At 34.9% G+C, this 72,089-nt stretch overlaps 2 protein-coding genes across 18 annotated transcripts; one reads left to right on the forward strand and one right to left on the reverse strand.

Annotated features, from left to right (window-relative positions):
* Nucleotides 1-24,872: 24,872 nt before the first annotated feature.
* On the forward strand, nucleotides 24,873-35,275 carry LOC131066076 (uncharacterized). 6 transcript variants are annotated; one of them, XR_009111553.2, is made up of 6 exons: nucleotides 24,873-25,114; nucleotides 25,399-25,486; nucleotides 26,497-26,591; nucleotides 26,988-27,023; nucleotides 27,126-27,219; nucleotides 34,814-35,275. XR_009111553.2 is itself a non-coding variant. In XM_058000759.2 (6 exons), exons 2-6 carry the CDS (start codon nucleotides 25,454-25,456, stop codon nucleotides 34,899-34,901), a joined length of 369 nt encoding a protein of 122 aa, XP_057856742.2. In that variant the 5' UTR covers nucleotides 24,873-25,114; nucleotides 25,399-25,453; the 3' UTR covers nucleotides 34,902-35,275. The 6 variants fall into 6 exon arrangements, 5 of the variants coding, with proteins under 5 accessions (XP_057856742.2, XP_057856746.2, XP_057856744.2 ...); XM_058000759.2 differs by having other exon boundaries at nucleotides 26,965-27,023; XM_058000763.2 differs by having other exon boundaries at nucleotides 27,145-27,219.
* Nucleotides 35,276-39,283: 4,008 nt separating this feature from the next.
* Nucleotides 39,284-51,053, reverse strand: LOC131066074 (uncharacterized). Of its 12 annotated transcripts, none has more exons than XM_058000753.2 (6): nucleotides 50,739-51,053; nucleotides 50,376-50,454; nucleotides 49,332-49,426; nucleotides 48,890-48,948; nucleotides 48,700-48,793; nucleotides 39,284-39,693 (listed from the first exon to the last, which is right to left on the reverse strand). In XM_058000753.2, the coding sequence occupies exons 2-6, from the start codon at nucleotides 50,397-50,399 to the stop codon at nucleotides 39,576-39,578; spliced, it is 390 nt and encodes a 129-aa protein (XP_057856736.2). In that variant the 5' UTR covers nucleotides 50,400-50,454; nucleotides 50,739-51,053; the 3' UTR covers nucleotides 39,284-39,575. The 12 variants fall into 12 exon arrangements, 6 of the variants coding, with proteins under 6 accessions (XP_057856736.2, XP_059070268.1, XP_057856741.2 ...); XM_059214285.1 differs by having other exon boundaries at nucleotides 50,376-50,486; XR_009111546.2 differs by lacking the exon at nucleotides 50,739-51,053 and having other exon boundaries at nucleotides 48,890-48,925; nucleotides 50,376-50,730.
* Nucleotides 51,054-72,089: the final 21,036 nt, after the last annotated feature.

The raw sequence follows: 72,089 nt of genomic DNA on the forward strand, positions 1-72,089 counted from the left end.
AACAAACAATCTATAACCCAAAAAAATGATTACATCTTTCTATAAAATTATTTTAGACTTATAAGAGACGTGACTAAAATAACTAGAAAATGTGGCATCACTTTGCTTACCATGACCTACATCAACAAAGTTTTGTAGTTGACATTGTTTTTATTACAGGCTAAGGAAATAGCTTTGTTGCAAAAAATAAAGTTTTGATTTGTGAGAATGAGAATCATAATGGTAGCATATCCTTTCCAAGGCTACATAACTTAGACAACAATATATATCACTATATTAAAAAAAAGTAAAACTATGTTATCAAGAGTGACCTTACACTTATTAGAATATTATAGCAACATCTAAAGGAAATGAAGTATACATTGTGATAATATGATTGCTTGTAGGATTTAATAAGCATAAACAAATAATCTTATAATTAGACTTAAATAGATGTATAAATTGAGATAATACATATAAATAATCAAATTAAATAATTGATAAAACTAAATATTTACATAATCAATTGAAGTATACAAAGGTATTTATCAATATCCCAAACAATCAAGAAAATGCCTCAATCTTTTAATTTAAATTATTATGGGTACATTATAATATAATAGATATAATTACAATAAAAATCATTTCCAAATTACTTTATAACCACTTCTTTTTAATTAAAAAAAATTGCATTCAATTATACATTTGTATTAAACCTTAAGCATTTTGCTAATATGGTCTCGAAATATGTGGTGCATCTATATTCTTTGAACTTTTTATCTACTGCTAGATTCAAATTCTCATAATATCAACATAGGATCTAAGATCCAAAAATAAATGGAGGTCAAATAAGTATGATATTAATGGTGACCTATTTTGGCTCAATGTTTTGTGCTTTTCCATGATGTTCACTATTAGTGAGTCTCACTGACTATTTAACCAATAGACATTATTAGAAACCATCATTCATTCATATCCGCTTAAATAATTCTGAAACCCTTATTAGACATGGAGTTGTGATTAAGTATTCTGATAATATTTTGAACGGATCTATTTATTATCAGTTTTGAAAAGTTTGAAACTAATTTATTCATCAAAAATACAATTTGTAGCAAAATATAAGTTTTTTCAATCAATCAAATTCTTTTAGCAAAGATTAGTCACCCTTAAACATATCAAATAAGGAAAACTTGGGGTTTAGGTAGTACCTCATTGGATGTATTCGTTAGTGAAGTTGGTTTGTGATCTGAATTATGGATTCGGATGACAACACCTAAGTGAGAACCCGTGGTATTGTGGATTTGCTTACACAAACAAGGTAAACATAGAATTGAAGCAAGCCAAAAAGTAGTTCATTCTATTCAAAAATCCAACATATAACAATTCATGAAATTCCAATGGTCACCAAAATCCCTTGAGAATCAAAACTCAACAGTCATATTTGTTTATTACATAATAAAATAAAAAACTATGAAATTTTTCAAAAAAACTATATCAAACTTTGTCCTACCTTTGACTAGACCTAACTTTCTACTCGGGGCTTGAAATTGTGAGTCGTTTAACTTGTTGGAAAGGTCTCCAAGAGTTGAGAGCAAAGTTTTGAAAGAGCCTGCCTATGACAACGCTTTAAAGGACCGAGCAAAGTTTCAAGGGCTAAAAATGCCCCTGAGGCCTTCAAAAATCTCAGTTACTAACATGTAGAAAAAAAAAATGAAATTATTTTTTTGATATATTTTAAAATTGTTTCTGATCATTACTTCCCCCTTGAAATAAATGGGCCCCATTGTATCAACACTCTGGAGGAGATGAGGAAAATGGAGCTGAAGTTTCTCCTGGGTAAACCACTTTCCTTGTTAAGAAATCTGCCCTGCTCGAACCACTTTGTACAGATAGATCTGTTGTTGTTTGAGGGTTTTCACCATGGTGTCCACAATCTGATCACATTGCAATGGAGAAGTTGCATCTGGATTCAATTTTGTAGTGGAAATTGTTTCTGCCACATCTGCAACATCTAATAGTGGGGGAAAATATGGCTTCAAGAGTTCCACATTGAAGACTGGATGAAGACCCAGAAAGGCGGGTAAATTGAGCTCAATATCATTATCACCAACTTGCTTGATGATGGTGTATGGCACATAACACAAAGGATGAAGCCTCCTATTGGCACCCTGCAATCGTTCCTTCTGGATATGCAACCACACCTTGTCCCCGACTTGAAAATTATGGGGAGTACAATGCTCATCATGTCTCTCCTTATATTTCTTATTGGTATGCTCCAAGATTTCATGAACTTGTTGTTACAGATGATGAATTCTATCAATGAACAGTGTTGCCTTATCTTCCTTGTTATCAACACGTGGAACCAGATCGGGTTGAATAAGTGGTATAACAACATCCATGGGTGCAATTGGTTGATAACCAAGACAAACCTCAAATGAGTTGTGACCAATCTAACTGTGAATTTCTCTATTATAGCGATGTTGAATGTATGGAAGACTTTCATCCAATGTGCGGGGATGTTTCGAGTGATACATGCATAGGATGTGAATGATCATCTGATTCAGTACCTCTATTTGGCCATCTACTTGAGGATGGAAAGAGGTAAACTTTAATAATTTTGTGTCCATCTTCTCCCAAAATGTAGACCAAAACTTAATAAGAAACCTATTGTCTCTATGTGAAATAATGCTATTCGGCAGACCAAAATGAACCCAAATGTGTTCAAAGAAAAGCTTTGCACTGTCCTCTGCATAAATTGCCTTTTTACAAGCCACTATTACTACCATTTTTTAGAACCTATCTACCACAACATACACACAATCATGGCCTCTTTTGGTGGCAGGAAGACCAGACATAAAGTCCATAGAAACTGAATGCCAAGGTTTTTCAAGAACAAGAAGCGATGAACATAGTCCAATTTTATGAATGGCAGGATTAGCAATAGCACATGCAATACAAGCTTGAATATATGAAATGGCATCATTTCTCAACTTTGGCCAATACTCTTACCTATGCCAAAATGACCAACAACCTTACTATAGTGGGCTTCCCATATAAGATTTTTGTGTTTTGCATTGGGCACATAGATTTGGCCAAGGTGACAAAGAATTCCATCCTGCAAATAGAAGTCACTCACTTAATTTCCCTTCACCAATTGATTATAAACATCTGCAAACTCAACATCATTCTCATACAAGTGAACCCAGGCTTCAGTTTGATGACCACGTGAGTCCAATACCATACGTATAGTTGCAATCAGAGGCCTTCTCAAACATTATTCTACTTTGTTAGTGCTTCCCTTCTTGTGGCGAATATTGAGATAATTTTTTTGAAGATAGGTTGACCATCGTTGATGTCAATCATTCTGCAAATTCCCTTGTGTTTGCAAAAATTGAAGAGGTTTGTGGTCTGTGTGGATGACAGTCTCCTTACCCAAAATATAATGTTTCCACTACTTACAAGCTTGAACGATAGCATATAATTCCTTGTCATAAGTGGGATGCTGACTCACTGTATCAAAAAAAGTCTCACTATGATATGCAACTGGGTGACCATGTTGCATGAGGACTGCTCCTAGGGCATATTTTGATGCATTAGTTTGTATTTCAAATGACTGTTGTAGGTCAGGAAGAGATAAAATTGGTGCAAAACATAACCTTCATTTTAACTCCTTGAATGCTTCTTGTTGAGCACCTGTCCATTTTAACTTTTGTTGTGTTCCCCCCTGCAATGACTGAACTAAAGGCCAAGACAAATGGGAAAACCCCAACACAAATCTATGATAAAAGTTTGCCAACCCAAGGAAACTTCGTAACTCTGTGAGATTTCTAGGAGATGGCCATTCCTTAATCACTTGTATCTTGTCAAGATCAACATGGATACCCTCACTGTCAATAACACACCCTAAGTATCTAATACTTTGCATACCAAAGGAGAACTTTTCTTTGTTTGCATAAAGCCCATGATCTTGTAAAGTTGAGATAATTTTTTCCACATGTTGCAAATGTTCCTCCCAAGTTTTGTTGAAGATGAGTATGTCATCCAAATATACCACCACAAAGGAATCAATGGACAGTCTGAGTACATCATTCATCATTCTCATGAATGTCATTGGGGCATTTGTTAGATCGAAAGACATCACTAAACATTCAAACAATCCCTTTTAGGGGTAAGTGCACAAAGTTGTGCTCACTTAGTGTGGAAGTTTTACACTTAGAAAAAAAAAGGCAAATCTCACAGAACGTATGAGAAATGAAACGAGATCTTGTTTCCCATCGGGATCCTGAGCCAAAATTTGAAACAGGATCCCGTTTAGCTTTGGGATCCCAAGCCTAGATCTAAAAACGAGATCCGGTTTCAAAAACAAAACAGGATCCCATTTCAAAAAAAAACATTAATAAAAAATACAAGCTATATATACATGAAATATAAAATTTATATATAAGTCACATTTCTCTTTGCATTTTTTTCCCTTTCTATCTCACTTTGTCCCCTCTCTCCCAAAATCTAAAACTATGTATCTACCTCTCTCTCACGTCCTTAACTCTTTACTCTTTATCTTCGCTATCTCTATACACCTCCCCTTACCCCCTACCTACATAACATAGGTCCTATTATGTCACAATAGGTCCTGTTATGACATAATACCCCTTAACAAGTCCTAGTAAGGGGTATAAAGTCATAATAGGTCTTCTTAAGGGGTTTTATGATATAATATGACCTATGATGTCATAATAAGACCTATGATGACATAATAGGACCTATTACATCATCATAGGTCTTATTATGTCATTATTAGTCCTATTATGACATAATACCCTCTAACGGGTCCTACAAAGGGGTATAATGTTAGGTCCTCTTAAGGGGTCTTATGACATTATAGGACCTATTATGACATAATAGGTCATAATATGTGATAATCGATCTTATTATGTCATAATAGATCCTACTAAGGGGTCTTATGTCATAATAGGTCTTGTTAAGGGGTCTTATGACATAATAGGACACTATTATGACATAATAGGTCGTATTATGTCACAATAGGACCTATTATGTCACAATAGGTCCTATTATGTCACAACGTGACCTATTATGACATAATAAATCATATTATGACATTATAGGTCTTATTATGTCACAATGTGACCTATTATGACATAACATGTCGTATTATGACATTATAGGTCATATTATGTCACAATAGGTCTTGTTATGACATAATACCCCTTAACTCTCTCTAAAAGTACCATATCTCTCTCTCAACCAACTTATCTTTCTCTACATATGTCATAATAGGTCCTACTAAGGGGTCTTATGTCATAATAGGTCCTAGTAAGAGGTATAATGTCATAATAGGTCCTCTTAAGGGGGTCTTGTGACATAATAAGTCGTATTATGACATAATAGGTCGTATTATGTCATAATGGGACCTATTATGTCACAATGGGACCTATTATGGCATTATAGGTCTTATTATGTCACAACAGGTCCTATTATGACATAATACCCAGTAACAAGTCCTAGTAAGGGGTATAAAGTCATAATAGGTCCTCTTAAGGGGTTTTATGACATAATATGACCTATGATGTCATAATAGGACCTATGATGGCATAATAGGACCTATTATATCATCATAGATCATATTATGTCATTATTAGTTCTATTATGACATAATACCCTTTTAACGGGTCCTAGTAAGGGGTATAATGTCATAATAGGTCCCCTTAAGGGGTCTTATGACATAATAGGACCTATTATGACATGACAGGTCCTCTTAAGGGGTCTTATGACATTATATGACCTATTATGACATAATAGGTCCTATTATGTGATAATAAACCCTATTATGTCATAATAGGTCCTGCTAAGATCTGTCTTATGTCATAATAGGTCCTAGTAAGAGGTATAATGTCATAATAGGTCCTCTTAAGGGGTCTTATGACATAATAGGACCTATTATGACATAATAGGACCTATTATGACATAATAGGTCCTATTATGTGATAATCTATCATATTATGTCATAATAGGTTCTACTAAGGGGTCTTATGTCATAATAGGTCCTAGTAAGAGGTATAATATCACAATAGATCTTCTTAAGGGGTCTTGTGACATAATAGGACCTATTATGACATAATAGGTCGTATTATGTCACAATAGGACCTATTATGTCACAATATGTCATATTATGACATTATAGGTCCTATTATGTCACAATAGATCCTGTTGTGACATAATACCCCTCAACTCTATCTAAACATACCATCTCTCTCTTCCAACCAACTTATTTCTCTACATATGTCATAATAGGTCCTACTAAAGGGTCTTATGTCATAATAGGTCCTCTTAAGGGGTCTTATGATATAATAGGTCGTATTATGACATAATAGGTCGTATTATGTCATAATAGGACCTATTATGTCACAATGAGACCTATTATGACATAATTTGTTGTATTATGACATTATAGGTCCTATTATATCACAATAGGTCCTATTATGACATAATACCCCTTAACATGTCCTAGTAAGGGGTATAAAGTCATAATAGGTCCTCTTAAGGGGTTTTATGATAGAATATGACCTATGATGTCATAATAGGACCTACGATGACATAATAGGACCTATTACATCATCGTAGATCATATTATGTCATAATTGGTCTTTTTATGACATAATACCCTTTAACAGGTCCTACTGAGGGGCATAATGTTATAATAGGTCCTCTTAAGGGGTCTTATAACATAATAGGACCAATTATGACATAACAGGTTCTCTTAAGGGGTCTTATGACATTATAAGACCTATATGACATAATAGGTCCTATTATATGATAATTGTTCCTATTATGTCATAATAGGTCCTACTAAGGGGTCTTATGTCATAATAGGTCCTAGTAAGAGGTATAATGTCATAATAGGTCCTCTTAACAGGTATTATGACACAAAAGGACCTATTATGTCACAAAAGGACCTATTATGACATAATAGGTCGTATTATGACATTATAGGTCCTATTATGTCACAATAGGTCTTGTTATGACATAATACCTCTTAACAAATCCTACTAAGGGGTATAAAGTCATAATAGTTCCTCTTAAGGGATTTTATGACATAATATGACCTATGATGTCATAATAGGACCTATGATGACATAGTATGACCTATTATGTCATCATAGGTCCTATTATGTCATAATTAGTCCTATTATGATATAATACCCTTCAATAGGTCCTACTAAGGGGTATGATATAATAATACATCCTCTTAAGGGGTCTTATGACATAATAGGACCTATTATGACATGACATGTCCTCTTAAGGGGTCTTATGACATTATATGACCTATTATGACATAATAGGTCTTACTAAGGGGTCTTAAGTCATAATAGTTCCTATTAAGAGGTATACTATCATAATAGGTCCTTTTGAGGGGTCTTATGACATAATAGGACCTATTATGACATAATAGGTCGTATTATGTCACAATAAGACCCATTATGACACAATATGACCTATTATGACACATTAGGACCTATTATGTACCAATGAGACTTATTATGACATAATAGGTTGTATAATGACATTATAGGTCCTATTACGTCACAATTTATAAGATCTTCTAAAATTTAGAATCTATATATTATAACTCTTAGAGATCTGAAACCATTCTCAAACATCCTGCTAATATATACATAAAATATAACTTAAAGTATAAGAAAGGAAAAAGCCAAAGGGAAATATGACTTAAACTTAAATTTAATATTTCATGTATATATAATTTGTTTGTTTGTTTTTTGTTTTTTTTTTAATTTAAAAAAAAAAAATTAAAAAAAGGGAAACAGGATCTCATTTTGAAACGGGATCCCGTTTCCCATTTCTAAAAATTTCAACTTTGGTTCGGTTGTAGCTTTGATTTTGGCTTGGGAAATGGCTTGGAGAGCCGACCCTTAGGCTTGGACCTAGTTTGACCTACAACTTGAAGGCCAAATCAATCTTCATATAAAATAATGACTTCAAAAATATATCTGAACACCAAATTTTCAGATTTTTTTAAACAATAAAAACCCATTATAGTAGAGACTGTCTAGATTCTAAATATGTAGTTTAAAAAAAAATTGATCAATATTTTTATTTTTTAAATAATTACTAATGAAAGAGGTCTATAAACTCGAAATAACATGGTTTTTTTGTTTTTTAATAACTTTTTTGTTTCTAAGTTTTTTGAAAAAAAAAATTTATGGCATCAAACTAGAGACAATTCTATACAGTTTAAAAATTAAAAAATTAAAAAATGTTAAGTTTAGGTCAAATTATGCTTGTCATACACAAGAATTTTTCAAAACAATGATTATGCCCAATAAAAAATTAACAAAAAAAAATGCAAAAAAAAATTACAAAAAAATATTCTCATCAAAGGTGAGTGAGTTATAGATCTTTTCCCAAAAGGATTTATAAAAACAATTTCATATAGGTCAAATTATGTTTGTTGTACACGGGCATGGTATGGTCCTGAAAAGTGACTTTTAAACTATAGGTTTTAGTAATGCCTATTCAAACTTAATTTTTAAGATCTGGGTATTAAAATAATTTACATATTTGGAAAGTAGACTTCGAGCACTACATTTTCTATTACTGAATTTTTTCAAGATTCATTCTTTAAATGCCTCAAATATTTAGGTCAAACGAGATGAAATCAAAAAAAAGGGAAAAAACTTCCACTTTTTGGCCAAAAAAGTGGACACAACTTCTTGCACTTACCCTTAGATTTGAAAATTGTCTTCCATACATCAAACGAGTCAATTGGTACTTGATGGTATCTTGATTTCAAATAAATATTTGTGAAGAATTAGGCCCCTCTAAGCTGGTCCAAAAGGCCATCTATCCGGGGAAGTGGATACCTATTTTTTATTGTAATTTTGTTCAAGGACCTATAGTCAATACAAAGTCTCCAAGTTTCATCCTTTTTCTTTTCCAGGACAATGGAACTACCACAGGGTGATGCACTTGGACGAATATGTCCCTTCTCAATCAATTCTTGTATTTGCCACTTAATTTTATTCTTTTCTAATATTGATCTACGATAGACTTGTTCATTAGGCAATGAAGTTCCCGGTATCAAATCAATAGTATGTCTTACTTGGCAATGTGAAGGTACCCCATTTTATAACTTAAACAGATTCTCATATTTTATTAAAATCTGATCCATTGATCTTTTCTGCAGTGTTGTGGTGTTTGTGATGGCATGGTAATTATATACTGATTTCCTTTCTTCTTTAAATGAATCATCAATAATATGAATGTTCTCATTATGGAAACTAACCTCCTACATTGCTTAGCACTAATCGAAGATGTAGAGCATGCAGGGCTTACCTCTGGTATTCGGTATTTCTGCTCACCCAATCTGGTTGTCACGTTGCGAGGTCTGGACTCATAAAAACCATGGTATTGGAACATTTATGGTTGCCCCAACAAAACATTACAAACATCTAGAGGGGCTACATCACATATTACCTCATCTTTGAAAGGCTTTATAGAGTATGAAAGGTGACACTGTTGGTGCACTTGAATATATCTCCCTTGACTTACCCATCCCATTGAGTAGGGTTGTGAGTGTGTTTTTCTTTTTCAGATTCAATCTCTTCACAGTCTCTGCTGATATTAGGTTCTTTTGACTTCCACTATCAACAATAAAAGTGCAGGGCTTTTCCTCCGACCCACATTTGTGAATGGAACAATCTTTCCTCATCCTCTCGAGGCAATATCTTTGTAGTAGCTACTATTGCATATGGATCAACCTCAATGACCTGTTCATGACCTTATTTTTTGCAAGATTCTACCACTTTAGGTTCTACCTTGTCCTCACGTGTCTCCATCATTAATAATTTTATAGTTCTGCAATCTTGTGCTATGAGAGGGACTTTTATGGAATTCACACCACATATCGTTCTCTTGTGCCTTCTTCATACCCCATGCCTTTTTTGGTGGTGAATTAGGAGAAGATTCCTTAGAAGTTTATTTCCATGCAGTTTTGCCACCTTCACCCTTCCATTTGTTGTTTGCGAAGTTTTCCCTCCTTCCTTTCTATTTGAGTTTCTCCTCAATTTTTGTAGCAAATTTATATGCACTAGGTAAAGTCTCTATGTTCAGGAATTCCATTTCAGTTTGGATATATACCTATGGAGCCCACTTTGATATTTCAGATTTCGGTGCTTCTCACAATATTTGACGCCAAGTTTTACTGCTAAAGCATGAAACATATTAGTATATTCCCGAATAGTTTGGTCCTTTTTTTGTCAAAGCAATTGCCACTGCATATATTTCTATTCATATGTGTCTATACGAAAATATTCTTTCTTTATGTGCTCCATGAATTCTTCCCATGTGGGATTTTAATAGAAAATAAAAGTATTGTCAGTTTCTACCACCCTGGATGCTAACTTTGCTTCCCACGAATCTTTCACATGTTTTTTTAGCTTTGAGAAGAGTGAAGGTAATTTTCTCTTCATTTGAGAACTGGTTGATGGAGAAATACCTTACAATTTTGAAACCCAATCATCAACAACATCCGCATCAATCTTTCCTTGAAATGTGGGTATATCGAAATTCACTTGCACCTTGAATGGTGTATACCCTGTGAATGGCATGTTTTCTTATGACCCATGACTTTCTAGCATTTGCTTGAACTGCTCCATCATTTATTCATGTTGTTTTGTTACTACATCTGCAACCAACACTTTAATGTCATAGTCGGTGTACAACTTAGCCATCTACGATGGTGTGTGTCTCAAAGGAAGGTATTTTGAAGGATTTCTTATTTCCAACCCCAATCTTTGATATGTTGATCATGTGCGATATGATATACATGAGTGAATTTGCTCTGATACCACTAATCCAAATTATGGATTCGGATGACAACACCTAAGTGAGAACCTGTGGTATTGTGGATTTGCTTACACAAACAAGGTAAACACATAATTGAAGTACGCCAAAAAGTAGTTCATTCTATTCGAAAATCCAACATATAACAATTCATGAAATTCCAAGGGTCACCAAAACCCCTTGAAAATTGAAACTCAATAGTCATATTTGTTTATTACATAATAAAATAAAAAATTATGAAATTTCAAAAAAAAACTATATCAAATTTTGTCCTAACTTTGATTATACCTAACTTTCTACTAAGGGCTCAAAATTGTGAGTCTTTTAACTCATTGGAAAGGTCTCCAAGAGTTTAAGGTGAAGTTTTGAAAGAGACAACATCACTCTAAAAGACTAAGCAAAGTTTCGAGGGCTGAAAATGCCCCAAAGGCCTTCAAAAATCCCAGTTACTAACGTGTAGAAAAAACTAGAAAAAATATGAAAATATTTTTTGATATTTCAAAATTGTTTCTGATCAGTTTGTCCATCTATGATCAATGATGTGTCAAATGAATTTATAATTTCTCTTGTTCTTACCATAAGAATGCAACATTTCACAAAAAAAAAAGTTCAAATGTTTTATATAACACTTGTACACCTATAATTCTATCACAAAGACTTTGCTATTGCAGTTGTTGACTTGCCAGACCTAAAATATGTTCAACAAAATCAATTCACACAAAACACTAACTATCTGAATATGATGCTAAAGATAAGCATAATTCATTCAACTATGAGATGCTAAAGATAAGCACAATTCATTCAACTGTAATAGGTAAGAGTTAAAATTGCAGTGGATGAACCATCTATATCTATTTTTAGACCAAGACTAGAGAAAGAAACCACAATAAATTTTTTATTTGCTTCAAAATACATAGTTACATACTATGTTGCAGGTTCACTGAATTTCTAGCAAAAACTTTGAAATTTAGCAAACTTAAAGAAAACCTCAAAAATCATTTCAGCTTGTCTAATATTTGGATAGAAAAGGGCTTAGGTTTTTAAAGTAAAATATATTTTAAATATGTGTTTTTTATTATTTCATGGGTGCATATTTGTCTTTCAAGAATGTTTAGTGTTGCATTGTCAATCTAGAGTTTCTTCATGTCTCCGTGTAACTGCTTAAGTTTGTTTTCTATTTAAATTTGAGTAGCTAAGTGTTTCCATGAAAATTTTTAATTATGGGAAAACAACAATTTGGAATCTTTCCCTATTTTAATGGAGCAACTACTATTTAGAAATTTAAAATAGGCTATGAAAAAAAGGAGAAGTTGATATTGAAAAAAATATCACATGGCTTCACAATTTTTTTTCCCTCTTTTTAAAACATTTAAAATAAATAAAATTTAAGATGGTTTTGATTAATTAAAAACAAGTTTTTTGAAAGGAACTCGGAACCTTGTTACAAAGCAGGAGAAAGATAAAGCATAAAAGAGGCAAAAAACAAGACAAAGGAAGCAACACTAGACAACCAAAGGAAAGCACAAAGACAACACAAGGACAACTAAATGTTTCTCATAATTTCTTCAGCATGAACGACCATCTACTTCATATTGATCACAAAATTTTTCATTTCTTCCAGCTCTTTTTACTTGATATCAACATGTTTCCGAGTGTTGGCCCTTGTTCTTTTTTCGTGACCCTTCTTCTCCATCTGATCCTTATCACCCTCCTTGCCTTTAATCTGTTGAAATTTGTTAATCAGGATGTTAATATGGTCAACAATGACCTTAAAGATCTGGAAGTTTTGCTCGGCAATCCTCTTCATAGTATGCTCCATCCTATCCACCCCGTTGACCAGATTGTTCAGGTTAGTATCCAGACCCTTAGCATCTTTGTTCCCTTCCAGCTCCTTCACCTTCTTTTCGGTCTCCAAAATTTTACTAACCATAGCCTCAATTGCTTCAACCTTGTTAATAGCAACCATTAATTCTTGTACATTTTCAGAGAGAGGCTTCTCACCCATAGTAGCCTTTTTTATCACATTATTCGCCATTTTGCTAATGACCTCACAAAAACCCTTGATGCTGTCATTACCAATGTCACCATGATAGTCATTTTAATTTCCCATGTTGTTCTCCTGATCCTCATTGTGTATTCTCTATGTGCTTAGGTTCTCCCCATGATCACCATCCAACATTTCATCTTCCTCCTTACCCTTCTTATTATCAGTTTTTTCAACCTTAGTATCCTCATCAAAAGAAATAAAAATCTGCCTTTTCACCTTGTTTATCCCCTTACGGGTCTTCTTAGTCCTTTGGATTTGCTTACCCATACCCTTTCTCTTCTTTATTTTTATGAATTTATCATCAAAAGACTCATCCTCAGAGTCCGAAAGGTCAGAATCCACAGTAGTCCCCTTGTTGCTAAAATCCTCAGACTCACCTTCAGTTTCAGAGTAGAGACTGAACCCACTATTCTCACTTTCAGTATCATCATCCCTAATTTTTTTTCCTTTAATAATGGGTTTCTCAATAGTTTTCCCCTTCAAAAACTTATAAACTAAAACCATTAATCCCTGGTGGAGGGCATGGTCTCTTTGAGAGTCTTTCTACACTTCTCTAATAGTATGATCCATAGAGAAAGCAAGATAGTAAGGCAAACTGACCTTGTCACCATGACAGAAGTAATTAAGCAACATAAAATGATGCCCATAAGCCCTTGTGAATCTCTTGTCCAGAGTAATGTAGCTGACGGTGGCAAACAACACAAACCTCCACGACCTGCAAATACACTTAGGGGAATGGTAGGGATTATCCACCTTCACCAATTTCCTTTTTTCTCCATCAGTGACAGGAAACCTATCTGTAGCCTTGTTAGACACACTTTGATCTCTGTAAAATTTAATACCTTCTTTAACCATACCCGTAGCTTCAACAATGACATCTTCATCCACCTGTTTCATCTGAGTACCAACAAGAACCTTACCATTCTTCTAGTTTTTAATGAAATTCTTAGTGACAGTAGGATCTTTGCCGCAGAGCCTTTCCATAAAAACACTCAAGCCTCCCTCTTGAAGAATCTCTCAGATTTCATTGTTTTTCTTCCAGTCCAAGCAAGAAGTCAGTTCAAACCTCTTTTTATTACCTCCTGGTGCGGGAGCACCCTTCAAAGGGCTCCCACCATTTGTTTTGTTTGTGTTCTTGCTTCGTTATGAAGCCATTGCATATAAAATAAAGAGCCATGTGCTCATTGGTCATAGTTAAGGTCCTAGTTGAGGTCTTAGGGTCATAAGTCAAGATTGAGATTTTCTTGCAAATAGAGGATATGTGTGCCTTTGAGGTGTTTAGGGGTCCTTCATAGCATGGTGGTGTCCTTAGGTTGGCCCAATGTGGGTCTAGGAGTCAAGAAAAGCAACATTGAGAAAGTTGCTCAAAAGTTGCATGACAACTTTTAAAAGTCGTCAAGCAACTTTTTCACCTAGTAGCCAAAATTCTTAGTTTGGCATGAACAACCCTAATATGGGCACACAGATTGAGGAGAGGGTATTATAAGTATTTCCAAACCCTAAGTTAATGGGTTGGATGTCAAATGTTGTACGACCCAAGCAAACTAACTGACTGTGACTGCAATTTTTGTTGCCAGTCGGCAAAAATGGAGTAAAGAAAGATCATTAAAGGATTGATTTTCGTGCAAAATTGTGTGGAGTGTTAACTTTCATTTTGAGCAGTTAGATCAAGTTTTGGTTTGTAAGTGAGGTGTGTTTGTAAATAGTTTGTAATTTGCATTCTCTCTGTCTAGTTTTGGACTGGTTTGAATAAATGGGCTCATAACTCCATTCCCCATTGTGGAATCACCATGAAACCATGGGGAATGAGAGTACAAACCCTGTACTATAGTTCCATGCAAGCAAGGCCCTTTAAAATGCAAGGAGGCCATATAAGGACCCACTCCTAGGTGAGACTGGATAGTGCCCAGCTAGGAAGGGTCAAGTTGCAGAGGTCTTGGAGAGCAAGGAAGGATAGAGAAGAAGGCACCCTCTGGAGGAGTTGTAGAGGGGTGAGTGAAGCATCATTGGTGTGAAGGAGGAGCCTCCACCAATCTAGACAAGGTGGCTAAAACACAAAACATACACTGTGACCCAAGCAGACCATAAAAACCCTCACAAAACCCTTAAAAACCCCAAAATTCGCCCTAGGCATTGTACGACCACTTGGAGGCCCAAAACCAGAGAAATCCTTGAGCCCTTGCCAAATGAAAGGTAGTCCATTTTGGGAGTTTGGGTTGTATGTGCATCGTTTGTGAGAGGGATCCCTAAAGGACCGGGTAGGAGGCCTAATTGGTCAAAATCCTTGTAGCCCTATTTTGTAGGCAAAAACACAAAACAGTGAAATCGGCAAGGGGTCGAAAGATTGAAACCTATTGGGGGCACATGGATGGGTGGAAAAACCTTGTTAAAGACTTGACCTATCCTTGCTAAGACCTAGGAAGCAGTAGGACAAGCCAAGCCCTTATTAGCCATAGTAAGGGGTTTTGAGTCTCATGAGTAGGTGAGACCTTTGGAGCAGCATTGCAACTCATTGGTGGGTGGATTGGGCAAAGTCAGGGGATTCCTCAGGCAAGGGAAGTTCTAGAGACCCTAGGGTGTGAAGGAACACCAGGTGATCCAAGGGAAGGATCCAAGAGCATAGACTAGGTTAGTCTATCCCATACCCCATCCCATCAGATTGGTATCAGAGCCAAGTTAAAGGTTTGGTAGATTGTGTATGTCTCTGTATTCTAGTGAATCGATAGAGGAAAGCACAATGGTCACTAATGCAGAGCTGGCTAGGGAGCTAGAAGAGCAGAAGGAGAAGAATAGACTCCTTGAAGAAGCTATGAGTGAGATAAGGGATAAACTGCAGGAAGTGGTGGATCAGAGGACACAAGGACCTTGGGGAGAAGACACCAAGGATAAAGGCAAGAAAACTATTGACATAGATGACATTATACTTGAACCAGATCCCTTGTTTAATGAAGAACCATTTGTAAAGGCTATTAAGGCTTTGAACACCAAAGCATTTGAAGGATTGCCACATTTCAGTGGAAAGATGGACATTGACACTGTCATGGAATGAATTGAGGGTATGGAAAACCACTTTGAGTGTGAGGGAGTGACAGAGGCTCAAAAGGTTAAGGCTGCCAAATCAAGATTAAGGGGAGCAACTTTGACATGGTGGAAGTACCTGCAAGAAGAGAGGATCAGCATGGGAAAGCTACCTATTACCAATTGGAAGGCCATGGTGAGTAAGATCAAAGAGAACTACTTACCAGAGGATTATGAAGTCTAACTTCATAAGAAGAGACAGGGATTGAAGCAAAAAGACCTTGATGTGACCTCCTACAACGAAGAATTTCAAAAACTTTGTCTTAGATCCAATGTCCAAGAAGATGAATCTATTAAGGTGGCTAGGTATCTAAGCGGCCTAAAGTGGAACATTCAAGAGGAGATAAGCCTATGGACTCCTACTACTATTCAAAAATGTCATCAGCTTGCTGTCAAGGTAGAAGAGAGGAACAAAAGGAAAGGAGACTCTAATAACAGGGGAAGAGGCAGAGGTAGAGAATAGGTGAATCACCGAGGTGGTTACCAAAGCAAGGCAAATGAGCAGAGGAACCAAGGAGAAGCCAAGTTGACTGAACATGGTAGTGAAACCAATCTCAGAGGGGGCCATTCTAGAGGAAGAGGTGCACAAGGTGGCCCAAGTAGGGGTAGAGGTACCGACAGAGGTAACTCCTACTTTGCAACTATGAAGTGTTACAACTGTGGACAATTGGGACACCCGACATATAGATGCCCTGACAAGCCTACATCATCAAACAGTGGAAAGAGGGTTGCTTATGCACATGAAGACTCTTCAAGCAGCAAGACACTTGAGGTGGACCATATTGAATCAGAGATTGGAGAAAATCTGATGTTCAATAGGGTCTTGATAAGACAGCCAGTCAAGAATGAACCTAAGCATAGGAGAGCATTGTTTAGGGTGAGATGCAAGATCCTTGGTAAAGTTTGTAAGGTGATAGTTGATTCAGGGTCAACTGATAACATAATATCAGAGGAGGCAACTAAGAAGTTGAAACTTACAAGGATACCCCACACTAACCCATACAAGGTGACATGGTTGAATCACGAGCAGAGTGTGCTAGTCAATGAACAGACTTGGGTAGAGTTTTCTTGGAGGATACAAGGATAAGATCCTTTGTGATGTGTTACCTTTGGATGCATATCACCAATTACTAGGTATACCCTGGCAATTTGATAGGAAGGTGATCTATGATGGACAGGAGAACTCCATTTCCTTTAAGAAGGACAACAAGACCTTTAAGATTCAATCTTTAACAGAGATTGAAGAGGGAACTTCAAGAACACCTAGTGTCTTATTGGCTACTGGTAAAGAGTTCTTACACTTGTTACATGAGGAGGAGATAGTGAAGTGTGCCATCTTTGTGAAACCAAAGGAGGAAGAAGACAAGTTGCAGGCAGAAGTACCCAAGGAGGTGAAACAAATGTTGCAAGAGTATAAGGACATAGTGAGTGATGGAGCACCTGCAACACTCCCACCAAGAAGGTCTATAAGCCATCAAATAGACTTTATTGCCAGAGCATCCCTACCTAAAAAAGTTGCATACAAGCTCACACCTGATCAGAACAAGGAGGTAGCAAGGCAAGTGCAGAAGTTATTGGAACAAGGACTGATTAAGAAGAGCATCAGCCCATGTGCAGTCCCGGTAGTGCTAGCATCAAAGAAGGGAGGTAAGTGGAGACTTTGCACTGACTCAAGGGCAATCAATAGGATCACCATAAGGCATAGGTTTCCTATTCCTAGAATAGAGGATTTGATGGACCGTCTAGGAGGTGCTATGTATTTTACCAACTTGGACCTTAAAAGTGGTTATCACCAGATTAGAATCAAGGAGGGAGATGAGTGGAAGACTGCTTTCAAGACCACAGAAGGACTGTATGAATGGCTTGTGATGCCATTTGGACTCACCAATGCCCCAAGCACCTTCATGAGGTTGATGAATGAGGTGTTAAAGGATTTCACAGGCAGGTTTGTGGTGGTGTACCTAGATGACATTCTCATCTATAGCAGAACCAAAGGGGAGCACCTTGAGCATTTGAGTTTAGTCTTAGAGAGGTTGCATGAGGAGAAGTTATCAATCAACCTAGAGAAGAATGACTACTTGAAGCAAGAGCTGGTCTACTTAGGATTTGTGGTTTCTAAAGGAACCTTGAAGATGGATCCAAGCAAAGTGGAGGCAATCTTGAATTGGCCTGCACCTAGAACAGAGACTGAAGTTAGGAGTTTCCATGGTTTAGCCCAATTCTATAGAAAGTTTGTTAGGAACTTCAGTGGCATATGTGCACCAGTCCTTGACACCATAAAAGGAGGCCTTAAAACTAAGTTTAAATGGACTGAGTAGGTTGACAAAGCATTTCAATCATTGAAGCAAGAAGTAGCCACAAAACCTATCCTTCTCCTACCTACTTTTGATAAGCTATTCACATTGGAGTGTGATGCAAGTGGAATTGCAGTAGGGGGTGTATTGAGTCAAGAGGGAAGACCTGTGCATTTTTTAGTGAGAAGCTCAATGAAGCAAAGAAGAAGTACTCAGCCTATGACCTAGAGTTGTATGCATTAGTGCAGTCTCTTAAAAAATGGAGGCATTACCTACTTCCAAAGGAATTTGTGGTGTTCACAGACAACCAGGCATTGAGTTACATTAACACTCAAGAGAAGCTTAGAAATAGGCACTTGAAATGGATGGAATATCTCCAATCCTTCACCTTCACCATCAAGCATAAGAAGGGGCAACTCAACAAGGTGGCAGATGCATTAAGCAGGAAGTTGTTGATAGTTCAAGAACTACAGTTGCAGAGCATGGGAATAGAAGGTTTCAAGGACCTCTATGAAGGAGATGAAGACTTCTCATCAGCTTACAAGGTTTGCAAGGAGTTTGAGAACCATTTCCATGGTGAGTATGCATATTATACTCTCCAAAATGGTCTCTTGTTCAGAGGTAATCAGTTGTGTGTGCCAAGAGGATCCATGAGGGAAAACCTCATCCAAGAGAAACACAATGGCAGTCTAAGTGGGTACTTTGGAGTCAACAAAACCCTGGATTTAGTATAGAGGTACTACTATTGGCCAAAGTTGCCAAGAGATGTGAAGAGGTATGTGGAGCAATGTGGTGTGTGGCAAAGAGAAAAAGGAGGATCAAGCAATGCTGGTCTCTATCAACCATTGCCAGTCCCAAATAGGCCTTGGGAATGTATAAGCATGGACTTTGTAGTAGGACTTCCCAAGACAAAGACAGGTATGGACAACATCTATGTGGTAATAGATAGATTTTCCAAGATGAGCCATTTCATTCCATGTAAAACTACACATGATGCTAGCTATGTTGCACATCTCTTCTTCAAAGAGATTGTGAGGATTCATGGACTCCCTTTAAGCATTGTTTCAAATAGGGACAACAAGTTCATGGGCCATTTTTGGCAAACATTATGGAGGAGACTAGGAACTAACTTGTCATTTAGCTCAGCTTACCATCCACAAACTGATGGTGAAACTGAAGTCATCAATAGGGCGTTAGGCAACTTGTTGAGGTGTCTAACCAAGGAGTATGGGCAGACATGGGACCTAATCATTCCTCAAGCAAAGTATGCATATAATGATAGTGTGAATAGGACCACTGGTAGAAGTCCTTTTGAGGTTGTATATGGCAGACATCCAAGGGGAGTATGTGAGTTGAGAGACCTTAGTACTTTGGAAATGAAGAGTGGGCAAGCAGAGGACTTCACTCAAACCATCAAGGAAGTTCAAGAGCAAGTCAAGAAAGCCATCCTTGAATCCACTCAAAAACAGAAAGCCAAAATGGATGAGAAAGGAGAGAGGTTCAGTTCAAGGTGGGTGACTTTGTGATGGTCCATTTGAGCAAAGCTAGGATGCAAAGTGGTAAGCCTACTAAACTGCAGATGAAGAGGGTAGGACCTTGTAGAATTCTGTCAAAGTATGGGGAGAATGCTTACAAGGTTGACTTGCCTTCAGATTTGGCTATATCACCTATCTTCAATGTAGCTGACCTGATCATGTACAAGGGTGAAATAGCAGGGCAAAAGGAGACCCAAGCCAAGGTGCTACAGGACCTAGAAGTTAATGTCTTACCACGGGTGAAGAAGCCTATAGCAAAGGAGATCTTGGAATCCACAGTAAAAAAGTCCACCAGACACCAGGTCTACATGGAACACCTGGTGAAGTGGGTAGGTCAGCCTGAGTCTGAAGCTACCTGGGTTGATAGACCCAACTCTCATCTCTTCTTCTATTTCTTAGTTGTGTGCAGAGGGGGAGTATGGTGCAGGAGCACCCTTCAAAGGGCTCCCACCATTTGTTTTGTTTGTGTTCTTGCTTCTTTATGAAGCCATTGTATATAAAATAAAGAGCCATGTGCTCATTGGTCATAGTTAAGGTCCTAGTTGAGGTCTTAGGGTCATAAGTCAAGATTCAGATTTTCTTACAAATAGACGATATGTGTGCCTTTGAGGTGTTTAGGGGTCCTTCATAGCATGGTGGTGTCCTTAGGTTGGCCCAATGTGGGTCTAGGAGTCAAGAAAAGCAACATTGAGAAAGTTGCTCAAAAGTTGCATGACAACTTTTAAAAGTCGTCAAGCAACTTTTTCACCTAGTAGCCAAAATTCTTAGTTTGGTGTGGACAACCCTAATATGGGCACACAGATTGAGGAGAGGGTAGTATAAGTATTTCCAAACCCTAAGTTAATGGGTTGGATGTCAGATGTTGTACGACCCAAGCAAACTAACTGACTGTGACTGCAATTTTTGTTGCCAGTCGGCAAAAATGGAGTAAAGAAAGATCATTAATGGATTGATTTTCGTGCAAAACTGTGTGGAGTGTTAACTTTCATTTTGAGCAGTTAGATCAAGTTTTGGTTTGTAAGTGAGGTGTGTTTGTAAATAGTTTGTAATTTGCATTCTCTCTGTCCAGTTTTGGATTGGTTTGAATAAATGGGCTCATAACTCCATTCCCCATTGTGGAATCACCATGAAACCATGGGGAATGAGAGTACAGACCCTATACTATAGTTCCATGCAAGCAGGGCCCTTGAAAATGCAAGGAGGCCATATAAGGACCCACTCCTAAGCGAGACTGGACAGTGCCCAACTAGGAAGGGTCAAGTTGCAGAGGTCTTGGAGAGCAAGGAAGGACAGAGAAGAAGGCACCCTCTGGAGGAGTTGTAGAGGGGTGAGTGAAGCATCATTGGTGTGAAGGAGGAGCCTCCACCAATCTAGACAAGGTGGCTAAAACACAAAACATACACTGTGACCCAGGCAAACCATAAAAACCCTCACAAAACCCTTAAAAACCCCAAAATTTGCCCTAGGCACTGTACGGCCACTTGGAGGCCCAAAACTAGAGAAATCCTTGAGCCCTTGCCAAATGAAAGGTAGTCCATTTTGGGAGTTTGGGTTGTTTGTGCATCATTTGTGAGAGGGAGCCCTAAAGGACCGGGTAGGAGGCCTAATTGGTCAAAATCCTTGTAGCCCTATTTTGTAGGCAAAAACACAAAACAGTGAAATCGGTAAGGGGTTGAAAGCTTGAAACCTCTTGGGGGCACATGGATGGGTGGAAAAACCTTGTTAGAGACCTGACCTATCCTTGCTAAGACCTAGGAAGCAGTAGGACAAGCCAAGCCCTTATTAGCCATAGTAAGGGGTTTTGAGTCTCATGAGTAGGTGAGACCTTTGGAGCAGCATTGCAACTCATTGGTGGGTGGATTGGGCAAATTCAAGGGATTCCTTAGGAAAGGGAAGTCCTAGAGACCCTAGGGTGTGAAGAGAACACCAGGTGATCCAAGAGCATAGACTAGGCTAGTCTATCCCATACCCCATCCCATCACCTCCCATATTACCCTTAGTTTCACAATTCTTTCTTATCTCAGCTCTGTTATTTGCTCTGTGATCTATGTGAAGAAACCTAACAATTTTGTTGTTGTTATGAAGAACCACCTAGAATCCATGCGAAGTAAATATGACATGACTAGTAATAAAACAAGCCACGTCGCCGTAGTGAACAATCATAGAAAAAAGAGGAAAAGGTATTAGAAATTGTGATTAGCAAAGACATGTTGCTTCATCTGGATACAGTCAAGTTCAATCATAGATTCTGCCTCGCACTTGAGATTACTCTCACCATAAAGGGTAATGATTTTGTCAGAACCACAAGCCAGGTTGGCAGCCTAATCATCACACTTGTTGGCTTCTCTATATACATGTGTGAAAATACACATTTCAAAAGTTTCACTAATTTTCTTCGTGGTTTTGATGGCATTGTGTATAGACCAAGAGGGAGGGAAAACATTATTCAAGCAATTAATAATGTTCAAAGAATCACCTTCAACCCAAACTTTAGTGCAATTGGAATCCTTAGCAAGAACCAACCCATGATAAGCAGCAATGGCCTTGGCAACATGGTCGGTTTGAATAAAATTTAAGATGGTTTCTTAAGAATAAGTAGAAAAATAAAATACTCATGGGGCCACTACCTCCAGAAATAAATCCTTTAAATATTGATCAATGACTGCTAGCCAAAATAAGCTAAGCAGCCACATGGAGTCCTTCCCTTAATGTTGGGTGGTCTTTATTGTAGATGTGGACATCGTTGATTGTCCTATGAAGTGTTATTCTTGTGTTGCAAATCGTTAGCTAACCCCTGAGAATGAGATGAGTCAAATAGGTCCTTTTTGAGCTAGAGAAAATGTTGTTCAACACTTGAAAAGAGATAATGGTTTGGATTGATATATGCTTTCAAAGGCTTACTTGAATTCCTAGAGAGTAGACAAGGAATGAAGAGTGATTTAAAGGGTATCGATATGCCACCATTCTCCCTTTGCAAGACACAACTGTAGGAGGCAAAAATAGAGGATAAATGTGATTTGTTTTTAGGTTTTTTTTTTGATAAAATTTAAGACAATATTCCCTTGTATTAAAAAAACTATAAACTAATATTAGTCAAATTTAATTATGATTATGTTAGCCAAATTTTATCTTGATTGAATTTGATCCAATTTGATCCTTGCCAAACACAAATACAAACACAAACCTTGTGACTTTGGTTACATATGCTTTTCAAGTCTAAGACAACATCAAATTGTTAAAAAGTAAATGTTATCGCTAAGCACTCCAATTTAAACTCTGAAAGGGTTAGAAAATTCTAAATATTAAAGATATTTACAAAGACCTACTTTGCTACTATATATACAAAGTAAACCAAGGGTAGGGGAATTGAATTGTGCCACATGCATTGATCTAAATTTTTCATCAAACACAGAGAACGCATATCAATGGGGATGTAAAATTTGCTAGATATCGAAATCTCTTCCTTTTTTTATTTAACCATTTCTTCACACACAAATTCTTGTGCAAAAGATATTTGTTCCAAGCCACGATAGGTAATGATTTCTTAAGTGTTAGAAGACTATTAACCATAATTATTCTATGGGCACATGTCGTACTGTATTTGATGGCAAGTGGGGACTCAGTATAACATGGATTGTGATTGTGAGTCCAAGAGGAATATTCAACTTCATCTTTCTTTGTTTCTATTGTAGGTTGTCACATGGAATTATTTTGATGTTGTGGTCATTTGTTTCACTTGCACAATGAGGAACTTTGATAGTTAAATCATAGCCTATGGGAGATCAAGAATGGGCTCATACGATGCAAAAACACTTTAAAATGGTCAAAGGGTGTCACATCTTTGAGTAGTGCCAAACCTCTATTTTCCTTTAAAACAAAGTTGAGCTAGGTACATGCCCACCCCAACCCTTTATCCCTCTCAAATGAGTTTGGGTCTAAGTCTATTAGGTTTTACCTAGGTATCTTTATTTTAGGAAGTTAGAGGTACCTTAAGTGGACACACAGGGTGAATGGCATTTAAAGTTTTTAAAAAATGTTATTTAAATAAAGAACCCCTCTTTTCCATAGTTCCAAAAGGACCTATCCCTTGTCACCTCCATGCCTTCACGTAGGGGCATCCTAGAAATGCCCTTGCTGATGTAGGTAATTTTGGGGGCATGCCTTGACGTGTGATCTTGGATTATCTTCTAGACATTAGGGAGCCCCGATCATTATAATGTTTCTCAATGCCATGATAACAACCTTGGAAGAAAGAAGGAATGCGTATATAGTAGTGGAGGCAAAATTAAAACAATTGTTATTGTTTTTTTTTTACTCAAATGCATGCTCTCTTATTTATATTTTAGGAAGTTGGTGATCAAAATTTTCTTAATCTGTACATCATTGACACTTGGGGCTTAGTAGAAAGTGGAGGAAGCTACGAGGGTGTATGGTGATGGATTTTATCAAGTTTTCATAAATGATAAATGGTTGTGATTTTGTGTTGATTATTGTCAGCTATTTCTATAAATAAAGAAGAAAATTAATAAAAAATATTAAAGAATGACAATATTTGTTCTTTCAATGGTTTAACCCTCATCTTTTAGTTTAGTTAGATTACTCAACTTCATTGTTAGAATTTTAATATTAATAAAATTTGTACAAATTTAATTATATATTACAAAATATATTAATATTAATTCAATATATATATATTTTTTTAAGGTAAGTGCTATCAAGTATCGGGATAGCAATCGATTGTCCACACTACTTTAAGACCCAACAATACAATTTGATAACAACACCAAAATCATAGATGACCCAAATGACTAACAATATTAATTCAATAGTAACAAACAAAAAGTTATTATAAAATTAAGTATAAATATAACTAAGATTTTAAATAAATTAAATTTTAATAATTTATAATAATTACATAACAATATTAAATATAATAAAAAAATAAATGCTATATTTAATAACGTATACTATACAATAAGACTAAATATAATTCAAATAGATATTACATACATTAAAAAAAACATAAATAAATATAACTCATGAAAGGGATTGAGCGTGGAGGATAGCGGGGAAATAAAAATGAAGATCCCAGTATTTTGAATTCCTATCTATCTAAGAAGACTTTTAACAGGGTTTCAAAGGAAATACGCAGTGATTGTAAATCTCTCGAAGAAAACACGAGCCGAGGCAGAAAAAAGGTGCAAAATGATCCAACGGATGGCCGCATTCTAAGCAAATGAAACTAACTTAGCCGTTGAGTGACAACGGAAGGAAAATTCAAATTTCATGGATTATTAGACCAGGTACACATAACATTTTTTCTTTTGATTTTATCTTCTGCCAATACTTTGTCTTGTCTTTTGTAATTTCTTTCATTAGGGTTTGTTTTGTCTTTTGTAATTTCTTGATTTTTCCATTTTTGTAAGAGATTGTCTACAGTGTGCACACTGGTCTGTCTGTCCATGATTTTTATTTCTTATTTGTGAAACATTTTGTGTGTCTGTCATGATTTTTTATTTCTTATTTGGGCTTTTTTTTTCACATTGTATGGGGTAGTCTGGTTTTTTTTTCACATTGTGTTGGGTAGTCTGGTAGAGGATGACGAGGCAAAGCAGAAGGTAGGATCAGGAAATAGCAACTGAATGAGGGCAAAAAGGGCAAAAATCTTCTTCCAGGTAATTCTTCTTATGGATTATCTTTATTATTTATATTTTTCTTATATTTATGCAGTAAGAGAGGCAGAGTAGAATTTGTTTATCCTGCAGAATGAATAGGATTCATAGATTTTCTTATGAAAATTAATGGATTTTTTGTTCTGCGAGAATGATTAGGAATTCCAGATCTTCCTATTTAAATTATCTTTATTCTGAAAATAATTGATTGTTTGCTCCACCTGAATGAATAGGATTGTTTATATATGGACAGTTGATTATATTAAGAAAGATGGTAACAATAAAAAACAACCATCTACCCTTATGGAATAGATTATCTTTATTTTTATGTTTTTCTTATATTTATGCATTAAAAGAGGCAGAGTAGAATTTGTTTATCCTGCAGAATGAATAAGAAACATAGATTTTCTTATGAAATCTAATGGATTGTTTGTCCTGCCAGAATGATTAGGAATCCCATATCTTCCTATTTAAATTATCTTTATTCTGAAAACTAATTGATTGTTTGCTCCACCTGAATCAATAGGATTGTTTATATATGGACAGTTGATTATATTAAGAAAGATGGTAATAATAAAAACAGCCATCTACCCTTATGGACCATTGATTATATTAAGAAAGATGATAACAATTAAAAATAGACATCTACCTTGAAGCTGTCAGCCCTGGTTTATTTATCCTTAGTATCACTATCTTTATTGCTTTCGGTGGGGTTTGCCTACTCTCCATGGTGTTATGATGACAGTGGTGGGGATTATATGTTAGATATTTAATATAGTTTAATGTTTTGATGTAATTACTACATTTGTATTTAATATTCATTCATTATTCTTTTATCTTGGTATAATTTACCATTTAGAATATAAAGTTATAGATAAAACATTTTAGATTTGACCACTTCAAAAGACTTCTCTTAATATTTAAGTTTTCACACTGTTTTATTTTTCTTGGAAATAAATGTTTCCGTTTGTTTTAATTTCTAATAGATTAGCTCATGTTTATTTTTTTGTCAGCTGATCATGGCACTGACAATGGATTCATGGGTGGGTCCATTCCTCAAAGGAGGCCTTACTAAGCACTGCATGACTCCCTCTGAAACTGCTCACAGGTGAGATGCGTCATCAACTTAGGTGTTTCCTTTATCTTTTCCTATTTAAAAACTTAGGGTGTGTAGTTTTGACTTTTGCATTTATTTTTTATCCTTTGACAATATAAACTAAAATAGTAAACTTTTGTTGGCTCAGAAAAAGATTACATCTCAAAATAATAGAAAACAAATATATATATATATAAAAGCTCCACTAACTAATATCCATTAAATTTTAAATTACATAGTTGGCAATGGAATGGCAAGCCTAAACGATATGTACGAACCCAAATCAAGTACCTAAAATGCAAAATAATATATTCATGCATGTGGTTTTCATTTTCTTTTTAACGCTCTTCCCCTCTTGCATTTTTAAGTTTTGAAAATTTATTAGGTGGATGTCATTGTTTTACTCAGGAAAAAAGTATGTGGAGTGGGACATCTTAATTCTAGGTAAATCACAAATGTTTTAGATCATTATGTTCGATTATATTCTTTATTTTAAGTATTTTTTGTTCAAGTTCTGGAATGTTATGACTGACAATCAGCTACCAGGATTGTCTGTGGGTTGTAGAAACACAGAGAAGCTGCAGTCATTGAAGTTGACGTGTTTGGTGAGGTTGACACGAATGATTACCAATGGGACTTGGTATGTACACGTGCCTTATGTTTTAGATTGTTTTCATGATCAATTTGTGTGACTACCATGCTTTGTTCTATGCGTTTCTTGTGTATACCCTTCCATTTTCTATGATGAATTTTTAAAAATAATTTTATAGATTTGGGGTCTTTAATCATTATGTTCTTGCCTTGAATATAAATGAACTGCAATAAGAATTGAGATTGATAGTTTAAATCATTCTTTCTCTTTTTCTATAAAAGATGTCCTCACACATCCATTTTGTCTAACAAACTGACTGAAAACTCTTTAAAAGAATATTTCTCATATTGATTTTTCTTAATTGATTGCTCAAGCAAAATATGGGATTGCATCTTTTAACTTATCATGGCCTGTGAATTGTGTACATTGTCTCTGTTTTAAGCTTTTTGACTTTGGACTGTCATATTCATTGTTGCATCAGTTTTACTGTCCTTTGGGATTTGACTTTGCTTGTCCGCTACCATGTAAGTTCATGCAAACTTCTTCTCTAGGTGCCCTTTAGATGGGACTGCTCATTGTGGACTGCATATACAGTGACCTTCATTGTTCCATGTCCTATCTACTCTTTGTCTATGCCCGACACTCCCTTTTTTCATTGTCATTTTAATATTTTATGGATTTATTTTCTTCTAGAACTTTGAAAGGGCTCTTTACCAGTATTTTTTCATGGGTATTCTTGATTCTATGGCCTGCTGTCTTCTACAAAGTATTTTATGCTCTTGATTATGACTGTGACTTCAAAGATACTCTTGTGCATCTCTGCCTTAAGTTGCAGACCTTGTTCTTTCTGATCTGAGACTCTTTTTCTTGACCTATTTGTAATGGTCTTTTGGCTCAAGGCTGCTAAATTATTGAGGTTTGGCATCCTACTGTACTGAGCTTAGACTGTCAAACCCTCATTGCTGATCCTTGCCTCAAGTCTTCTATGGCTGCTTTGTACATCATGACCAAAGACTGCTATCTTTGTTCTCTTTTAGAGGCTTTATTCACCGGTTTGGACTGTCTTTCTTTCTTTTGAGGGTGTGCGACATCATCTCATTGCTTGATATTTCTAAAGATACCCTGCCCTTTCTACATGGCAATGAACTCTAAAGCTCTGTGACTGTCTTAGACCTTGGCGATAGGCCTTGCCTAATTGACTTGAAGTTTCTCATGGAAAGGATCTTTGACTTGTAACTTCATGGAGACCTTTGTCTTCTCACGTTGCAATGGTTTCAATGCATAAATTGCCTTTGATACTCACCGTCTTTATTCGTTCTTTTCACTGATCATACATTGATTTTGTCTTGACTGCAAATTTGACTTTATTCACTGCCTTAATCTGATCTTACCTTGGAATTGTGACCTCTTCAATGCTACCCCTGCATTTGCTTGGAATCCATGAGACCTTATGTCATCTTTGACTGCTATACAAGAGATTTTAATAAGATTTGATGATGAAAAGCTGCAAATGATACTTTGCCCCTGCTTTACAAAATCTATCTTCTTCCAGCAGCAGTGATCTAAGGTTCTTAAGACTGAAACAATAAGGCTTTCTCTTCTCATTGTCTTTATTAATTGTCTATGAGGCGCATGCTTCTACTATGGACTGCTCCATTACCTAGAGCTTGTACTCTGTATCTTCTTTATGTTGTCATTTGCTTGTATCTAAGTTTTTACTGAGTATACAATAATGTTTGAGGGCATTTGCCTTCTTGCATTGGTATGAGTGTGATCAGCCCTGTTCTCTCTATGGGTCCCCAAATCACCATTCTCAAGGTCTTTCTATGCTTTGCTGCTCTTGTAGCCATGAATGTTGGTTTTGAATGCTTTCTTTATCTATTCTAAGCCCTGTATTTGATAGCTTCACTGTTCATAGGTTTCATTGTGTTCCTTACTGTAATATCTTTGTGAGTGTTCCATTTTGCTCCACACCTTAACCATGAAAAATCCCCTTGTATTTGTCACCTCTGTCTCATATGCTATCACAAGATGAATTGACCCTCTATGGGCTGTGATCTCTGTTAAATGGTTCTCAGTCTGAAATCTCATCTTCACTGTTATCATTTGTGCTCATATAGAAAGGATCAGCTGCCAGAAACCCCCTACTTGAAGTTACATTTATTATGATAGTCACCTCTGTGTTGTTTTTGATGCCTTATGGAAATTTTGACCCTTGAGCTTTGTGAAGGAGATTATCTTTGTTTACTGCTATGAATCTGTCACCAAGTTCTTACTGTGAAGGTCTTCTATCTTCTTTCTTGAGTTTTATTAAGATTGATCTCTATATTTCTAATCTTGACAGAGACTGTCTTTTCTCTGATTTAGAAGGTCGTCCATTCACTGTTATGGTTTCTATTGAAGACTGCTACAAGTCTTTCTTGCCCTGCCAATAAGAATCCAAACTGTCCCTAATCTGCTATGACTGCCCTAAGCCTCTAATGCATGTGTCTTTAAATTCCTTCATACCGCTAAAATGATACAATATCATGCCCTTTGCTTTTTCTAACAATATAGGTAGCAGCTATTAACAGTTATGGTTTCTATTGAAGACTGCTACAAGACTTTCTTGCCCTGCCAATAAGAATCCAAACTGTCCCTAATCTGCTATGACTGCCCTAAGCCTCTAATGCATGTGTCTTTAAATTCCTTCATACCGCTAAAATGATACAATATCATGCCCTTTGCTTTTTCTAACAATATAGGTAGCAGCTATTAACAGTAAGAGCTGCCTTGAATGGATAGTTTCCTTTGTGCTTTTACTTGGCTCTTGAATACTGGGTATTGGCCTTTCATTATATTTAATGACTTAACAACCATCTCTCAAAAACATAACTGCCTCAATGCCTTTAAACTCAGGTCTATCTAGTCTAACAATGTGTGTGACTGTACTTTGATTGGTTCTCATGACTCACTGTTTGTGCTTACAATATGTGCTCTGAGTTCTTTGTGACCTGCAACTTTGGTTTGCCCTTTGATGTTGAGCTGCTCTGCTTGAATTAACTGCTGCTTTTATCATGTTCTCTGTACTATTTGTTGTCCTCTATCAGATCTAGGACTGTTATTACTGATATTCCATTTTTCTTAGCCCCTTGCTTCTGTTTGTGAAAAGGAAATTGTAATAATACTTCGTTTTTCTTTGTTATTCCCTTTGCTGGTAATGACTGCTCCAAGTTATCCATGTCTTGATTTGAATTAAATTCTTGTCAAAACTGCTACTGGATTTGTATCCTTTAGCTTCTCTCCCTTAGTCAGTTGGATATTGCTCTCTCTCTCTCTCTCTGTCATCTCGTTCACAAGATCTCCAGTCACTGTCTTCTATTGCAGAGGACTGCTACCTATTCATGCTTAACATCTGTGTGTTTTCCTCAGGAAGTTCACTGTGTTCTTTCTATGTTCTGTGACAGTCGCAAATGACTGTTCTAATCCTTTTGATCTGTATCTCTCTTTGTTAACTCATGGTTGTCCCTTGTAGGTTTTTTGAGAAAAGATTTCATGTAAGTGTATCAATAATAGACTCTTCCATTATATGGCAGTGACCCAACTCTTTCACAATTCTTTCGATAACCTAACCCTCATGACTGAGACAAATACATACTATTGTGAATAATGACAAAGAAGTTTCCATTATAGTGTCTCAGCTGAAAGAGGCTTAATCACACAATCATCTACTCATATGGCAATGATACAACTCTTTCCCATGCATGCAACCTTGAAGTTCTTTCTACGAATGACAATGGGAGAATTTTGAAAGGTGGAACTGACCTGTTTGGGGATGTTTATGTGCATGGCGTATGCATGAAGCCACTAAAGTGATCTCCACGATTTGTGATGTCTTCTACACATTCTTTTCTCTGCTGTAGATGCTCCTTCGACATACAAACCCTTTGATAATGCTGCATGATCTCTGCATGAGCTCCAAGCTGCTCTTTGGTGGATGATTGATGATGCCATGAAGGGGTATAAGGGTTTGCATATGGCTTTTGGTTGACAGAACTCTTTGTTACGATGTAAGTTTCAGTCCAGAGGGAAAACTCTCCATGAAAACTAAGAGAAAACCCTACACATACGCCAAATTACAATCTCTACCCCTTATTTTCCCTCCAAGCATAAAAGCATGAATTTATTTTGACTTTATGGAACGTGGAAAATATGATTTGCGTAGAATATTTGTTAACCTTTAATCCAACAAAGAGAACTTGAGGTTTTAACTTTTACCTATCAAACCACCAAAATTTTTGATTTAAAATATTGTTCTCTAGCTCCTCAAAATTTTCAAATAAGACCTACAACCCTGTAAAAGGGCCCCTATTTAGAGCCATTTTTTTTACTTGAAGTCAAAAAATAGGCAACAATTCTTTTAACTTCTCCCTCTGTTTAGTGTACACTATCTTTCTAAAGAGCATACCTCTGGTTAGGAGCTAGATGATAACTACCCAGATCCATCCCCCATCTTTCATCGTATTACCATTATGGACTGTAGGAGGATTTCCTGCGTATTACAATCAATTTAAAAAGAAGATGCCCAAAATCCAATGTGGTAAGCAATATTGTAGCGAATTCCTTATCATAAAAATTATGTTATTTACAAGTGTTCTTTAAAACTTCTTTTATCATGGTTTTCTAACGCGAGGAGGGGAAAACAGACGTGTTGTATCGTCCTCTCTGCTAGATGGCACTAATACTTCTGCTTCTACGCGGAAGATAAATATTTCATCTTCAACAATTAATGCCATCGGTCTTAGTCTACACTCTTTTAACTGTCTAGAAACATTCCAAAGTCCAATTCATTCTACTCTAACATCATTTTCTTGATTGGGGGTAGTTTAAGAGTGAGAACTGGATTGGAACTTTAAGCTCGCATGATTTAAGATTCTTTAACGTCCTATATAAGAGGCAATCAGGCTCAGGTAGTCAGTCCATGCTGTCAACAGAGGGAACCATTTTTCTGTGTGGAAATTGAACTTCCAAGAGAATCAAAAGAAACTTCATTTCTTCCATATTACTTAGATTGAGGCTGCATGGCTGTGAGCTATAGGTGTTAGCACTCTTACTTTGCATCTCCGAAAACCTTATGTAGACATTTCAAATTGCTTTCAATTTTGTAGAGCAATTTACTTGTCAAATCTTCTACTTGTAAAATTTAGAAATAAATATTGATACGACTCTTTAATACCCCACTAAAGAGCTCATTTTGTATAACTACTATTCCCACTCTTACAGTTCACTCCTCTCTGGTTATTTACTTGTCAAATCTTCTACTTGTAAAATTTAAGAATAAATATTGATACAACTCTTTAATACTCCACTAAAGAGCTCATTTTGTATAACTACTATCCCCACTCTTACACTTCTCTCCTCTCTGGTTCTACTATGGGGCCGATAGAATTCACTGGCCCCATAGACAACGGCCTCCTCTCCACTATGAGGTCCTCTCACCGTAAAATATACTAACCATTGAAGTGCTAAACAAACTTGAGGATTGCTCTTTTACTAACATGTCATTCCTGCTTTAAGTAGAATGTACTAAGTGCGTTTTCTTATAAGTAAAAGCCACCAGATTGGTATTGTTGAAATTTACTGTAATTTCTGAAAATAATGATTTTTGGCAGTCAATTATGCAGCACGCAAGTTCTAATTTCCATAGTATCTTTTCTTGGCAACTGACTTAGTAAAAACTACAACCGACGTTACACCAGTTACAGGTTAAATGAATTGTATTTGTTTACAATTACTTGTGTCATGATTGCCTTAGGTAAAAAATGCACTGAGAAGAATAAATCAGAAGAACTTAGGGCTTATAAAAAACTTTCCAGAAACTTGTAAGTTATATGAAATTTTTTATGTGATTGGTTATATAAGAAAACTTTGAAAATATTGTGCTTGTTGGGTTTGCAATATTGTTGCTCAATTTGCCAAAGTCTAACTCAATTCTTGGTGCTTCGGCTTGTAAAATTTTCCCCAATTTCAACTAATATCACAAACGTTAACAAAAATCTACTTTTGAGAATAAGTTATTTGCCCTTTGACGAAAAAGATGTTGCTTTTCATTTCACAGAGTATAAAAGAGCTAGTGTGTATTGGAGGTCATCTTGAGAACGAAAACAAATGATATTATTGGTATTTTTACATATAAATAAATAAAAAGACAGCTCAGGAGAAGTTGAAACACTGTTGAATATGACAGTACAGGAACCCAACGTGAATAGTGTCTAGAGGTCCTGTAGCATCAAAAGAATGTATTTCTTGATGCTTCGGCTTGCAAAAGTTTCCCCAATTTCAATTAATATCACAAACCTTAACCAAAATATACTTTTGAGAATAAGTTATTGCGTACATCTTTGACGAAAAATATGCTGCTTGTTCATTTCACAGAGTGTATAAAAGAGCTAGTGTGTATTGGAGGTCATCCCGAGAAAGAAAACAAATGATATTATTGGTATTTTTACATATAAATACATAAAAAGACAGCTCGGGAGAAGTTGAAACACTGTTGAATATGACAGTACAGGAACCCAACATGAATAGTGTCTAGAGGTCCTGTAGCATCAAAAGAATGTATTGTTTAAATTCAACGTTGTAAATTTTTGGGGTTGAAAAGGATCTCGAATTTGTCTATTTTTAAGACACAAAGATAGAATCAGATTTTTTGGAAAGACATTGCAATCTGAAATTGGCATAAGTTCACAGTACAATCACAAATGTCAAAACTATAATGTATGTTGTTTATTGAGCATCGGACGGTATGTGGAAGTTTATAAGGAATTTCCCATGTAAGTAAGCATTTAGAGCGAGCCTTGAGAAACAAAGCATATTGCACATCATCAGGCTCATTTCCACAGAGGAGTATCATGGGTATATTTCATAAGCAGAACATTGTTAATCTAATTGAATACAACTGTATACTGTGCATAAATGACTATCAGTGCCTAAACTTCATAGGCTCGAATATTGTCAACCAAGTTAAATTTGAAACCTTAGGAAGCCACATTGGCAAGCACCCAGATAAAGGGTATATATAGGGCGAACTGATACGCCAATACCTTATATTCGTCTATTTTAGCTGGATCCCAGAGCCTCTTTTGAACAGTTTTGAGTAAATTCATCTAAGGCCCTTTAAAAGCTATGACTGTCCTTGGAGTCTTTCCAGAGAGGTTTTGAGCCAATTGATCTCTAAGGCATTTCATTTCTATTTTAACAGAAATTTGATTGGTGTTGAGGGTAGAGATGCACACTGGAGTGAACTTGAATAGCAGGATAGCTTGACTTTGAAGAAATTAGTGTCACGTGTGTTGCAAAACATTTTCATAGTTTGAAAAATGTATTCTGTTATTGTGAAGAATACTGCTTATTCCTTCAAAAATATTGAAGAAATAAAACATTTGAAGATACACTTGTGATTTTTAAAATTTTTTTAATAATTGTTTTTAAAATCTAACAGTTTTCTACCTTGTGATTTTTTTGGTTTGTTTATTGTAGTTGTAAAATGTATGAATCCTTCACAGCATCCTAAATGTCACTTCTCTAGATTGGAGATTACTTCAGTTATCATTTTTACTTGCTACATCATGTTGACTAATTTATGGCTGAATTGGTATGACAGGGTGGCAGACAGCAAGCTCACAACCCTTCTCTGTAACTTTCTCAATGACACAGTGGCAACATGTTGCAGCAAAAAAACTGCAGTTTGATAAGAAGGATCCTAAGCAGTTTTTTGAATTAGTAGTTCATCATGGTGTATTAAAAACGAATTAGGCTTGCACCATTTATTTAGTTATATTTTGGTCAAGCGTATTGACTTGATAGCATTGTAACATGTACAAATATGGTATTTAATAAAAAAATTATTGGAAGGGGTTAAAACCCCTTCTAAAGACTGAAGGGAATAGTCACTGGCCATGGTTATTCCTTGAAGTCGTGTTTTTTGACAACTTAAAGAATGGTCGATAGGCCAAGACCATTCTTTAAGTTTTGCATCTCGCTTTCTTTGCATATGTTTTGTTAGTTTATTTTTTATGTAAGCATTTATTAATTAATTTTGATTTCAGCACTAAAGTTAAATAAATTTATCATTTACAAATGGTGCACAAAGGATAATCACAAATAACCTTACAAAAGTCAAATTTGCTCACTTTATGAATGCAATTCACACTACATAACTATGCCACTAAGAATTTAAAAATGACAGTCACGTGATTAAGAATAATGTAAAAACCAGTCATGAATTACCCCTACAAAAATATCATTAGAAGAGCATCACGAGTTCACTTTTTTAATGCAATTTACATAACATAATTATAATAAAATATGTATTTTGATAACATATTAACACTATTTCATATTACACAACTAATAACAAATCATAAAATGACAGCTTAAGAAACCCATCACTTTTGCATATTTAAAACTATAATCATAACGTTTAACTTGCAAAACTATGTAAATAATTTATCATAAATAAAATAAAAAGTTGTCTTGTCGTGTCTTGTGTGGTTTGTGATGTGTTGTCTTGTTTTGTGGTTGTCTTAGGTCAATTAGGGGAGGCCAAATAAGCTTCTACCTTCACGTGGTTGGCCTTGTTAGTAGAGAATGTTTGAATAAATATTCTTGAAGCTAAGAGAAGCTTATGTGCAAATATTTTTATTTAATATAAATATTTAATAAATTTAAGGTTAGTTCATTGCAAAATAAAAGCGAAATAAATAAATAAATTTAAATTAGAAAGATATATGATATGTTTTCAAAATGGTAAAATATTGTGTTTCCTTTTTTAAATTGTTTGGTATTCTTATTGGACCTTGTTTTAAACTATCATAATATTAACCCCAACCCTAAGCCTAACCTAACAATAACCCATAAGTTAATTATATCTTTAACCAAAAACCTAATTCTAAGCATTATTATATCATGTTTAGGGTAGATTTAAGGTTGAGGTCCTAGGGTTGTGATTATAGTTAGGGGTTTATGGATTATTGTTAGGATACCTTGAACCTAAAACCCAACCTTACAGCTAAACCCTAAATTTTACCCCTAAGCTCTAAACCCTAAGATCTAATTGTAAACCCTAAAACCTAATAGTAAATCGTAAACCCTAAACTACCCTTGAACCCTACCTATAGTTTTAACCCTTTGGATTAAGGTATAGGGTTTAGGGTTTGCATCATGGGTAACGATTAAGGGTTAGGGTTAGAGTTCAATGGTTGGGGATTATTGTTAGGCCTGAACCTTAAAACGATTAAGGGTTATTGTTAGACCTGAACCCTAAAACGATTAAGGGTTAGGGCTTAGGGCTTTTGCATAGGGGGTTTAATGTTAGGGTTTAGTGTAAGGATTTAGGGCTTAGAGTTTACTATTAAGGGTTCAAGGATTACATCATGCTTAGGTTTAGGGTTATGATTACAATTAAGGGTTATGGAATAGGGTTGGGGTAGGTTTTATTGTTAAGTAATCCCAAACCCTAAAACTCTAACCCCAATGCACTAAACTTAAACCCTAAACCCTATCCAAAAACACAAACCCTAAAACCCTATCCAAAAACACGAAAACCCTAAAACCCTAAACCCTAAACATTCCTTAAACCCTAATCCATAAATCCAAAACCTAAACCCTCCTTTCAACCGTAAACCGTAAACCCTAAACCCTAAACCGTAAAGCCCACTTTGAACCCTCACAATTTAAACCTTAGTAGGGTTTAGGTTTAGGGTCAAAGGGTTTAAGGTTTAGGGCTAGGGTTAGATTTAGGGATTAGGGTTAGAAGGATTCAATGTTTGTGTATTGTTAAACCTTAAACCCTAAAATCCAACTATAAACACTAAAACCCAACCCTAAACCCTCCTAACCCTAGCCCTAAACCCTAATCCCTAAATCTAACCCTAGCCCTAAACCTTAAACCCTAAACCTAAACCCTACTAAGGTTTAAATTATGAGGGTTCAGAGTTGGGCTTTACGATTTAGGGTTGAAAGGAGGGTTTAGCTTTAGGTTTTAGGGTTGAAAGGAAGCTTTTAGGGTTTTTGGATAGGGTTTAATTTTAGCACACCGGGGTTCGAGTTTTAGGGTTTAGGGTTTCTTAACAATAAAACCTAAACCCCAACCCTATTCCATAACCCTTAATTGTTATCATAACCCTAAACCTAAGCACGATGTAATCCTAAACCCTAAACAGTAAACTTTAAGCCCCAAATCCTAACCCTAAACAATAAACTCTAAGCCCTAAATCCTAACCTTAACCCTACCATTATGTAAACCCTAACATTGTATCCCTAAACCTTAACCATAACCATAACCATAACCTTCAACCCTAAACCCTAGGCAAAAACCCTAAGCCCCCTTACTTGTTTTAGGGTTTAGGGTTATGGTTTAGGTTTTTAGGGTTTGCATCATGGTTAAGTTTAGGGTAACAATTAAGGGTTTAGGGTTCAATGTTTGTGTATTGCTAAACCTTAAACCCTAAAGTCCAACTATAAACACTAAAACCTAACCCTAACCCTAGCCCTAAACCTTAAATCTAATCCTTAAACCCTGAATCCTAACCCTAAGCCCTAAACCTTAAACCCTTAAACTCTAAACCCTCCTAACCCTAAACCTAAACCCTACTAAGGTTTAAATTATGAGGGTTCAAAGTTAGGCTTTACAGTTTAGGGTTGAAAGGAGGGTTCAGGGTTTAGGGTTTCTGGATAGGGTTTAGGGTTACTTTAAACACATTGGGGTTAGAGTTTTAGGTTTTAGGGTTTATTAACAATAAAACCTAAACCCCAACCCTATTCCATAACCTTTAATTGTTATCATAACGCTAAACCTAAGCACGATGTAATCCCTAAACAATAAACTCTAAGCCCCAAATCCTTACCCTAAATAGTAAACTCTAAGCCCTAAATCCTAACCCTAAAACCTACCATTATGTAAACCTTAACATTGTATCCTTAAACCTTAACCCTAACCTTAAATTCTAAACCCTAGGCAAAAACCCTAAGCCTAACCCTTAATCTATTTAGGGTTTAGATTTTAGATTTAAGGTTTTAGCCTAACAATAATCCCCAACTAATCCTTAATTGTTACCCATGATGCAAATCGTAAACCCTAAACCCTATACCTTAATCCAAAGGGTTAAAATTAAAGGTTTGTTGGCTTTTAGGGTTTACAATTAGATCTTAGGGTAGAGCTTAGGATTAAAATTTAAGGTTTAGGGTTGGGTTTTAGGTTCAAGTTATTCCCAACAATAATCCATAAACCCCTAACTATAATTGTAACCCTAAAACCTCAACCTTAAATCTACCCTAAACATGATGTAAACCCTAATAATGCTTAGAATTAGGTTTTTGGTTAGAGATATAGTTAGGTCAAGGGTTGGGGTTAATATTATGATAGTTTAAAACAAGGTCCAATACGAATACCAAACAATTTAAAGAACGAAACACAATATTTTACCATTTTGAAAACATATCATATATCTTTCTATAAAATATTTGCACATAAGCTTCTCTTAGCTTCAAGAATATTTATTCAAAAATTCTCTACTAACAAGGCCAACCACGTTAAGGTAGAAGCTTATTTGGCAACACATCACAAACCACACAAGACAAGACACGACAAGACAACTTTTTATTTTATTTATGATAAATTATTTACATAGTTTTGCAAGTTAAACGTTATGATTATAGTTTTAAATATGCAACTTAAATGTGATGAGTATCTTAAGCTGTCATTTTATGATTTGTTATTAGTTGTGTAATATGAAATAGTGTTAATATGTTATCAAAATACATATTTTATTATAATTATGTTATGTAAATTGCATTAAAAAAGTGAACTCGTGATGCTCTTTTAATGATATTTTTGTAGGGGTAATTCATGACTGGTTTTTACATTATTCTTAATCATGTGACTGTCATTTTTAGATTCTTAGTGGCATAGTTATGTAGTGTGAATTGCATTCATAAAGTGGGCAAATTTGACTTTTTTAAGGTTATTTGTGATTATCCTTTGTGCACTATTTGTAAATGATAAATTTATTTTCAAAATTGTGAAATTTAACTTTAGTGCTGAAATCAAAATTAATTGATAAATGCTTACATAAAAAATAAACTAACAAAAACATATGCAAAGAAAGTGAGATGCAAAACTTAAAGAATGGTCTTGGCCTATCGACCATTCTTTAAGTTGTCAAAAAACACGACTTCAAGGAATAACCATGGCCAGTGACTATTCCCTTCAGTCTTTAGAAGGGGTTTTAACCCCTTCCAATAATTTTTTTATTAAACACCATATTTGTACATGTTACAATGCTATCAAGTCAATACGCTTGACCAAAATATAACTAAATAAATGGTGCAAGCCTAATTCGTTTTTAATACACCATGATGAACTACTAATTCAAAAAACTGCTTAGGATCCTTCTTATCAAACTACAGTTTTTTTGCTGCAACATGTTGCCACTGTCATTGAGGAAGTTGCAGAGAAGGGTTGTGAGCTTGCTGTCTGCCACCCTGTCATACCAATTCAGCCATAAATTAGTCAACATATAAAAATGATAACTAAAGTAATCTCCAATCCAGAGAAGTGACATTTAGGATGATGTGAAGGATTCATACATTTTACAACTACAATAAACAAACCAAAAAAATCACAAAGTAGAAAACTGTTAGATTTTAAAAACAATTATTAAAAAAAATAAAAAATCACAAGTGTATCTCCAAATGTTTTATTTCTTCAATATTTTTGGAGGAATAAGCAGTATTCTTCACAAAACACAATACATTTTTCAAACTATGAAAATGTTTTGCAACCCACGTGACACTTATTTCTTCAAAGTCAAGCTATCCTGCTATTCAAGTTCACTCCAGTGTGCATCTCTACCCTCAACACCAATCAAATTTCTGTTAAAATAGAAATGAAATGCCTTAGAGATCAATTGGCTAAAAACCTCTCTGGAAAGGCTCCAAGGACAGTTGTAGCTTTTAAAGGGCCTTAGATGAATTGACTCAAAACTGTTCAAAAGAGGCTCTGGGATCCAGCTAAAATAGACGAATATAAGGAATTGGTGTATCAGTTCGCCCTATATATACCCTTTATCTGGGTGCTTGCCAATGTGGCTTCCTAAGGTTTCAAATTTAACTTGGTTGACAATATTCGAGCCTATGAAGTTTAGGCAATGATAGTCATTTATGCACAGTATACAGTTGTATTCAATTAGATTAACAATGTTCTGCTTATGAAATATACCCATGATACTCCTCTGTGGAAATGAGCCTGATGATGTGCAATATGCTTTGTTTCTCAAGGCTCGCTCTAAATGCTTACTTACATGGGAAATTCCTTATAAACTTCCACTTACTGTCCGATGCTCAATAAACAACATACATTATAGTTTTGACATTTGTGATTGTACTGTGAACTTATGCCAATTTCAGATTGCAATGTCTTTCCAAAAAATCTGATTCTATCTTTGCGTCTTAAAAATAGCCAAATTCGAGTTCCTTTTCAACCCCAAAAATTTACAACGTTGAATTTAAACAATACATCCTTTTGATGCTACAGGACCTCTAGACACTATTCACGTTGGGTTCCTGTACTGTCATATTCAACAGTGTTTCAACTTCTCCTGAGCTGTCCTTTTATGTATTTATATGTAAAAATACCAATAATATCATTTGTTTTCTTTCTCAGGATGACCTCCAATACACACTAGCTCTTTTATATACTCTGAGAAATGAACAAGCAGCATCTTTTTCGTCAAAGATGCCGGCAATAACTTATTCTTAAAAGTAGATTTTTGTTAAGGTTTGTGATATTAGTTGAAATTGGGAAACTTTTGCAAGCCGAAGCACCAAGAATTGAGTTAGGCTTTGGCAAATTGAGCAACAATATTGCAAACCCAACAAGCACAATATTTTCAAAATTTACTTATATAATCAATCACAAAAAAAATTTCATATAACTTACAAGTTTCTGGAAAGTTTTTTATAAGCCCTAAGTTCTTCTGATTTATTCTTCTCAGTGCGTTTTTTTACCTAAGGCAATTATGACACAAGTAATTGTAAACAAATACAATTCATTTAACCTGTAACTGGTGTAACGTCAGCTGTAGTTTTTACTAAGTCAGATGCCAGGAAAAGATACTATGGAAATTAGAACTTGCGTGCTGCATTATTGACTGCCAAAAATCATTATTTTCAGAAATTACAGTAAGTTTCAACAATACCAAAATGCACTCTGTACATTCTACTTAAAGCAGGAACGATATGTTAGTAAAAGAGCAATCCTCAAGTTTGTTTAGCACTTCAATGGTTAGTATATTTTACAGTGAGAGGACCTCATAGTGGAGAGGAGGACGCTGTCTATGGGGCCGGTGAATTCTATCGGCCCCATAGGAGAACCAAAGAGGAGAGAAGTGTAAGAGTGGGGATAGTAGTTATACAAAATGAGCTCTTTAGTGGAGTATTAAAGAGTCGTATCAATTTGAAATGTCTACATAAGGTTTTCGGAGATGCAAAGTAAGAGCTCATAGCTCACAGCCATGCAGCCTCAATCTAAGTAATAAGGAAAAAATGAAGTTTCTTTTGATTCTCTTGGAAGTTCAGTTGCCACACACAAAAATGGTTCCCTCTGTTGACAACGTGGACTGACTAGCTGAGCCTGATTGCCTCTTATATAGGACGTTAAAGAATCTTAAATCATGCGAGCTTAAAGTTCCAATCCAGTGCTCACTCTTAAACTACCTCCAATCAAGAAAATGAAGATAGAGTAGAATAAATTGGACTTTGGAATGTTTTTAGATAGCTAAAAGAGTATAGACTAAGACCGATGGCATTTATTGACCTGAAGATGAAATATTTATCTTCCGCGTAGAAGCAGAAGTATTAGTATCATCTAGCAGAAAGGACGATACAACACATGTCTGGTTTCCCCTCCTTGCGTTAGAAAACCATGATAGAAGAAGTTTTAAAGAACAATTGTAAATAACATAATTTTTATGATAGAGGAATTCGCTAGAATATTGCTTACCACATTGGATTTTGGGCATCTTCTTTTTTAATTGATTGTAATACGCAGGAACTCCTCCTACAGTCTGTAATGGTAATACGATGAAAGATGGGGGATGGATCTGGGTAGTTACCATCCATTCTGTTCTTTATGGATCGTGAATTTTTAGACATGCAATGCTTTTATGTATGGTAATTGTGGTTCATAACCTGCTTCCCTTGTCAATCTTTGGTCTATCCAACTTTGCATAGATTTCATCTTTGGTTCCATATTTCATTCTTTTAACTATTTTTATTGCTTGTCTACTGCATTTCTCTTTAGATGGCTCCTAACAAGAGGTATGGTCTTTAGAAAGATAATGTACAATAAACAGAGGGAGAAGATAAAAGAATTGTTGCCTATTTTTTGACTTCAAGTAAAAAAATGGTTCTAAATAGGTCCTTTTACAGGATTTTAGGTCTTATTTGAAAATTTTGAGGAGCTAGCGACCAATATTTTAAATCAAAAATTTTCGTGATTTGATAAGTACAAGTTAAAACCTCAAATTCTCTTTGTTGGATTAAAGCTTTACAAATATATAGAGCAAATTATATTTCCCACGTTCCATAAAGTCAAAATAAATTCACGCTTTTATGCTTGGAGGGAAAATAAGGGGTAGAGATTATAACCTGGCGTTATGTTTAGGGTTTTCTCTTAGTTTTCATGGAGAGTTTTCCCTCTGGACTGAAACTTAAATCGTGTAACAAAGAGTTCTGTCAACCAAAGGCCATATGCAAACCCTTATACGCCTTCATGGCATCATCAATCATCCACCAAAGAGCAGTTTGGAGCTCATGCAGAGATCATGCAGCATTATCAGAGGGTTTGTACGTCGAAGGAGCATCTACAGAAGAGAAAAGAATGTGTAGAAGACATCACAAATCGTGGAGATCACTTTAGTGGCTTCATGCATACGTCATGCACATAAACATCCCCAAACAGGTCAGTTCCACCTTTCAAAACTCTCCCATTGTCATTCATAGAAAGAACTTCAAGGTTGCATGCATGGGAAAGAGTTGTATCATTGCCATATGAGTAGATGATTGTGTGATTAAGCCTCTTTCAGCTGCGACACTATAATGGGAACTTCATTGTCATTATTCACAATAGTATGTGTTTGTCTCAGTCATGAGGGTTAGGTTATCGAAAGAATTGTGAAAGAGTTGGGTCACTGACTCATTGCCATATAATGGAAGAGTCTATAATTGATACACTTCCATGAAATATTTTCTCAAAAAACCTACAAGGGACAACCATGAGTTAACAATAAGAAATACCGATCAAAAGGATTAGAACAGTCATTTGAGACTGTCATAGAACATAGAAAGAACACAGCGAACTTCCGGAGGATAACACACAGATATTAAACATGAATAGGTAGCAATCCTCTGCAATAGAAGACAGTGGCTGGAGATCTTATGAATGAGATGACAGAGAGAGAGCAATATCCAACTGACTAAGGGAGAGAAGCTAAAGGATACAAATCCAGTAGCAGTTTTGACAAGAATTTAATACAAATCAAGACATGGATAACTTGGAGCAGTCATTACCAGTAAAGGGAATAACAAAGAAAAGAAAAGTATTATTACAATATGCTTATCACAAACAGAAGCAAGGGGCTAAGAAAAATGGAATATCAGTAGTAACAGTCTTAGATCTGATAGAGGACAACAAATATTACAGAGAACATGATTAGAGCAGCAGTTAATTCAAGCAGAGCAGCTCAAAATCAAAGGGCAAACCAAAGTTGCAGGTCACAAAGAACTCGGAGCACATATTGTAAGTACAAACAGTGATAGTCATGAGCACCAATCAAAGTACAGTCACACACATTGTTAGACTAGATAGACCTGAGTTTAAAGGCATTGAGGCAGTTATGTTTAAAGGCATAGAGTGAGTTGTGAATTCATTAAAGATAATGAAAGGCCAATATCCAGTATTCAAGAGGCAAGTAAAAGCACAAAGGAAACTATCCATTCAAGGCAGCTCTTACTGTTAATAGCTGCTACCTATATTGTTAGAAGAAGCAAAGGGCATGATATTGTATCATTTTAGTGGTATGAAGGAATTTAAAGACACATGCATTTGTAATGTCCCCTAATTATGCTCTGTTCATTATCAAAATAACATCTATGTTGTGCGCCTTATTAAAGCAAATTCAATCTTATTTTGTAGTAACTCTAGAGAACCAACCCCAATCGCTAACTATTCTGTCCCTTTTCCCAGAAGAGGCTCTTGCTCGTCTAGGGCGCTCGACACCAGTTCTCTCTCAGGTCCCAGATTACTTGACTCAGTCCTCTCATCCTTAGGGCACGCAACCCAGATTTAGGAGGAGTCTTTCACCCTTAGGGCACCTCTTGACTGGATTTACTCTGCCTCTCCCTAGCAGTATCCATCTCCCTCTCTCTAGCAGTATCCATCTCCCTTGGGGATTTGGAGAAATACGGATTCAGCTGACGATTGGATTGAATTCAGAATTTTGTCATAAGACTTGATACTTATATGTTAAATTCACTATGTAATTATTGGTAAATATTTGGCTTCATTTATTGCAAGTTTAGATTAATTCCATACATTGTATTTGGTGAAAGTTCATTCGTTCAACTAGACTTGCTGGTATTGAGTGTCACTCAATTAATTATCTATGTATTCGAATTTAAATATTATCTTAATGCATTGATAAATGGTGACTGTAAATTCATTCTTAAATTTATATCTGCTGTCGTTGTATTAATATTTCTAAATTATAATATTTGTAGCTGTATTATTTAATTTATAATAGTCTCACGCCAAATTACTAATGAACCCAGCAAGAATAAACGTTAGAATACATACAGATTACATATGCCAGATTTTATATATATATATATATAGAACAAATATCAGATAATGTTATAATTATAATTATTATATTATTATCTATATTTATATCATTATTAAATTCTACATAATAACATTATCGGGCTTCATATATTAGGCATACATATTGAGCATACCTCCCGACGCATATCATCCAGAACAAGGATGTTACTGCCTGTAACCTCATAACTGTTTTCATCTGATCTGTCACATCTTTATATTAATTATTAAGAATATACAAAACTAATTTACTAATAAATCTTTATATTAATTATTAAGAATATACTAAACTAATTTTACTGAGTTTATAAATCTTAACTTATTTACTAATTTTGTTGTTAGAAGTGAATGATCTTTTTAATATAGTTGTATCCTTTCTTTAAGGAATCGCAACACATGTCTGAAGTAAATCACATCACTTCACAAACATATCTCTTCATGGAGTCATTTTGTAGCTAGTCTTTTCAAAATATGATTTTCGTATTTCTGTCCAGATGTGACTTCCGTGTTTACTGGCTTTTCCAAATATGAGTTTTATTGGCCACGATATCTTTGGAACTGGTCAACATACCTTCGTCGGTTAGCAAGAGGAAATATTTGAATATCCTTTACACAGTGCTTAATAATATTATCATATTTATTGCTAGTTTTGATGTTGTATTTATATTATAGTTTCTGCAATCTGATAATATATCATTTTATAATATTATATTATTATAGTATTGATGCTGAGTGTATTTACTGTATTTATTTACTGTTATTGTCATTCTGAGACTATACTCTTTTCTGTTGCCTATATATATATTCACTGCCATAACAGACTGAGATTATGCATCTCTCTCTCTCTCTCTCTCTAGTATTTATTCATTAGTTTTCTTCATATTTGCTGCTATGAGTAGGTGCCAATTCTTTGACATCAATGACAATTTCTCTACAGTTGTCATATATTAATAATTATAGGCTTATTCACTGCTCCTCATTCACTGAGGTATGTCTATCGATAATGGCATTTGGTCAGAGTGTCTAGTTTCAAAGAGGGGACATGACAGCATTAGAAGCTTAGGGAAGTCATAGCAGATTAGGGACAGTTTGCAGTCTTATTGGCAGGGCAAGAAAGACTTGTAGCAGTCTTCAATGGAAACCATAACAGTAAATGGACAACCTTCTAAATCAGAGAAAAGACAGTCTCTGTCAAGATTAGAAAAATAGAGATAAGTCTTAATAAGACTCAAGAAAGAAGGTAGAAGACCTTCACAGTAAGAACTTGGTGATAGATTCATAGCAATAAACAAAGATAATCTCCTTCACAAAGCTCAAGAGTCAAATTTCCATAAGGCATCAAAAACAACACAGAGGTGACTGTCATAATAAATGTCACTCCAAGTAGAGGGTTTTTGGTAGCTGATCCTTTCTATATGAACACAAATGATAACAGTGAAGATGAGATTTCAGACTGAGAACCATTTGACAGAGATCACAGCCCATAGGGGGTCAATTCATCTTGTGATAGCATATAACACAGAGGTGACAAATACAAGGAGATTTTTCATGGTTAGGTGTGGAGCAAAATGGAACACTCACAAAGATATTACAGTAAGGAACACAATGAAACCTATGAACAGTGAAGCTATCAAATACAGGGCTTAGAATAGATAAAGAAAGCATTCAAAACCAACATTGATGGCTACAAGAGCAGCAAAGCATAAACAGACCTTGAGAACGGTGATTTGGGGACCCATAGAGAGAACAGGGCTGATCACAATCATACCAATGCAAGAAGGCAAATGCCATCAAGCATTATTGTATACTCGGTAAAAACCTTGAGACAAGCAAATGACAGCATAAAGAAGATACAGAGTACAAGCCCTAGGTAATGCAGCAATCCATAGTAGAAGCATGAGCCTCATAGACAATCAATAAAGACAATGAGCAGAGAAAGCCTTATTGTTTCAGTCTTAAGAACCTTAGATCACTGCTACTGGAAGAAGATGGTTTTTGTAACAGCAGGGGCAAAGGATCATTTGCAGCTTTTCATCATCAAATCTCATTAAAATCTCTTGCATAGCGGTCAAAGATGACAGAAGGTCTCAGTGATTGCAAGCAAATGCAGGGGCAGCACTGAAGAGGTCACAATTCCAAGGTAAGATCAGATTAAGGCAGTGAATAAAGTCAAATTTGCAGTCAAGACAAAATCAATGTATGATCAGTGAAAAGAACGAATAAAGACGGTGAGTATCAAAGGCAATTTATGCATTGAAACCATTGCAACATGAGAACACAAAGGTTTCCATGAAGTTAAAAGTCAAAGATCATTTCCATGAGCAACTTCAAGTCAATTAGGCAAGGCCTATCGCCAAGGTCTAAGACAGTCACAGAGCTTTAGAGTTCATTGCCATGTAGAAAGGGCAGGGTATCTTTAGAAATATCAAGCAATGAGATGATGTCGCACAGCCTCAAAAGCAAGAAAGACAGTCCAAACCAGTGAATAAAGCCTCTAAAAGAGAACAAAGATAGCAGTCTTCGGTCATGATGTACAGAGCAGCCATAGAAGACTTGAGGCAAGGATCAGCAATGAGGGTTTGACAGTCTAAGCTCAGTACACTAATGAGATGATGTCGCACAGCCTCAAAAGCAAGAAAGACAGTCCAAACCAGTGAATAAAGCCTCTAAAAGAGAACAAAGATAGCAGTCTTCGGTCATGATGTACAGAGCAGCCATAGAAGACTTGAGGCAAGGATCAGCAATGAGGGTTTGACAGTCTAAGCTCAATAATTTAGCAGCCTTGAGCCAAAAGACAATTAAAAATAAGTCAAGAAAAGGAGTCTCAGATCAGAAAGAACAAGGTCTGCAACTTAAGGCAGAGATGCACAAGAGTATCTTTGAAGTCACAGTCATAATCAAGAGCATAAAATGCTTTGTAGAAGACAGCAGGCCATAGAATCAAGAATACCCATGAAAACATACTGGTAAAGAGCCCTTTCACAGTTCTAGAAGAAAAGATATCCATAAAATATTAAAATGACAATGAAAAAAGGGAGTGTTGGGCATAGACAAAGAGCAGATAGGACATGGAACAATGAAGGTCACTGTATATGCAGTCCACAATGAGCAGTCCCATCTAAAGGGCACCTAGAGAAGAAGTTTGCATGAACTTACATGGTAGCGGACAAGCAAAGTAAAATGCCAAAGGACAGTAAAACTGATGCAACAATGAATATGACAGTCCAAAGTCAAAAAGCTTAAAACAGAGACAATGTACACAATTCACAGGCCATGAAAAGTTAAAAGATGCAGTCCCATATTTTGGTTGAGCAATCAATTAAGAAAAATCAATATGAGAAATATTGTTTTAAAGAGTTTTCAGTCAGTTTGTTAGACAAAATGGTTGTGTGAGGACATCCATTTTAAAATTATCAATCTCAATTCTTATTGCAGTTCATTTATATTCAAGGCAAGAACATAATGATTGGAGACCCCAGATCTATAAAATTATTTTTTTAAATTCATCATAGAAAATGGAAGGGTATACACAAGAAACGCATAGAACAAAGCATGGTAGTCACACAAATAGATCATGAAAACAATCTAAAACATAAGGCACGTGTACATACCAGGTCCCATTTGTAATCATTCCTGTCAACCTCACCAAACACGTCAACTTCAATGAATGCAGCTTCTCTGTGTTTCTACAACCCACAGACAATCCTGGTAGCTGATTGTCAGTCATAACATTCCAGAACTTGAACAAAAAATACTTAAAATAAAGAATATAATGGAACATAATGAACATTTGTGATTTACCTAGAATTAAGATGTCCCACTCCACATACTTTTTTCCTGAGTAAAACAATGTCATCCACCTAATAAATTTTCAAAACTTAAAAATGCAAGAGGGGAAGAGCGTTAAAAGAAAATGAAAACCACATGCATGAATATATTATTTTGCATTTTAGGTACTTGATTTGGGTTCGTACACATCGTTTCGGCTTGCTATTCCATTGCCAACTATGTAGTTTAAAATTTAATGGATATTAGTTGGTGGAGCTTATACATTTGCAAATTTTGAATTGAGATTTGTTTTCTATTATTTTGAGATGTAATCTTTTTCTGAGTCAACAAAAGTTTACCATGTTAGTTTATATTGTCAAAGGATAAAAAATACATGCAAAAGTCAAAACTACACACCCTAAGTTTTCAAATAGGAAAAGATAAAGGAAAAACCTAAGTTGATGATGCATCTCACCTGTGAGCAGTTTCAGAGGGAGTCATGTAGTGCTTAGTAAGGCCTCCTCTGAGAAATGGACCTACCCATGAATCCATTGTCAGTGCCCTGACCAGCTGACAAAAAAATAAACATGAGCTAATCTATTAGAAATTAAAACAAACGGGAAAATTTATTTCCAAGAAAAATAAAACAGCGTGAAAACTTAAATATCAAGAGAACAACATGTTTTGAAGTGGTCAAATCTAAAATGTTTTATCTATAACTTTATATTCTAAACGTTAAATTATACCAAGATAAAAGAATAATGAATGAATATTAAATGCAAATGTACTAATTGCATCAAAACATTAAACTGTATCAAATATCTAACATATAATGCCCACCACTGTCATCGTAACACCATGGAGAGTAGGCAAGCCCCACCAAAAGCAATAAAGATAGTGATACTAAGGATAAATAAACCAGGGCTGAAAGCTTCAAGGTAGATGTCTATTTTTTATTGTTATCATCTTTCTTAATAATCAATTGTCCATAAGAGTAGATGGCTGTTTTTTATTGTTACAATCTTTCTTAATATAATCAACTGTCCATATATAAACAATCCTATTCATTCAGGTGGAGCAAACAATCAATTAGTTTTCAGAATAAAGATAATTTAAATAGGAAGATATGGGATTCCTAATTCATTCTGCAGGATAAAAAAATTCTACTCTGCCTCTCTTACTGCATAAATATAAGAAAAACATAAATAATAAAGACAATCTATTCTAGATGGTTGTTTTTTATTGTTATCATCTTTCTTAATATAATCAACTGTCCATATATAAACAATCCTATTCATTCAGGTGGAGCAAACAATCAATTATTTTCAGAATAAAGATAATTTAAATAGGAAGATCTGGGATTCCTAATCATTCTGGCAGGACAAAAAATCCATTAATTTTCATATGAAAATCTATGATTCCTATTCATTCTGTAGGATAAACAAATTCTACTCTGGCTCTCATAATGCATAAATATAAGAAAATATAAATAATAAAGATAATCTATAAAAAGAATTACCTGGAAGAAGAATGTTGCCCTCATTCAGTTGCTATTTCCTGATCCTACCTTCTGCTTTGCCTCGTCATCCTCTACCAGACTACCCAACACAATGTGAAAAAAAAAACCAGACTACCCCATACAATGTGAAAAAAAAAGCCCAAATAAGAAATATAAAATCATGACAGACACACAAAATGTTTGACAAATAAGAAATAAAAATCATGGACAGACAGACCAGTGTGCACACTTAGACAATCTCTTACAAAAATGGAAAAATCAAGAAATTACAAAAGACAAAACAAAACCTAATGAAATAAATTACAAAAGACAAGACAAAGTACTGGCAGAAGAGAAAATCAAAAGAAAAAACGTTATGTGTACCTGGTCTACAAATGCTGAGAGTTATATATAATCATGCTTTTTCACGCTCCATGAAATTTGAATTTTCCTTCCGTTGTCACTCAACGGCTAAGTTAGTTTCAAACACGGATCGATTGAATCCATGGCCCATTTGCTTAGAATGCGGCCATCCGTTGGTTCATTTTGCACGTTTTTTCCGCCTCCGCTCGTGTTTTCTTCGGGAGATTTAAAATCACTGCGTATTTCCTTTGAAACCCTGTTAAAAATCTTCTTAGATAGATAGGAATTCAAAATATTGGGTTCTTCATTTTTATTTCCCCGCTATCCTCCACGCTTAATCCCTTTCATGAGTTTATTTCTTGTAATACAAAAATTCATTATTATGTTGTATGCTTAACATTTGGTTATGTTTTTTTAATGTATGTAATATCTATTTGAATTATATTTAGTCTTATTGTACACTATACATTATTAAATATAGTATTTATTTTTGAATTATATTTAATATTGTTATATAATATAATTTATATATTAGAAATTATTAAAATTTAATTTATTTAAAATTTTAATTATATTTATACTTAATTTTACAATAACGTTTTGTTTGTTAATATTGAATTAATATTAATATATTTTGTAATATATAATTAAATTTGTACAAATTTTATTAATATTAAAATTCTAACAATGAAGTTGGGTAATCTAACTAAACTAAAAGATGAGGGTTAAACTATTGAAGGGAACAAATATTGTCATTCTTTTATATTATTTATTAATTTTCTTCTTTATTTTTAGAAATAGCTGACAATAATCAACACAAAATCACAACCATTCACCATTTATGAAAACTTGATAAAATTGATCACCATACACCCTCGTAGCTTCCTCCACTTTCTACTAAGCACCAAGTGTCAATGATGTACAAATTAAGAAAATGCACTTGAGTTAAAAAAAAACAATAACAATTGTTTTAATTTCGCCTCTACTACTATATAAACATTTCTTCTTTCTTCCAAGGTTGTTATCACGGCATTGAGAAACATTATAATGATTGGGGCTCCCTAATGTCTAGAAGATAATCCAAGAACACACGTCAAGGCATGCCCCCAACATTACCTACATCAGTAAGGGCATTTATAGGATGCCCCTACTTGCAAGTAATAGCATGAAGGTGACAAGGGATAGGTCCTTTTGGAACTATGGAAAAGAGGGGTTCTTTATTTAAACAACATTTTTTAAAAACTTTAAGTGTCATTCATCCTGTGTGTCCACTTAAGGTACCTCTAACTTCCTAAAATAAAGATACCTAGGTAAAACCTAATAGACTTGGACCCAAACTCATTTGAGAGGGATAAAGGGTTGGGGTGGGCATGTACCTAGCAACTTTGTTTCAAAGGAAAATAGAGGTTTGGCACTACTCGAAGATGCGACACCCTTTGACCATTTAATGTGTTTTTGCATCGTATGAGCCCATTCTTGATCTCCCATAGGCTATGATTTAACTATCAAATTTCCTCATTGTGCAAGTGAAACAAACGATCACAACATCAAAATAATTCCATGTGACAACCTACTATAGAAACAAAGAAAGATAAAGTTGAATATTCTCCTTGGACTCACAATCACAATCCATTTTATATTGAGTTCCCACTTGCCATCAAATACAGTACAACATGTGCCCATAGAATAATTATGGTTAATAGTCTTCTAACACTTAAGCAATCATTACTTATCATGCCCTGGAACAAAGATCTTTTGCACAAGAATTATCGAGTGAAGAAATGGTTAAATAAAAAATGAAGAGATTTCAATATCTAGCGAATTTTACATCCCCGTTGATATGTGTTCTCTGTGTTTGATGGATAGTTTAGATCAATGCATGTGGCACAATTCAATTCCCCTACCCTTGGTTTACTTTGTATATATAGTAGCAGAGTAGGTCTTTGTAAATATCTTTAATATTTAGAAATTTTTAACCCTTTCAGAGTTTAAATTGGAGTGCTTAGTGATAACTTTTAACAATCTCATGTTGTCTTAGACTTGAAAAGCATATGTAACCAATGTCACAAGGTTTGTGTTTGTATTTGTGTTTGGCAAGGATAAAATTGGATCAAATTCAGTCAACATAAAATTTGGCTAACATAATCATAATTAAATTTGACTAATATTAGTTTATAGTTTTTTTTAATATAAGGGAATAATGTCTTAAATTTTATAAAAAATAAAATTAAAAAAAAAACCTAAAAACAAATCATACTTATCCTCTATTTTTGCCTCCTACAGTTGTGTCTTGCAAAGGGAGACTGGTGGCATATCAACACCCTTTAAATCAGTCTTCATTCATTGTCTACTCTCTAGGAATTCAAGTAAGCCTTTGAAAGCATATATCAATCCAAACCAATATCTCTTTTCAAGTGTTGAACAACCTTTTCTCTAGCTCAAAAAGGACCTATTTGACTCATCTCATTCTCAAGGGTTAGATGACGGTTTGCAACACAAGAACAACACTTCATAGGACAATCAACAATGTCCACATCTACAACAAAGACCACCCGACACTAAGGGAAGGACTCCATGTGGTTGCTAAGCTTATTTTGGCTAGCAACCATTGCTCAATATTTAAAGGAGTTATTTGTGGAGCCGCTGGCCCCATGAGTATTTAATTTTTCTACTTATTCTTACGCAGCCATCTTAAATTTTATTTATTTTTAAATATTTTTCGTGAGTAATATTTGGGAGGAAAAATTGGAGTCAAATGTTAAAAAGAAGGAAAAAAATTGTGAAGCCATGTGATATTTTTGTCTATATCAACTTCTCCTTTTTTTGTTTGTTCTATTTTATGTATAGTGACAATGAATCTACTATGAGGCTCTCTCTCTCTCTCTCTCTCTCTCTCTCTCTCTCTCTCTCTCTCTCTCTCTCTCTCTCTCTCTCTCTCTCTCTCTCTCTCTCTCTCTCTCTCTCTCTCTCTCTCTCTCTCTCTCTCTCTCTCTCTCTCACACACACACACACACACACACACACACACACACATTGCCTAGAATTTTTATGTTAAGAGGGTAAATTGCATGATACGATGAATCCTTATTAATATACTGATCAAGATTGAGACTATTACAAAGGAGAACCACCTTAGTCTTTAGGTTGCTTGTGTTTCGATGGCTCTTGGTTAGATTCTTTGAATCATGGCCATGGTTTATATGTTGGTTGTTGGTACTTTCTCAATGGTATTTATCAAAACTATGTATTGTGTTCTTTTCGTTTACTATAGAGATTCACAAGACATGATGGACTTAGTATATGCAATCACGTTGAATGTTGTTGCTATTTATGGATTCAATTGTGTGAAGAATATAAGGATAAATATATTGGATCGCACTTTGTGATCTATCATTGATATGTTAAAGAGGTCGGGGAGATGAAATAAAATGGATTTTTTCATCTCCTTGAGCTCTCTAGAACATGTATTGTTGATGAATCACAAAAAAATATCACAATCAAATCTAGAAACAACAATGATAGTCTTATGAACTATGAAAATATATTTTTTTAACACTTGGGATGTTAGCAAGTGTTTCATAATTCTATTATTTTATGCATTATAATTTTGAACAAGACTTTATAATAGAACAATTATGGTTTGATATATATATTTTAAAATTTGTATTTTAGTAGAACTTCGTAGTTAAAAAAACAAGAAGATGGCAGAGCTAGGGTTTCAAAGAGATGGCAACTCTCGACCGATCGGGCACTACAAAGGGAGGAGGATTGATTGTTATCTAGATAGAGAATGGAGACAACCCTATAGAGCATGTTAGGATCAGGCAAGTAGCTTTAGACGAGCTCCAAATACAAGGAAGTTGGGGTTTATCCAAGGTAGAGAACAAGGAAGAAATCGGTGGGGGTTTGTTGCAATTCATTCAGGCCCACGGGTTGATTTTAAAACCATCAAAAAGAAGTTTTGGAGACCAAAACAACAAGATGTAGAACTTTTGGTGAAAAAGGTATGCACAAAATTTGACCACTCTCATGTAGTCTCCCTTCTCATTTAAAACACATAGTGGAAGGATTTGGTGCAGTTGTTTAAAAAAATGATGTTCTTCATGAAATGGAATGGGGATTGGCCGATGTTTTCTAGGGTTAGAACCTTTTAAGAAACAACTGGAGTGAAACTTGTGTTTTAAAAACCCTCCTTAACAAATTTTATTTAGTTATTTTCCCTTGTGAAAAGACAAAGAATGGATCTTGAATAGTGGCCCATTTCTCATGGGGGGAAAGGATTTTTATAAAGGATTGGGTCCCAAATTTTGATCCAAAAAAGGCAGAGATTGAGAAAGTTCCTATTTGGGTTCGACTCTATAACCTCCCTCACAAGTATTGGGATATGGAGACTCTCAAAATGATTGTAAACAAACTGGGAGTTTTCTTGAAAGATGATGAAGCATTGGAGGTCAAGGAGTTTACCATGTATTCCAAAATATGTATTTTTGACAATCAATTCATCATCTTCCCCAATATGTAGAACTGAAATCGAGGGAAGGAATTTGGATACAAGCAATTAAGGTTGAGGAACTTACTAATGTATGCTTCATTTGCAAATAAAAAGGTTACAGAGAGGGAGAATGCATGAAGGATCCAAAAGGAGAAGGTTTGCTGCAAAATACATTACAAGATCTATTGATCAAGTTAACCGAGGGGGCTCTAGGTGAAAATGAAAAAGAGATCAAATCCTCCTTAAATATACATTATTAAATATAATATTAATTAAAATATAATATTTATTTATGTTTTATATATCAAAATTATTTTTGAATTATATTTAATATTATTATATAATATAATTTATATACAAATTTTATTATTAAAATTTAATTTATTTAAAAATTTAATTATATTTATACTCAATTTTATAATAATTTTTTGTTTGTTAATATTGAATTAATATTATATTGTTTGTAACATATAATTATATTTGTACAAATTTTATTAATATTTAAATTCTAGGAGTGAAATTGAGTAATCTAACTAAACTACAAGATGAGTGTTAAACCATTGAAGGAACAAATATTGTCATTCTTTAATATTTTTATTCATTTTCTTCTTTATTTTTAAAAACACCTAACAATAATCAACTCAAAATCACAACCATTTATCATTTATGAAAACTTGATAAAATCCATCACCACACACCCTTGTAGCTTCATCTACTTTATATTAAGTCGGCCTACGTGTCAATGATGTACAAATTAAGAAACACTTGATCACCAACAAGTTCCTAAAATATAGACAAGAGAGCACGCATTTGAGAAAACAAAAACAATAACAATTGTTTTAATTTTGCCTCTACTACTATATAAACATTCCTTCTTTCTCCCAATGTTGTTATCATGGCATTGAGAAACATTATAATGATTGGGGCTCCCTAATGTCTAGAAGATAATCCAAGAACACACATCAAGGCATGTCCCCAATATTACCTACATTAGCAAGGGCGTTGCTAGGATGCCCCTACCTGCAAGTAATAGCATGGAGGTGACAAGGGATAGGTCCTTTTGGAACTATGGAAAAAAGGGGTTCTTTAATTAAATAACATTTTTTAAAAACTTTAAATATCATTCACACTATGTGTCCACTTAAGGTACCTCTAGCTTCCTAAAGTAAAGATACCTAGGTAAAACCCTATTAGACTTGGACCTAAACTCATTTGAGAGGGATAAAGGGTTGGGGTGGGCATACCTATCAACTTTGTTTCAAAGGAAAATAGAGGTTTGACAGTACTCAAAGATGAGGCACCCTTTGACCATTTTGAAGTGTTTTTGCGGTGTATGGGCCCATTCTTGATCTCTCATAAGCTATGATTCAATAATTGAAGTTCCTCATTGCGCAAGTGAAACAAATGGCCACAACATTGAAATAATTACATGTGACAACCTATTATAGAAACAAAGAAAGATAAAGTTGAATATTCTCCTTGGACTCACAATCACCATCTATTTTATATTGAGTCCCCACTTGCCATCAAATACAGTAAGTCATGTGCCCATATAATAATTATAGTTATAAACCTTCTAGCACTTCAGCAATCATTACATATCATGCCTTGGAACAAAGATATTTTACACAAGAATTCTTGAGTGAAGAAATGGTTAAAAAAAGGGGAAGAGATTTTAATATCTAGCAAATTTTACATCCCCACTAATATGTGTTCTTTGTGTTTGATGGACAATTTGGATCAATGCATGTGACACAATTCAATTCTCATAATGTTGGTTTACTTTGTATATATAGTGGCAGGGTAGGTCTTTGTAAATATCTTTAATATTTAGAATTTTCTAACCCTTTCAGAGTTTTAATTGGAATGCTTAGCCATAACATTTACTTTTGAACAATCTGATGTTGTCTTAGACTTGAAAAGCATATGTAACCCATGCCACAAGGTTTTTGTTTGGCCGGGATAAAATTTGGATCAAATTCAGTCAAAATAAAATTTGGCTAACATAATCATAATTAAATTTGACTAATAATAGTTTATAGATTTTTTTTAATACAAAGGAATAATATCTTAAAATTTATTTAAAAAAAATTAAAGAAAAAAAACTAAAAACAAATCATACTCGTCTTCTATTTTTGCCTCCTACAGTTGTGACTTGCAAAGGGAGAATGGTGGCATATCGATACCCTTTAAATCACTCTTCATTCCTTGTCTTCTCTGTAGGAATTCAAGTAAGCCTTTGGAAGCATATATCAATCCTAACCAATATCTCTTTTCAAGTGTCGAACAACCTTTTCTCTAGCTCAAAAAGTACCTATTTGACTCATTTCATTCTCAAGGGTTAGCTAACGGTTTGCAACACAAGAGCAACACTTCACAAGACAATCAATGATGTCCACATCTACAACAGAGAACACCCAACACTAAGGGAAGGACTACATGTGAATGCTTAGCTTATTTTGGCTAGCAGTGATTGCTCAATATTTTAAGGAGTTATTTGTGGATTTAGTGGCCCCATGAATGTTTCATTCTCGACTTATTCTTAAGCAGTCATCTTCAATTTTATTATTTTAATTGTATAATTTATTTTAAATATTTTTTGCGAGTAAGATTTGGAAGGAAAAATTGGAGTCAAATGTTAAAAAGGAGGAAAAAAATTTGTGAAGTTATGTGATATTTTTGTCTATATCGACCTCTCCTTTTTTTCATAGCCTATTTTTAATTTCTAAATAGTAGTTGCTCCATTAAAATAGGGAATGATTCCAAATTGTCGTTTTCCCATAATTAAAAATTTCCATGGAAACACTTAGCTGCTCAAATTTAAATAGAAAACAAACTTAAGCAATTACATGGAAACATGAATAAATACTACACTGACAATTCAACACTAAATATTCTTGAAAGACAAATATGCACCCACGAAATAATAGTGAAGCTCACGATTTATTTGTCATGTTTTTTTTTTTTATATTAGCTAATAAAAAACACATCTTTAAAATATATTTTAGTTTAAAAACCTAGGTCCTTTTCTATCCAAATATTAGAGAAAGCTGAAATGATTTTTGGGGTTTTCTTTAAGTTTGCTAAATTTCAAAGTTTTCGCTAGAAATTCAGTGAACCTGTGACATAGTATGCAATTGTGTATTTTGAAGCAAATAATCAAAATCTTTCTCTAATAGTCAACATCATGGAAAATCACAAAACATTGAGCAAAACAGGTCACCATTAATATCATAATTATTTAACCTCCATTTCTTTTTGGATCTTAGATCCTATGTTGAGATTCTGAGAAACTGAATCTAGAAAAAGAATATAGATGCACCACATATTTCGAGACCATATTAGCAGAATGCTTAAGGTTTAATAGAGATGTATAATTGAATGTAAATTTTGTTTATTAAAAAGAAATGGTTTTAAATTAATTTTGAAATGATTTTTATTGTAATTATATTTGTTATATTAGAATGTGCCCATAATAATTTAAAATAAAAGGTTGAGACATTTTCTTGATTGTTTGGGATATTGTTAAATACTTTTGTATACTACAATTGATTATGTAAATATTTAGTTATATCAATTAATTAATTTGATTATTTATATGTCTTATGTAAATTTATACATCTATTTAAGTCTAATTATAAGATTATTTGTTTATGCTTATTAAATCCTACAAGTGATCATATTATCACAAGGTATACTTCATTTCCTTTAGATATTACTATAATATTCTAATAAGTGTAAGGTCACTCTTGATATCATAGTCTTAATGTTTTTAATATAGTGATATATATTGTTGTCTAAATTATGTAGTCTTGGAAAGGAAATGCTACTGTTATGATTCTCATTCTTACAAATCAAAACTTTATTTTTTTCAACAATTCTATTTCCTTAGCCTCTAATAAAAACAATATCAACTACAAAACTTTGTTGATGTAACTCATGGTAAGCAAAATTATGCCATGTTTTATAGTTGTTTTAATCATGTCTCTTATAAGTCTAAAATAATTTTATAGAAAGATGTAATCAATTTGTTGGGCTTTAATTGTTTGTTCTATTTTATGTATGGTGACAACGAATCTACTATGAGCTCTCTCTCTCTCTCTCTCTCTCTCTCTCTCTCTCTCTCTCTCTCTCTCTCTCTCTCTCTCTCTCACACACACACACACACACACACACACACACACACACACACACACACACACACACACACACACACACACACACACACACAGCCTAGTGTTTTTATGTTAAGAGGGTAAATTGCATGATACTATGAATCCTTACTAATACATTATACTGATCAAGATTGAGACTATTACAAAGGAGAACCACCTTAGTCTTTAGGTTGCTTGTGTTTAGATGTCTCTTGGTAAGATTCTTTGAATCATGGTCATAGTTTATATGTTGGTTGTTGGTACTTTCTCAATGGTATTTATCAAAACTATGTATTGTGTCCTCTTTGTTTACTGTAGACATTCACAAGACATGATGGACTCAGTATATGCAAGCATGTTGAATGTCGTTGCTATTTATGGATTCAATTGTGTGAAGAATACAATGATAAATATTTTGGATCATACTTTGTGATCTATCATTGATATGTTAGAGAGGTCAAGGACATGAAATAAAATAAAAAAATTTCATCTCCTTGAGCTCTCTAGAACATCATGTTGTTGAATCACAAAAAAACTCATAATCGAATCTAGAAACAACAACGATAGCCTTATAAACAGTGAAAATATATTTTTTAACACTTGGGATGTTAGTAAGTGTTTCATAATTTTAATTATTTTATACATTATAATTGTGAAAAAGACTTTATAATAGAACAATTATGGTTTGATAAATATTTTTTAAAATTTGTATTTTGGTAGAACTTTGTAGTTAAAAAACAAGAAGATGGCAGAGCTAGGGTTTCAGAGAGATGGCAGGGCTCGACCAATCTGCCACTACAGAGGGAGGAGGATTGATGGTTATCTAGATATAGAATGGAGACCACCATACAGAGCATGGCAGGATCAGGCAAGTATCTTTAGAGGAGCTCTAAATGCAAGGAAGGGTTTATCCAAGGTAGAGAACAAGGAATAAATTGATGGAGGTTTGTTGTGATTCATTTAGGCCCCAGAGCTGATTTCAAAACCACCCAAAATAAGTTTTGGAGACCAAAACAACAATATGTAGAACTATTGGTGAAAAAGGTATGCACAAACTTTGATCACTCTCGTGTAGTCTCCCTTCTCATTTAAAACACATAGTGGAAGGATTTGGTGCAGTTGTTTAAAAAAATGATGTTCTTCATGAAATGGAATGGGAATTGGCCAACGTTTTCTAAGGTTAGAACCTTTTAAGAAACAATTGGGGTGGAACCTGTGTTTTAAAAACCTTCCCTAACAACTTTTATTTGGTTATTTTCCCTTGTGAAAAGACAAATAATGGATCTTGAATAGTGGCCCATTTCTCATGGGGGAAAAGGTTTTTTTAATAAAGGTTTGGGTCCCAAATTTTGATCCAAAAAAGGAAAAGATTAAGAAAGTTCATATCTGGATTTGACTCTATAAGCTCCCTCATAAGTATTGGGATATGGAGACTCTCAAAATGATTGGAAAGAAACTGGGAGTTTTCATGAAAGTTGATGAAGCATTGGAGGTCAAGGAGTTTAGCATGTATGCCAAAATATGCATTTTGTGGTAATCGATTCACCCTCTTCCCCAATATGTAGAACTAAAATCGGGGTAAGGAATTTGGAGAAAAGCAATTAAGGTTGAGGAACTTATTGATGTATGCTTGATTTGCAAATAAAAAGGTCACACAGGGGGAGAATGCATGAAGGATCCAAAAGGAAAAGGTTTTCTGCAAAATACATTATAAGATCTATTGATCAAGTTGACTAAGGGGGCTCTAGGTGAAAATAAAAAAGAGATCAAATCCTCCTTAAAAGATGATGACAATTTGGAAGAGAAAGATACCTTAGATGCAGAAGGAGCCATTGGTGTCAATGGTAATTGTCACCTGGTGCGTCAAGAGTTGATGATAGCTATTTGCATGTTAGTTCAGATTCTAGTAATGATAGGGTTACTTCCAAATTTGTGAATGTGATGGAAAATCCTAAATCTAATCATGTGTTGGATAAAAAGAGCTCAGATGATACTAAAAAAGAATTGGTGTCAGGCCGAGATAATATGGTGTCTTTGGAAGAGGATTGTTAGAATGGTGTAAATAAGTTATTGGTTGGAGACACCTCCCATAGTAGAGGTTTGAATCCAACTATCACTGAACCATTGGAAATTGGGGGTCTTTTTTTCAAATCTTGATGTTGATGGAACATAGATTTATTTATCTGATGATGGAGTTTTTAAGGATATTCAAATCTCTCCAATCCGAGCCCTTAATTTTGATGATGAGGAAACGAAGGATTTGGATTCACCCGAAAGGGAGATTCTTGATTCTCTTGAAATAGAGGAGGTAATAAATTTGATTTGGGTGATTTAGGAGTTGAAGTTGATATTGGTATTTTGGAGAAAAGGTCTCTTAATCAGAAAAATTATATAAAAGTTAAATTAAAGGTTGGGGAGAAGAAAACTAAAGGTCTAAAGCCGAATAGGTTTCATTTGGGAATGGTGGGAAGTACAAAAGGTCAAACAAAATTGAGATTAGAAAAAGGCTATGCCTTTTCCTTGAAGCAATGAAGCTCCTATTGTGGAATGTCAAAGGTTGCAATGCCCCTAACAAACAACAACTTATCAATAGATGTCTTGGTCAATCACACACACACACACACACACACACACACACACACACACACACACACACATAGATATATATATATATATTTAATGTAGGAAACAAAGTTAAAAGATGTTGATGTACAAGATTTTCAAGTCAGGTTTTAGGTATGGGGAAGTATCTGTATGGAGGATGATGGTGCTTCTAGAGGGCTAGGCATTCTGTGGAATTGGTCAACTATTGATGTTTTGTTGATCAAGCAAGAGAAACATTGGCAATGGGTAAGGGTCTTTTAAAAAATGCGACAATGTCTTTTGACCTTTTCAATATCTATGGCCCTATTAGCACTGCCTGCAAGAGAAATTTTTGGGTTCTTTTATCTGGACTGCTTTCTAATATGGAGAATGAGATTTGTATTTTAGGTGGTTATTTTAATGCCACTCTATCCCTTGAAGAGAAAATGGGTGGAACAAAATGATTTAGTCATGTGCAGAAAGAGTTTAGAGACTTTTTTATTGAAAGTGAGTTATTGGAGGCCAATTTCAAGTCAGGAGAGTTTACTTGGACAAACAAAATGTCAAGCTTCTCAAACATTGTTTAAAAGTTAGATCGCTTCTTTTTAGTTGGTGCTTGGGAAAAACAGTCTTGGGTTGTCGAAGCTAATATTTTACCTTCACATGTTTTGATCAATACTCAATTATTATTGTCATTCAAGATGACTTTCTCCACGTAGATGTCCCTTCAATTTTGAAATGATGTGGTTTAGGGCAGATTGTTTCAAAGATCTAGTTGAAGATTGGTGGAAGAATGCTCCTACTCGGTATGGGAGCCAAGCCTTTAGTTTTTTCGAGAAGCTTTAATTCCTTAAAGAATGTCTAAAAAAATGGAATAGAGAGAAACTTAAAAACATCTTTACAGAGAAAATTCATTTGAAAAGAAAACTTGAGGATCTTCATAAGTGTGTTATTCGGTTGGGTATGAAAGTTGAGGACTTTGAGGAGGAAAAATGTCTTCATAAAGATTATACTGAGATTTTGTCTAGGGAGGATTTTTTTGGCATCAAAAGTCTCGTGAAACATGGTTGAAGGATTGTGATAGAAATACCAAATTATTTCATAACTCAATAAAAGCAAGAAGGTCTTGTAACAATTTTTTTTATCCAAAATAAAAAATGGAGATTTAGTAATAGACAAAAAAGGTATCCAGGATGAAGCTGTTAGATATTTTCAAAACCTCTTGGTTGATGAAGACCCTCAAATTGGAAATGATGATAGTATTTTGAATGTAATACCAAACTGCATAACAACAGATCAAAATGATTGGTTAATGAAGCTTGTTTCTTTGGAGGAAGTTCAAGAGGCTCTTTTTTCTTTGGGAGGTGATAAAGCACTAGGCCTCAATGGGTTTCCTACTACATTTTTCCAGAGATTGTGGAATTTGTTCTCTAAGGATTTAATACTCGTGGTTGAGGAATCCCATGCTAGTGGGTTCATGTTGAAAGACTTGAATAATACATTTATCACTTCATACCCAAGAAAAGTGAGATCGTATCCTTTGACGATTTCATGCCTATTTCTTTATGTAATACAACTTACAAAATAATATCTAAAGTGATTGCAAATAGATTACAAATAACTATAGGCTTAGTCATTTCAGAGGAGCAAAGTGGATTCTTTCCTAATAGGTCTATTGTGGAGGGTATCACAATAGCTCATGGAGTTATTCATTTTGTTAGAGTTGTTGGTACTGAAAGAATGATTGTGAAATTGGATATAAAAAAGGCTTATGATAAGGTTCGATCGGATTTTATGTTTAAATTATTGCAAAAGTTTGGTTTTTATCTAAATTGGATTGAGTGGGTAAAGGGATGCATTTGTACTCTAAGGTATTCAGCTTTGGTCAATGGTATCCCTCAAGGTTTTTTTGAATCTTCAAGAGGGCTTAGACAAGGGGATCCAATTTTCTCTTTCTTGTTCATCATTATGGTTTAAGCTCTTGGATGGATGATTTCAAAGTGAAGGAATGCGGGATCATGAAAGGGTATCAAGGTGGCTCAAAGGGTTAGAGAAATTTCACATCTACAATTTGCTAATGACACTCTTCTCTTAAGGGAGGCCTCCTTTAGAGAGGCTCGGATCATGAAGTGAACTCAGACAATTATAGTATGTGTTTTGGACAAATGATTAACTAGAGGAAGTTTGAGATTTATATCTTTAATACCACAACTCAAAAGCAAGTTGAAATTTCTAGGATTTTGGAAATGTATGTAAGTGGCTTGCAAAGAAAGTATCTTGGTCTCCACTTGTTTGGAGGGGCAAGTTGGTCCTCTATTTGGAAAGGTTTGGTTGATTGTTGTTTGAAAAGGATGGATGGTTGGAAGAGTATATGGCTAACATCTGCAGGTCACATTTTGATGTTGAAATTTGTAATTTCAACGATTCCACTATATTCAATTATGTGCATGAAGACTAAGGTTTTAAGAATTATTTAGTAGAAAATGAGGAATTTGTTTTGGAATGGTGCGAGAGATGAAGATAAAATTCCACTCCTAGGATGGGAAAAGATTTGTAAACCAAAGAATGATGGAGGAGTTGGTTTAAGGAATTGGCAAAAAAATGAATGAATCTATGGGAGCTAAACTGGTGTGGTGTATTTATAAAAACCCGAATCAGCTATGGGTAAAAATTTTGAGGGTGAAGTATTTAGATAGTCAAAAAGATCAAAGGATTTTAACTATTAGAAATCCACCTACATGTTTAACTATATGGAATTTTATTCTCTCATGTAGGAAGGTAATCATAGAGCATATCACATGGAAAATTAGTGATGGAAGGTGGGCTAAATTTTGGCTGGACTCTTGGGATGGCTTGGAAATTTTAGGGAGAAATCAAAATGTGGAGTATGTTAGGCAGATTATTTGTGATATTTAGGGGTTGAATGGTAGAGATTACATGGAACCAAAAACAGTTGATGGCAGATTAGAGTGGGGGTGGAAATCTGTAGATAATGTTTTACACAATGAGAATCACAAATGACTTATGGAGGGTTTTTCAAGGATAGGAGAGTTTTTTTATTAGAAAAATATGGTAGAGTGTTGTGGTGTGGAGCGAAAAATGACAATTACTCAGTGAAAATAGGATACCAAATTATTGATAGAGCTGAAAGAGACTAGGGTTGGCTGACCAATTTATGTTGGGGTAAAGAATGTCTTCCCAAGGCAGGGACATTTGCATGGTTGGCAATAAAAGGTAGATTTATAATAGGATAGAGAAGAAAAAGATTAGGAGTTGTGGGTCCTACAAAGTGCATTTCGTGTGAAAAAGAGGAGGAAAATGTTGATCATTTGCTCATGAATTGTGAGTTTGTCATACAATGTTGGAGAATGGTACACCATAAATTAGCATGGTATGGGCCACTATCGGTCTATTTGAAGGATGTCTTCATTGTATGGCTAGTGTGTAAGAGGAAATCAATCTTCTCCTATGTATGGAAAATCTACCCCTCGGTAATAATCTGGGAAATTTAGAAGGAAATAAATAGGAGGATCTTTTAGGATAAAGCAGAATATATAGATAGAGTATGTAATAGAATTAACACAACCATTGAGGAAGTAGTGGGTACAAATGCTTCATAATTTCATTCAGAGAAGATTGCTTTTACAGAGGAAGACAATCGTATTCAGAGGCGTTGGCCAAAAATTAAGTTGAAGCTCATCCATGGATTTGTAGGGTGAGTCCAAGCAAAGGTGAAAGATGCTCAATAAAGTGGGAAGTACCTAGCAATGATGGTATAAAGTGAATTTTGATGGCGCATAAAAGGGTGATCCTGGATTATCAAGTGCAGGCTTTGTGATTAGAGATTGGATGGGGAACATTTTGGTGATGGGAGCCCAAAGGATTTTAGAAGGTACGGACAATGAGGTAGAGGCTAAAGCAATGTTATTTGTTGTTCAATGGGGGCTTAAAATTGGGTATACAAAAACTATATCTACAAGGTGACTCACAAATTATTACCAATGCAATAATTAAAGGTGAAGCCCAAGCACGGTATTTAAATAAATTTATTTGTAAAATAAAAAGTGATTTAAACTAATTAAGAAACTACACCATCTCACATGTGCAAAGGGGAGGAAATGAATTTGTTGATGTATTGTCCAAGTGGGCAATATTATTTGAATAAGTGGGCGAAGCACATGTGGAAGATTTTAGAGATCTGGAAGAATATGACATGTGGGACTGCGTACAATGGAGTGTTTAAATGCATTTATTAAATGGTAAGTCTGAGAATTTGGTGATGTGATTTGGCATGATTTATAGGTGTCTAGGCCCAATTTTGGATGCATCTGGTGGTAGTGGTTGCTGAGGTGTTGAAAGAGATGGAGGCTACATTTACATTGTATACCTCCAGACAACAATTGGTGTTCATGGATGGCGTATCTGCAATGATAATTAAGTGTATTTTCAAGTTTGATGATGACACCTTTGTGATAATAAAGGAGACGTTGTTGGGGGAATGCTTTTTAAAAACAATGCATAAATATAGAGAGAATGTGGATGTGGTTTCAATGGTGTTGATCTAGGGGTTGGAATTGGGAGAACGAAAGGAGGTCTTCATTCAGGTGTTGCAAAAGTGTGTGGAGGACGACTGGCTCTATGGGTTGATGGACATGGCCATGCTCGGGGAAAGGTTTGATGTCCATAAAGGGCTTGATATTGATGAAATTCATAAATTGAGGGAATTGGTACCCTTCATTCGGTGGCCCTTTGGGATGGATAGACATGAACACAAAGCATAAGTTGCTATTGACTATGACTCTCTTAAGCTCTACATGAAAGAGAAAGAGATGGAATCTTGAGGCACTAAATTTGGTGAACCTGTTATGAAGGAAGCCAGGGGCAAGGGTAAGAGGGAAACAATGGGGGTGTGAAGATTGAAGCAGAAAAGAAAGGCAATGGTGTGTACTGGTGATGTTGCAGGAGGTGTAGTGTGGAACATGACTAGTGAAGGCCCAAGCGAACAAACCCACAGCGTTCCCTAGTTTCTGGAGGGGAAGGTGTCTTGGGTGTTTTTGCCATTTTCTTTTGTTTTTTCATCATAATGTTGATATATCTACTGTCAGGTTGCTTTTTAATGTTTATAATTGTTATATATGTAAATGTTGTATGCTAGAAGATTGGTGTCAACCTGCAAGAGGAGAAAACAATTCAAACACACACATGAAACATTGCATTAGAGGTTAGAAATCCAAACAAAGCAAGTTAATAGATCTAAACTCTTTAAAATCATTCCATGTTCCTCTATCTCCAAGGATCTTCAAGATTCAAGGTGGCTCTCAGCTTGGAAGAGCACTTGATTCTTTAAGATGACAACCTAAAGAACGAGATTTAAATAATTCTAAGATCTAAATGGAATTCAACCAAGATCCTAGTGATGATTTAGATATGAAACTAGATGATGATAGGATGCAAGATATTGATATGAAGCTTAAACTAGTATGAAAATGATACTAAGATGAAGCTAACATGATATGAGATTAACATGATATATCTAAGATTATAATGCTATCAAAATGATCTAAAATGCTATTCTATCAAAGAGAGATAATATGCTTAAGGTTATGAGACTATAAGTTTGATGCACAAAGACTTCATTGTTTTGAAGAAGGAATGGGCTCTATTTATAGGGAAAATAGGGAAATGGAGGGTTTAGAATGGATAATCCTATCAAGGGTCAGGATTGAAAGTTATCAATCCATGTTTACAATTCTCACCAATAAAATGGTGACAATTGTCACTAATAGATTGCTTGAGAGGAGATGCAAGAAGCATTAAATGCTTGAGAAGACCTCATGGCTACCTTAGGAGGTAAGGGTTAAGGTTAGGTTAAGGTTATCCATTGGATAAAGCTTTTACCCAAAGGATAAACTCTTGTGCAAGGGTTAAAGGGATAACCAAGGGTAAAGCCATGAATGCTTGATGAGACCCTTGGGTTAGATGGAGGTTGAGTTAGGCAAAAAGTCTCTAACCATGCCAAAAGGGTGAGTTAACCATTAATGGTTTGGAAGACTTTGGGGACAAATTTGTAAGAGTCCTTCTAAATTTGGGGGAACTCAACAAGTTATCTTGTTGAAGAGATAAAGGCTTTATTGCTTTTGGAAGACTTTTCTCCAAATTTGAGAAGTGACATCCTCAAATTTGGGGAAAAGGAATAATTGAAGGGTTTAGGCTAATTGATTAGGATTAGATAGGTTCTAGAAGAATTTAGGAAGGGGGTTTAGGAGACAATTGGGAGATATAGGATTTTGCAAGTGGGTGGGGAAAATAGAATTTAATTAAAATAAAATTAATTTATTTCAATTGTGGTTGCAACTTGCATTTGTAGGATTTTGCAAGTGGGTGGATTTATTAAATGTAAATTTAATTAAATGGGCTAGAAGGGGGATTTTAATTAAATGGGCTTAGATAGAAGAAGGGTATATTAATTAAATCTTAATTTAAATAATAGGTGATTAGAAGAATAGGGTTATTAATTAAAAGGAAGAATCAAGAGTAATTAAATGAATAAAATTCACTTAATTCATTGTGCAACTTTCAGGTGTCTACATTTTGCCCCTCTTTGAGTTAACATGTGACCACATGTTGATTCAAAGAAAATTTGCCAGACATGCTGTCAAAATTTGATCGATATGATGTTGTGGATATGAAGAATTGATTTGATATGAAACCGATATGAAATTGATGTCAAGATTTGATATGATAATGCCCCCTCGGGAGATCGTTTGTGCACTAAAGACATGAATGATCTCTCGAAAGAAGAAGAATGCTATTTGAAAGATAGAAGAGTGGATAGTGATGACATGCATGGGTTTGATAAGATTGATTAGATTGATTGGATTGAGATCAAGTCTGGTTTCAGGTATGACACCTCCTATATAAGACATGAATGATAGAGCATCCGGTTTTAGGAATGATATTGCCTATATAAGACATGGATGATCAAGCGTCTAGTTTTAGGAATGATACCTCCTGTATAAGACATGGATGATCGAGCGTCTGGTTTCAGGAATGATATATCCTGTATAAGAGCTGATCAAAATGTCTAGTATCAAGAACAATATATCTTATATAAGAGCTGATCAAAACATCTGGTTTTAGGAAAGATACATCTGGTATAAGACATGATAGAAGATAGTTTGGAAGAATGATGAAGATATGGAAGTGAAGAAAGATTCCATGATGATGCGATAGATATGCATGTGATGGATGCAATGATGAATGTGACTAGATGATGATGATGAGATGTATCTTGAAAATGAGAAGTATGATGTGAGATGTTCATGATAATGATATGAGACTAATGCAAGATTAAAAAATGATATGCAACCTAATGCAAGATTAAGATGATAATGATGTGCAGCTAATGCAAATTTTAATATGCACTCTTGTTCTTAATATTGCCATCTGTTGTGATCAAAGTGCTAGTTCTTCCTTTGTTTTCATCATCGAGCCTTGATTTGTTGAAAGTTGATACAAGCATCATGGTATAATTGAACCATAACGACCTGAGTATAACTTACATGGATTTTGATATTGCAAGATGACACAAGCGTTGAGGTATAATTGAACCAAGACGACTTGAGTGCTGCTTGCGTATAAATAGACAAGAATTAACCTTTGTCCCATACAAATTCGAGATGTCTTCAATGATATGTTACTTGATCACGTTGTAAGACAAATTTGCATGGTAAAAGACTTCACTCATAGATAGAAGACAAATAAAACAACACATTCCTTCCTTGCTTCTCTAGTCGTAAGACATCCTAGAGGTGCTTAGGAGATATGATAAGCAAAAATTATCAACCATAAGTAAGCATGCATGCTATTTGGAATCTACTCTTGTTAATTAAAACATCTTGCAAATATATCTTTGTTTTGTTGAAATCAGTTTAAGTCCGTGATGTTTAGCCTTCTTGCATTGTCGTTTGTCATTTGTTGGTTGTTATGGTCCTTGTTGTCTTGCTACGTGTTTGGTCTGAAGTTGAAAATCTTGAAGGCAAAATGCCCCCAATGAGGTCAGGATTTTGCCCCTTGTTGTTAATACTACTTTGATATGGATATGTACATTGATCACCAAGCCATGGTGGGATACGATTTGGATAGCTGATTTAGATAAACCAAGGACAGTGACTACGCTAAGTATGTCCAGGATTGATAAGCATTTGTGAATTTCTGGTGATATCTCAGATGGGTGGATATGACATGTGAAACATGTACTGCCATCAATTGATAAAGACAAGGCTAACTAGAATAAAATCTAGCAGTCATACTGATCTATGTCATTGTTTTGATTTGTTCGATGATTGATAAGAATGTTTGGTTTCAAAGAGTGAGTACCCCATATAAGACTGATTTGTCTGGTTTTGAGTGTACCTATCCTTGTATAAGACATGTTGATGTTGATGTTTGATAGATGGATTGATTATCAAGACTCGATGATTGATAGGAATGTCTTGTTTCAAAGAGTGAGTACCCCGTATAAGACCGATCTGTCTGGTTTCGAGTGTACCTATCCCTATATAAGACATGTTTGATGTTGTTGTTGATTTTGAGTAATGAATTGATTAAAAAGACATGCGATCAGTTTGATTGCAAACTTTTAGATTTTTCCTGTTGTTGATCTGATTTGATGGATGGGCCATGCGTTCATGATTTGATTTTCAATTTTTATTTGATTTTGTCATTTTTTTAATTTTTAATTTTTGGATATTTTGATTTTTTTTGAGTTTTTTGGATATTTTGTTTTTTGAATCTTTTTGGATTAGAAGAAAGATGTATTTGGTTGCCCCGATGTATAGAAATGCAAGGATATTATGAATGGATGATTGAACCATTGAGGTGGAAATGGATAGGAGAAAGATGGAGGTAGCTTATGAGAAGACACGTCAAGAACTTTTTTTTTGAAATCATGTTTTTGTCCTTAGTTTTGATCAAGATCAAGGATGGAAAAGGGGATATGGAGAGAGATAGGATATGGATAGGAGAAACAAGATCATAGATAGTGATAGATAATGGAAGAAATGAATAGATAGGATAGATGGTATGGATAAGAGGATATGGATTAGAGGATATGGATAAGGTGAAGCAAGATTATAGATAGCACTGGATGATAGAAGTAATGAATAGATAGGATAAGGGATATGGATAAGAGGATATGGATAAGGTGAAGAAAAATCATAGATAGCACTGGATGATGGAAGCTATGAATAGATATGATAAGAGATATGGATAAGAGGATAAGGATTAGAGGATATGGATAAGGTGAAGCAAAATCATAGATAATGATGAATTTAGATAGGGTAATGGATATTGGAGGAATGATAATGGGAGATATGGTAGGAAGAATAGAGTGGATGAACTTTTCCCCCAAGCATAGAGGTTTCCATTTTCAAAGAGGTGATATGTAATATTGTCACAACATTTAGCACCATCTAAATAAGTGTTCCTAAACTTTTCGAAGATAGAGACCCAACCCACACTTAGAACCTCCGGAAAATTCAACTGAACATTTCTACAAACTGGGAAGTAGACTCAAAAGGGAAGAAGAATCCCAAACTGGATCAAGGTACTTAGTCTTTGATTACCCATGTGTGTGCAAGTGGGTTCATTTCGGCTCATATGATCATTGTAATCTTCATAATCCAGCATGGCTAGCTACATGAGTTACCCTAACTTCAAAAGCATCCTGGATAGAGCCTCATTGCTAGCGAGCATCCATAGCCCCGATGAGGTTATCGTTGTAGTCTCACAAATATTGCTCCATTTCCATCCAGGCGTCCATATCCTTGATGGAGTTATTTGCATGTTCCCATAGCCAAGCATTTTGATATTGCTCTTTTTTTTTCTTGATATTTCCTTTCTTGCTCATGCTTTTGATATTTATTTTTTCTCTTTATTTTTCTTGCATTAGCTTGTAAGTGATGAAACTTACATGAGTCTGATAACTACAGTGACACTGAAGCAAGATTTTAGATTTTTCACTAGCCATGTCTTCAATTTAAGAGATCACAATGATTCTAGAGCAATCGATTAAGTGTATGAGATATAGTAATCAAAAGATGTCAGTACCAAGATATGATAAGTTGTTCTTTTCTGGATTGA

This window comes from Cryptomeria japonica, chromosome 11, assembly GCF_030272615.1.
Source record: "Cryptomeria japonica chromosome 11, Sugi_1.0, whole genome shotgun sequence".
In the NCBI taxonomy this organism is placed as follows: Eukaryota; Viridiplantae; Streptophyta; class Pinopsida; order Cupressales; family Cupressaceae; genus Cryptomeria; species Cryptomeria japonica.

Bases quoted from the DNA above. Each gene is read 5' to 3' on its own strand.
- LOC131066076 (XM_058000759.2), top strand. From the start codon at position 25,454: ATGAGGGCAAAAAGGGCAAAAATCTTCTTCCAG. The intron at 25,487-26,496 runs GTAATTCTTCTT...TTTTTTTGTCAG, and splicing joins GGGCAAAAATCTTCTTCCAG to CTGATCATGGCACTGACAAT. The intron at 26,592-26,964 runs GTGAGATGCGTC...AAAATTTATTAG, and splicing joins CCCTCTGAAACTGCTCACAG to GTGGATGTCATTGTTTTACT.
- LOC131066074 (XM_058000753.2), bottom strand. From the start codon at position 50,399: ATGAGGGCAACATTCTTCTTCCAG. The intron at 48,949-49,331 runs GTGAGATGCATC...AAAATTTATTAG, and splicing joins CCCTCTGAAACTGCTCACAG to GTGGATGACATTGTTTTACT. The intron at 48,794-48,889 runs GTAAATCACAAA...ATCAGCTACCAG, and splicing joins GTGGGACATCTTAATTCTAG to GATTGTCTGTGGGTTGTAGA.